Below are 72,089 nucleotides of genomic sequence, written 5' to 3'. Positions count from 1 at the left end.
CAACATGTTCGGGGACTTCTGGGTCTTCTTTCCGATGAGTACGCGAATGGTTTTTCACAGTAAGGTCTTCCTCGTAGCCATGGTTGATCACGATGTCGAGAGCTGCATATGTGAAAGTGAATAGTAAAACTGAAAGAATAACAATAAAAACGTAAAAAAGAAAAAAATATTGTTTGACCTTATAAAAGAATTTTTTTTAATATAATGAGGTGTTTCATGCAAATATCTCTTAAAACTATTGGCACTACAAGAAAAAGACTCTACAGCGACGACATCTATTGCGATGACCCCAAAGTCGTCGCTATATGTAGTCAAAATCTACGAATTTTTTTTAATTTATTAAAATAAATAAGCTACAGCGACGACTTGTCATCGTTGTACTTGTTGTCGCTGTAGGGTTGTCAATAACACACGAACAGGGCCTTAAAATTCCTGGTACCATGTCATCACTATAGGGTTCCAGGAATTTGGAGGGAACAAGAGATGAGAACTGACTCTACAACAAAAACATGTCATCGTTGTAGGCTCCTCGTTGTAAAGAAGAGGGAAATATGTTTGTCTATAGCGACGACCTGTTGTCGCTGTACCTGTCGTCGTTGTAGGATGGAGAGGGAACTCAACCGCCCCATGTTGGTTGCCTATTTTCACTCCTTAGAGCGACGACATGTCGTCGCCATACAGTTCTGGTAAAAAAAAAGAGGGAAATATGTTTGTCTAGAGCGACGACATGTCATCACTGTAGGATAGGGGAGGGAACTTAACCGCGAAGAGTTGGTTGCCTATTTTCACTCCCTATTGCGACGACATGTCATCGCTATTGAGTCTAATTTAATCCACTGGTCAGTTACTATTTAGTCTATGGCGACGACATGTCGTCGTAATAGGGTAAAAAAATGGTGGGAAAGTGGACCGCCAAAAAATTTCAGTCAAATGTTGTCGCTATAGACTGGATGTGTAGCACATGAAAGGATTCATGTCTATTCACTATCCTATAGCGACGACATGTCGTCGTTGTAGGATCTCACCGTTTGAGTGAAACGGTTTGTTTGATATCAATGACGACATTGTTGTACTCTATAGCAATGACGTTCGATATAACTCCCCAGCCCGAGCCTTATTCATCATTTTCTATAATAAAAAAAATTGAAAAACCAGAGTCCATCCGAGCCTTCTTCATCGATCCGACCCTATTTGCTTCCATTTTTTCCTTGTTTTGGTAATCTAATACCATTTTATTTGTATTTTATTGTTAGTATATGTGTGTATATTTTTGTGGATATTTAGTTTTTTGTAAAATGTGTTTTTTAGTATATGATGTTTGTTTTTTTCTTTTCTTTTTTCAGATAACGAAGTAATCCACTTGGGTATTGCTCAGATTGTAGAGATCCTCCCTTGGGTATTGTTTTTAATATATATATATTTTTTTTGTGATTCATGAATGTATTGATGTAGGTTTAATTTATATTTTATAGTTGTCTGATTAATTATTTTAGATAGTGTTAATTTTTTTCAGATTCGTTTTAAAGACTTAAAGGTTTAATAGAAGTATATTTGTTTGTTAATTTGATTATACTTGTGTTTTTTTAAGATGAAAATTGTATATTTATATATTTATTTATTTATGTTTTAAGAAAATTTGAATGTATGTTATAAAAAAATGTTAGGTTTGATGATATAATTTTTTTTAATTGTATGTTAGGTTCGATAAATTCATGGTAGATGTTTAATGTTATTTAAGATTATAGTTTATAAATAAATGTTGATGAATTTATTGATAAATTATGTTAAGATTTTGTATTATTTATTTATAATATGTTTTGTTGTTGTTGATATGAGAATTTAAATGATTTTATGCAATTTTATGTATGCACTCGGATTCGATTTTTAGTTTATATGCAGATTTTAAATTTTGGGATATGTTAGATTACAGTCATTATGTTGCCGAAATTTTTGTAGATTTAGGAAAACTAGACATTACAAAATAGCTTAAAAGTTAATGTGATTAAATTTATTTATTAATAAAATTTAAATCAACTAATAACAATTAATTAAAAATTATAAAGTGTAAATTAAAATAATAATTTTACAAGTGTAAAACTTTATTAATATTTTTGTTTATAAAATAAGTAGAATTAAAATAATAATCTTTAATGGTAAATTAGTAAATTTGTAATTAAATATTTATTTATTTAATTACTTTTATAATATAATCATAAAATTTGATAATATATGTAGATAAAATAGGTAATGAAGTTAACTTTACTCTTAAAAATTAAGTTAAGATTAAAATAATAAAACTTTATTGTTGTTTTTAAAAAAAATAAAAAGCTAAAATTATATTAAGAATTTGATAATTATTAAACAACATAATAATAATTATAATTAAATATTTGATTATCAATGAAACTTTATAATACGTTCATAACTAACAATAATATATATTCATAAAATTTTATTATATATTCATAAAATTTAATAATTTATTCATAAGATTTCACAATTTACTTGAAAAAATTAGTGTTTTGATGATAAAAAAATTATTAGCAAATAAGGGTAGTTTTTTATGATTATTGCATTGTGATAATTTATTTTCCACTTGAATCAGTTATGACGATTGACAACAATTGGATAACTGATAGAAGACGTAACTTTGATGAGTTTTGGAATGGTCTTTAAGCATTTATACAAATGGCCAAGAATCATGTGAATGCTTCGGGAGAAGTTAGATGCCCGTGTGTTCAGTGTGTTAATATGCTAAATCAGAAACTGGATGTGGTGGAGGCTCACATACACAGATATGGGTTTCTGGAGCGATACCTGAAGTGGACCTACAACGGTGAAGTTGATATGCCTCCAGCAGTACACAACGGGGCTCTAGTGACTGATGAGATGATTGACATCATCAATGATGATATTGGTGAACAAGACACTAACGAAGGAGTCGTAAATGAAGGAAATTCAAATGGTGGTGGCAATAATGTGGAGAATCAATTTGATGACCTGTTTCAAGAGGTTGAAGCTGAGTTATACCCTGGTTGTACTTGGTTGTCTTTGTTGAACTTCTTGGCGAAGATGATGCACATGAAGGTTATGAATAAATGGACAAATAGTTCATTTGATAAACTTTTGAAGTTTATGAAATTTGCATTCCCAAAGGAGAATAAGATTCCGACTTCATTCTACGAGTCTAAGAAAAAAATGAGGAGGTGAGGGTTAGGTTAGCAATCAATTAATGCTTGCAAGTACGACTGTTGTTTGTTCTAGAAGGAGAATTCCCAAAAACAGAGTTTTCCTGCATGTGGTGAGAGCCGATGGGTTGAGAAAGACACAAAGGGGAAAAAAGTCGCCCACAAAGTGTTGTAGTACTTCCCTTTGATTCCAAGGCTGAAGCGTCTTTATAGTTCAAGGCATACAACAAATGATATGACCTTGCATAGTATGGGACAATTTTAAGAAGATGGTGTTATGCACCATCCTGTTGATGGGGGTGCTTGGAAACAATTTGACTCCAGATATCCTCATTTTTCCAAAGAACCCAGAAACGTTTGATTGGGTTTGGCTGCATAGTACAACATGTGGCCAATAATATTTTGCATGTACAATATGCCTCCTTGGTTGTGCATGAAATATTTATCATTCATGCCAACCTTACGGATTCCCGGTCCAAAATCACCTGGGAAGGACATGGATGTCTTTTTGAGGCCTGTGGTAGACTAATTGAAGGAGTTATGGGATGAAGGATTTCAAACCAGAGACGTTGCAACAAACAGTGTATTCAGAATGCGTGTAACACTATTATGGACTATCAATGATTTTTCGGCCCGTAGTAGTTTTTTGGTTGGAGTGGCCAGGGATATATGGCATGAAATCATGCAACGAAGACACTCCTTCATGTCAGGTAATTGGGAAGACGACTTATGTTGGTCATAGAAGATTCTTATCTTCTACGCATAAGTGAAGGAAGAGTCGTTTGTTTGATGGGAATTATGGAAAAGGACGTCCTCCAAGAAAATTCAGTAGTCAAGACATACTCGAACAATTAACACATGTTCCAGATCGTTTTTTAGGTAAATATGTCAGTTTCAGGGGTGTGAAAAGAAGGAGAGATCCAAAAAAGCATAATTGGAGTAAAAAGAGTATTTTCTTTGAACTTGATTACTGGTCCGAACTTGAACTGAAGCACAATTAGATGTAATGCATGTAGAGTAAAATATTTACGACAGTTTACTCGGTACTTTTCTTATGAATAAGAAATCAAAAGACACCACCAACTCACGAGTAGATTTGAAGAATTGGGGTATCCTAGAAGAGTTGCACCTCAAGGAAGATGGTATGAAGTTGATCAAACCACTTCCTATGCACTCTTTCACACCAGATGATAGATGATTTTTTTGTCAGTTCATAAAAGGAGTTAGACTTCCTAATGGATTCGGTTCAAATTTCTCTAAGAAAGTAACTAACAATGCTGGCAACATTGTTGGGTTGAAATCCCACGATTGTCATCTTCTTATGCAACGTCTGTTGCTGGTAGGAGTTTAAGGCTAATTGGATAAGTCTATTTCAAAGACAATCATTGAGCTTTGCAATTTCTTTAAGCAAACTTGTGCTCGTACATTGGTTGTTAAGAACATCGAGAATGCAGAAGATCAAGTGATACAAATTTTGTGCAAGTTGGAGTTAATTTTTCCTCTAGCCTTTTTTGACATAATGATTCATTTAAATCTTCATTTACCGTAATAAGCTATCCTCGAAGGACCAGTTTACATGAGGTGGATGTATCTGTTTGAGCGATATATGAAGAAGCTGAAAAATTATGTCAGGAAGAAGATGCGCCTGGAAGGTTCTATAGTAGAGGGCTATGTTGCCGATGAAGCTTTGACTATTTTTTCGCAATATCTTTAGGGCGTAGAGACTAAATTTAATCATCCGGAAAGAAATGCTGATATTGTTATTCCTATAAGACAGTTGTCAGTTTTTGAATCAAAATATCGTCCAAGTAGAAAAAAGAAAATCATATCTCTTGACTATCTTCATCGAAAAGAAGTGGAGTGGTTTGTACTCAACAATTTCCCTGAAATCCAATCATATATAGAGTAAGTATATCAACACACATATGAATTCATTAAATTTAATTCATAGAAAATTGTTTTCTTACCTTAATCCTTATGATATACAGTGAATGCCATCGAGAAAATTCAAACATAAATCTTCAAAAAGATTTCCCTAGTTGGTTTAAATTGAAGGTAAATTATTGTAACTGTTGAATTCTTACGAAATTCGTATCGATTAATACTCATCTCATTGTGTTTTTTTTTGTGTCATACTCTATAGATGGGTTGTCTGCGACAAGTACAGTCAACTGAGTGTCATACTCTATAGATGGTTTAAATTGAAGGTAAATTATCAAAATTGTAGACTTCTTACGAAATTCGTATCGATTAATACTCATCTCATTGTGTTTTTTTTTGTGTCATACTCTATAGACGGGTCTTCTGCAACAAGTACAGTCAAATGAGTGTACTGATGAATTATTTGCTTTAGCAAACGGGTCCAATCAGAATGCATACTCCTACACTGATTGCATTGTTAATAGTGTTAAGTTTTTGGTACAAAGTCATGACGAAAGATGTATCACTCAAAATAGTGGATTTTTGGTGCCAGGAACCGATGATTTCACTTTCTATGGCCAACTTGAGGAGATTGTAGAGTTGTGCTATTTCCATGGTTACTCGGTAGTATTGTTTCAATGCAAATGGTTCAACACTGATGCAAGCAAGTATCGAAATGTTTAAGAATAACATAACTAGTATAATGATTAATTCTAGATGGTACAAGAACAAGCAGTTTATTCTCGCCACTCAAGCAAAACAAGTTTTCTACTTGAAAGATCCTTCAAGAAACAAAAATTGGAAGGTAGTAGAAGAAGTTAATCATCGAAAGATCTGGGATCATCCAAGTATCGATGATGATAACGAGGTTGATGTCATGCATGATAACATTTCATCAAAATTTGTACTCACTGTGGAATTAGGAGAGTTGGAGATTATGCATTTTGATAGACCCAATCACACTAGCATTATTGGGGAAACGTCTCGATCTGTTCCAAATGTGGATGGTGATGACAAACTAAGTGAAGATGATTTAGAAGGTATAGATGATGATGATGTAGGAATCGACATTGACGAGGAATAATATTTTCTTATGCATATTCTTATTGTATGTTTTAATTTCAAGACTTTTCAATCATTATATGACTTTTCTCTCAATAGTTTCAAATGCATTACCGAAATTATTTAAGTTATGTAATTAATCTCCAACTATAACTGATTGTAAGTTAATAATTATTGAAACTACAAAGATATGTTTGCTAGTGTTGCTCGTTCTCATGACAGTGATGGAGTGGGTGATCCTCCTCTAGATCCCACGCGAATTCCTACTTCTTGTGAGACATGTAATATACTATAATTAGTCTATCTTTTATCAATAAATGGAAAATTGTTATTATTTTGTTCAATTTAATTTTATTGTTTAATTAACATATGTAGCGGCTGCCACAAAAAGACGATGTCAGTCTCGATCCAAAAATTTGCAGCAGCTCATCAACGACAATAAAGGGCTGTTTGCTCTACAATTTGATCTAAAGGAGGGAACATACAAAGCAGTTGGTGATTTTGGGACATTGTTCACGAGACTTATTGGTAACCTTATTGGTCACCATGTCCCGTTATATTATGACTCATGGTAGAGTATTCGAGATGAGCACAAGATATGATTGATTTAAAAGCTTGAGGTAAATTCATCAACTTATTCACATGTAATGTTTTTTTTTTATATAATTTCAAAATTCTAACCATTTTTTGAAGGAATTTTTCATTCTTCCTCGATCTCTCCCTGAGTGGCAACTGATAGAGACTAGGATTGAGCGAGAGTTTCAGGATTGCTACATGAATATAAAAAGTCGCAAGAAAAACACTTCGATGAACATTGAGGGTATAATGATATGGAGACAGCCAGAAAGAATCCACCGGAGGACATGGACAACGAGAGTTGGCAGAAGTTGATTGACATTTTCACCACTCAACAGTTCATCATACGATCAAAGGCAAATACTGCCAACAGAGTAATACAAAAGTATCCAAGTTTCCATGTGTTGACCCACGATTTGGCCAACGACACGAAGTCAAATGTACGACAGAAGATAAAACAACAATTAAGAGTATAATCCAATGGAAAAGAAGAAAACACCAAGGATATATAGTGGTTCGGCCCCAAAGAATGGTAATGACCTATGTCCACTTAGTGCTATTATTGATATTGAATCTCAAAGCTGTGATCAAAGAACTAGGGTTCTTGAGTTCCACAAACCTTAGAAGAAATACAATGAAACGATGGATAATTGCACTATAGCTCTCTTTCTCTCTCAATCTTAGCAAAGAAATTCGGGGATCAAAAGTCCTTTCCTTGAGCTATTTCATGTATATTTATAGGCTCAAGGAGGGTTACATGGGCCAACGGGCCATATCTTTCCTTAATAACCGCGTATCAAGGTCATAATGAGGAAATATTCAATGTAATTATTATAAGATTACAATTTTAGAAGTAAATAAAACAAACTATACGACCAGACTGGTCGTATCTTATAATTAAGTCTGACGAAGTGATGTGCTTCTGGTCGATAGCCGAACAACACTTCTACACGTGTGATAAATCCTTGCCACGTCATCAACAACCATTTTTACGGTAAACATTTGCCCCCCAAGTTTATTTATTGCGACCAGCAATAAGTAAACTTAGGAAACTGACCCTTCGAATACCCCACGAAATGTGTCAGAGTCGCCCATGCTTTCTCGAAAAAAGGTGATCAATCATGTCCAATAAAGTGTTTTCAGTTTCCCAATAATTTTTCTGATGGCCATTACACTTCCCCATACTTTGAAAAAGGTAATTCATGATTACTACTTCTACTGGGTTGCAGCTGCTATAAGTAATACCCCAAATCCACATTTTTACTTTTTACTTTTCACTTGCCATCTCCTCTCCAAGAACTTCGAAGAAATTTGTCTTCAGAGCCTAGAAATTCCCAGGAACTCAGATCCGGATGCTTGGAAGCTTTCGTGTTCAGACTCCGTTCTTCATCTAAGTAAGTTTCACAAACTTCTTAGACGCTTGAGTTGCCATGCAAAACTGTTTCATACTTATTTTTGTCTCTGAACTTTTGCATGTTCTTGGCTGAAACTGTTATGGGGATTTAGTGTATACTAATAGATGTTCGATAGGGTAGTGAAGTAACATTTCGTAGGAGTTAGGAGCCAGTTTGGTAGTCGAGATTCTAGATTTAGGGCGTAAAATCTAAGTAAAAATTTGATTTTTAGGCTAGTTGAAAAACTGGGTTTTTCTCGCCCCTTCGGAGTCGAAAAAACTTTTTTCCCGAAATTTTTTTTACTTCTGCTTTTCAATCTGTTTTTCAAACTGCTCGTATAGAACTTAGTGTTTTTGCTAGAATGTTGCTGGTCATATAAAAGCTTAACTTTTATACATGAGCAACATTATTCTAACTCTCAACACAAATTTTTAAGGTTTACGTTCTCACCTCCCCCTTTCTTTGTTCGCAGCTTTTCATGCAAGATCCGTGGGGAGGTCAAAGGCCTATCGACGACGACTGCTTGCCCAATTACTTGAAGATGAGGAGCATCCGTCGCTACTGATACTAGAAATTCCTTTCTCTTGAATGCCACCCAATAGACCTCAGTCAAACCTTCCAGCCATGGGTAGTGTAAAATCCATTGGCCAGAATAAGAAACCTTCAAACCCTTCAAATCAGCCTGCTCCTCAGGCTGGAGTTCCCTCGACTAGTGGTCAGGAGAGAAATATTCCTGACCCTAACATTCAAACTCGCGCTCATCTTCCAAAACGTCGTTCAACCAGATGTTGAATGGTACGTCGTCTCTGTCAGCCGGGTAACGATAAGGATGATCGCTAATTATATTAAAAAATATTGACTTCCTGGGGTGATACTAGTCCAACCCAATTAGGACCAATGGGCGAACTTGTCTGGAAGAGCTTTCAGCACCTAGTCGAGGTACCACATCGAGGTAGGAGCGACCCTGCCTCTTCATACTTTCTTCCAGGGGGTGGCCAATTACTTCAGGGTCGCCCCTTTTCAAATAACTCCCAATGGATATAGAATGCTTGCTGCACTCTATAACCTCTATAGCCATAAGAAATGACCTGTCCCCACACCACATCAGGTCAACTATCTGTTCGACCTAAAATCTAACCCCAACCAAGAAAACATGGGGTTTTTCCACTTCTGTCACCAGGAAACAGGTCGCACTTTCCTGACTGACACCACTTATATCTCGAATGTGGGGAAGTACCATCTGGAGTATTTCTTGACGACTGACATGGTTGTGAACAACTTGGCCTTCACACAAGGAGGTAAAGTCTTTGTACCACTGGTAGTTTATCTTTCTTCAATTTTTTGCTGAATTTCCCTTGGAAATTTAGTACGTTTCAGGCCCATGGTTGCGACCAGACCCTACTCCAAACATGGAGATGCGATCAACCCTCCTGGCCAGAATGACCGACATAGAGAAAAGTGTCAAACAGCTGGTCACAGAGGCCAATCTGAGACAAGTCGGCCTCTTTGCCCCTCATCAGGATGTGAGGGAGTCAATAGCGGGGAGTGCCACTGGTGGAGAGGTTCCCGAGCAGCACCCAGACGTGTCACAACCCCCTCCGATGAGGGCAACTGGAGTGACAATCAGGGAACCCTCCAGCGCCCCGCGGGCTGCTGCTCCCCCCGCCCCAACGGGAAAGGGAAAAAAGAAAGCCACCGAACCTTTCGAGCGCCTCGATGAATCCTCGGATGAGAACGGTACTGATCTCTTGCTCTTAGATAGTTTGCTAATTCCCTATCACTTATTTGACGAGGACATAAATTTTAAGTATGCTCCCAATTTAGATTCAGACTTCTTCATGCTAGAGAGTGAGTGTAACACTAGTAGTGTATATAATGTAGCGACCAGTAATGATAGCTCGGGTATTTCACTTACAATTTTCTTTGTTTCTTTTCCTCACATAACATACACAATCGTTTATACTATCTCACTGTTTGTGTATTTGCTTTTCTTACAGACATGGACTCCAAGAATGTGTTCGGCATATACAGTGCCCCCGAGGCTCCTGAAGCTCCCTCGGGCAAGAAGAAAGCGAGCAAAAGGCATCCTGGGGAAAGCAGTAAAGCACCTCAGGCCAAGAAAACCCGTACTGTAGGCCCTCTAGAAGATGGACCCTCAGCAAATGTAACACCACCTCCTTCTCCTCTCGAGCAGCAAACTCCCCATGCTCCTATCGGGTCGACATCTTCTCCATCGACCCCAACCGACCAGTCTCAGCAGGCTGCTCCTGCTTCCACGGGGGGCGATATATTGAGTCGCGCCTTGAGATCGGTCAAAGACAGGGTGGCCAAAATTTTGAAGCACGAACGTTGCCGAGAGGCGATGGCTTCAATGGAGATGATGGACATCAACCAGATCTTAACCCGCGCATTGAATGAGTTTGCCAGTGTAAGTTATTATTATTTTTTTGTGGGGAAAACCCTTTGTACTTTACAGTCAGTCTAACTTTTGCTCTGATCGCAGGAAATGCTGACCCTTATTGCCGGCCGGCTTCGCTCGGGTGCTATCACCGAGCAGTCCAGGACTTTAGAGCAATGACATGCTGAAGAACTCAAAGCTGCCAAAGCGAAGTACGCTGAATAGATTGAGGCAGTGCTCGAGGAAAAGAACAAATTGGTTGAGGAGTTAAGGGAAAAGAAACTGCTCTAGACAAGGCCGTCGAGCAAAGAGACAATTTCAAGGAGTCTAACCGCATCAACTATCGTGAGGCTAAAAAGCTCGAGCAGGACTTGATTGTGAGCAGACAAGAGACTACAAGCTTGGAGGGCTGGATCGAGAAGCTCGAAAAAATCAACACCAGCAATTTGGAAAGGTACAAGAACGCCACAGTTAAGTGTTTCTATGACTTCTGGAAACACAACCAAGAGGCTGATTTTAGCTACCTTCCCGAGCGCGCAAGGCATGCTGAGATAGCTCGTTGCGCTGCTCGATTGGCAGAAGAAGAGAGGGCAAAGGTACCTGCCTCGCTCGAAATCTCCTTGGACACTGGCATGGATGGGGCGGACAATGATGCTACAACTGTCGTCGACTAGGGCACCCCTTAAGATTCTCCAGCCTCGTAGTTTGCTATTTTTCTTTCTCTTTAATTTTTCAAGTACACAGCCTATGGGTCGTGATGTGAAGACACTTATTTTCCAATTGAATATTTATTGCTGCACGGGCAACTTTTACTTTTAATTGAACAATTACATTTGAGCAGCGACTGCTCGCGGTGTAAAAGGATACATTTTGATATTATAATATATTTGCATCTTATTATAACATCTGTTTGCATGATCGAACTTAGCATAATAATTTTGTTTGATTTAACAAAATACAAAATTTTGAAAAATACGCTCTAAGTACCCTAGCATGCTTTCACTTATTTTGCTCATGTGTTTACATACCTTTCGATATGCTTTGCTTACTAGATACCTTATGTGCCCCCCAAGTGAACGAGGAGCTTTAGGTCCTTGGTCACTTGCCTTGACCAAAACCTGTTCGAACAATATTGCTCGGAGCAAAATAATTAAAATTGTAATACAGGAAAACAACACAGGTAATGAGCAAATACTTGTATAAAATACAATAATTGGCAAGAATGACTGGCTGTGCACAGTCCCTTATATTTCTCGTAATAAATTGACAAAACGTGTCTGTACGAGTGATCAAAATGATCTTACACTTATAAGCGATTAGTCACGTAAAATGACCAACCCTTTTTCATAACTTATAAAAAGTAAAATTAATACAAGCCAATCCTTTAAGAAGGATTGTTCATTGATAGTACTTGTGTAGGTGTTCTCCATTACAATAGCGAGGAATGAGATCTCCATTTAGGTGAGCAAGTTTGTAGGTTCCTGGATGGAGGACTTCTTCAATCTGGTAAGGCCCTTCCCAATTAGGTCCAAATACTCCAACAGCTTGGTCGTGGGTGTTTTGGAAAACTCTTCGAAGTACTAGATCTCCGACATTGAATTTCCTTTCTCGCACTTTAGATTTGAAATAGGGGCGACTTTTTGCTGGTACGCAACTACTCGGAGTTGGGCTTGGTCACGCTTCTCATGGACCAAGTCTAGGGATTCCATCAGTAGTTGGCTGTTCGAGCCTTTATCGTACATTATTCTGTGATGCGAAGGCGGATCTTACTCAACAGGCAACATAGCCTCATACCCATAAGCTAAAGAAAATGGAGTACGACCTGTTGCTGTTCGATGGGAAGTTCTGTATGACCAAAGGACTTCAGGAAATTGTTCTGGCCATGCCCCCTTAGCTTCTTCAAGTCTTTTCTTCAGTGTATCATTTAGCGTTTTGTTGACTGCTTCGACTTGTCCATTTTCTTGGGGATGAGCGACTGAAGAAAAGCTCTTGATAATGCCATGTCATTCGCAAAAATCCGTGAATAAATCACTATCAAACTGGGTGCCGTTATCCGAGACGATTTTCCTTGGCAATCCACAACGACAAACGATGTTTTAGATCATGAAATCCAGCACCTTCTTTGTTGTTATGGTTGCGAGTGGCTCGGCTTCGGCCCATTTAGTGAAGTAGTCGATGGCAACCACAACATACTTGACGCCGCCCTTTCCTGTGGGCAAAGATCCGATTAGATCTATGCCCTAAACTGCAAACGGCCACAGACTTTGCATCTGTTTAAGAACATTAGGGGTTGCTCGTGGGATTTTGGAGAACCTCTGGCACTTGTCGCACCTCCATAAAAACTTCATCAAGTCTTCATTCATCATGGGCCAGAAGTTTCCTTGCCTCAGGATCTTTTTTGACATGTTTTCCCCCCAGCGTGGTCTCCACAAAAGCCTTCCTATACCTCTTTCATTAATTCTTTGTCCTTTTCTTTTGAAATACATCTTAGGAGTGGCATTGAGTATCCCCTTCGGTGCAAGATTCCATTGACCAGGATATACCTAGCAGCTTGCCACTGAAGGGTCCTAGCTTTGTTTCTGTCCGTTGGTAACATGCCTTGCGTCAGATGCTCTATATATGGTGCCATCCATGTATCCGCCATCTGGATTACCATAGTGGTCTCCTCTGCTTGGATGCTTGGCATAGACAGCCACTCAACTGGTACTATATTCAGAGTATTAGCATCCTTTGCACTTGCTAACTTGGCCAAAGCATCAGCATTGGAATTCTGGTCGCGAGGTACTTGCTGGAGGGTGTATTTGTCGAACTGAGCCAATAGATCTCTTGTTTTGTTTAAGTAGGCGACCGTTTTTAAACCTCGCCCCTGGTATTCTCCCATGACTTGATTCACCACCAGCTGAGAATCACCGTAGATGCCGAGCACCTTTATATTCATGTCCTTAGCTAAACGCAACCCAGTGAGTAATGCTTCATACTCGGCCTTGTTGTTAGAAGTAGTGAAGTTAAACCTGATTGCGCAGTGATATCGATGCACTTCCAGTGTTATCAATATCACTCCTGCTATGGCGTGGCACTCATTAGAAGAACCATCTGTAAATAATTTCCACGAGGGAGTTTGGTTTTGAGACTCAGGCTCATTAGGCTTTTCAGTCTGCTCGTTATCTGTAAGTTCATTGAAATTTGCAATGAAGTCAGCCAAGGCTTGTCCTTTTATCGGTGCTCGTGGAAAGTAAGATATATCGAACTGCCCAAGTTCAACTGCCCATTTTAACAATCTACCTGCATCCTCTGGTTTGTGCAGGACTTGCCGTAGAGGCTGGTCGGTCAAAATCGCGATTGGGTGAGCCTGAAAGTAAGGCCGCAGCTTCCTGGAGGCCAAAATTAAGAAATATGCTAATTTTTCAATAGGTGGGTATCGCAACTCCGCTCCAATTAGCCTCTTGCTTACATAATAAACTGCCTTCTGCACGCCTTCTTCCTCCTTTACCAAAACGACACTAGCAGCATATTCCATGATTGCCAGGTAGATGAACAAAGTTTCCTTATCAGCCGGTTTCGATAAGACCGGTGGTTGCGCCATATGAGTTTTCAATGCTTGAAAAGCCTGCTCGCACTCCTCCTTTCATTCAAACTTTTTGTTGCCTCTAAGTAGATTAAAAAATGGAACGCACTTTTCTGTTGACTTCGAAATGAATCTACTGAGAGCGGAATTTCTTCCTGTTAAACTTTGAACATCCTTAATCTTTGCTGGTGATTTCATATCGATCAGGGCTTTAATTTTCTCGGGATTGGCTTCAATTCATCTCGAGTTAACTATAAATCCCAAGAACTTCCCTAATCCTACTTCGAAGGACCATTTAAGGGGATTCAACTTCATCTGATATTTGTTCAAGACGTTGAAGCACTCATGCAAATCCTTTATATGCCCTTCTGCCTTCTTTGAGTTGACCAGCATGTCATCTACGTAGACCTCCATGTTTGTGCCGATCAGTTCTTTAAACAAGTGGTTGACTAACCACTGGTAAGTCACACCAGCGTTTTTCAAACTGAAAGGCATTACTTTGTAACAGTAAAGCCATGTATCAGTTTGAAAGCTAGTGTGATCCTTATCAGGGGGATGCATACTAATTTGATTATACCCAGAGTATGCATCCATGAATGAGAGTATCTCATGAACTGCAGTGGCATCGACCAACTGGTCGATTCTTGGGAGTGGGTAACAATCTTTGGGGCAAGCTTTATTAAGGTCTGTGAAATCCACGCACGTGTGCCACTTGCCATTTGGCTTGGGAACTAGCACGAGATTAGAGACCCGCGATGGATAAAACGCCACCCTGATGAATCCATTATCCTTTAGCTTTCCGACTTCTTCTTTTAAGGCCTTTGATCTATCTTTGTCGAGCAGCCTTCTTTTTTGTTGAACCAGTGGAAAACTCTTGTCGATGTTCAGGACATGGCCGATGACGACAGGGTCTATTCCGACCATGTCTCTGTGCGACCAGGAAATGACTTCCTGGTTCCTCATTAAAACCTCCACCAGTTCTTGTTTTGTTGTTGTCTCTAAGTTTTTACTGACTTTCACAACCCTGGTCAGATTTTCTTCATCGAGTTGGACCTTCTCAAGATCCTCGATGGGTCAAATTTCCTCTTCAAAATCCCCAAAGCGAGGATCTAGGTCTCTATCCTCACTTTTGGCAACACCCTATTTGGTGACATTATCACCTGAGTGGGCTTGAGCATCAATTAACACTTGCAACTCTTTTTCGGGAACATCTCTCGATACACCCTTCTTTGCCTTGGTGATCGAGGCGTTGTAGCACTCCCTTACTTCCCGCTAATTCCCCAAGACGCATTCTACCCCTGCGTCTGTCAGGAATTTCATGGCAAGGTGCCATATTGAAGTAATGGCTCGTAGGTCAACTAGAATTGGTCTCCTAATTATAGCATTGTATGCTGAAGGACAGTCAGCTACTATGAAAGTAGTGTGTAATGTCCTATTAGTAGGTGCAGTACCTGCTGTAACTGGAAGCCTAATTGACCATATTGGGGCGAGCCCTTCATCGGAAAAACCATAAATGGTTTGGTTGCATGGCTCCAGGTCTTTGACGAACAGCTTCATTCTTTCCAGCGAAGACTTATACAGGATGTTGACCGAACTTCTTGTGTCAACCAACACCCTCTTTACCACCATGTTGTCAATTTGTACGTCTACGACCAGCGGAACGGAGTGTGGGAATCGCATGTGTTGGGCATCGTCTTTAGAGAAGGTTATCAATTCCTCATCTGTTCGAGACTTTTTCGATGCTCAATCCTCCACACTCATCATCTCGATGTCCTGGTCATGGCGTAGGGTTTGAGCGTATTGTTCCCTTGCCTTCCCACTGTCTCCTACAAGATGTGGGCCTCTGCAGATGGTGAGTAAAGTGCCTGCCACAAGAGCTGGCTATAGAGGTGGCGAGCGTTGGCGTGTAGGCACCTGCTTGTTGCCACCTTGAGCCTCTCACTGAGACCCTCCTGCGGCTCGCACATATCTTCTTAAATGTCCCTGCCTAATCAGGAACTCAATCTCGTCTTTCAACTGGTTAAATTCATTGGTCTCGTGCCCGTAGTCATTGTGAAAACGACAGAACTTTGTTGTATCTCTCTTGGAGATATCTTTCCTTATAGCTGCAGGTCTTTTGTAAGGCACGCTTGAGTTGGTCGCCTGGTAGACTTCTGCTCGGCTTTCGACAAGGGCCGTGTAGTTAGTGAATCTCAGCTCGTATCGATTGCCTTTGGGGCGTTTACTTTTAGAAGCCGAGGGTTCATTGTTCGCCTGTTTTCCACCATTCCTACCATTGCCATTCTTGTTGCCCTTGTTGTTTCCATTGGGCTTCTCCGACCCGTTGGCGGGTTCGTCCTTGGTCCCCTTGTCTTTTGTTGGTGATTTCCCTTCGTTGGCAATCACATCTTCGAGCTTGATATATCGATCAGCCCGATCTAAAAACTCTTGGGTACTTCTTACCCCATTCTTTCTGAGACTACTCCAGAGGGGTGAATGGCGCCAACACCAACAGTTGGAGCCATCATCTTACCCTCATCGCCCACTGTGTTGGCTCCAGTTGCTGCTCGCATGAAGCATTGGACATATTCTTTCGAGGGCTCTCCCTCTTCATGGCATATCTCGACCATTTAGTTGGCCTCTGTGGGGTGTACGCGACCCGTGTATAACTGTTCGTAAAATTCCTTTACGAACATCTCCCAAGATACTATACTAGCAGGAGGGAACTTAAAGAACCACTCCTGGGCAGTGTCAGACAGTGTCGCAGGGGATCCGACAGCGGGCATCTTCCGACACTTTCTGTATATCCATTTGTATCTCAAACTTCTTAACGTGAGATACTGGGTCTCCGTACCCGTCAAAGTTTGGCAATGTAGGCATCTTCAACTTACTGGGGGTTTCGGCCGTAGCAATCCTCTATACAAAGGGGGTGCCCCTCCTCCTATTGTACTAAATATGGGACGTTCGTCCCCCGACCAGTTGTTGTACCGCCTGATTCAGGGCCTCAATCTGAGCCTGAACACCTTCTGGGACTGTTGGGGCCACCGGTGCCGAGGGAGCGTACTCGTTGTGTCTCTCACAGCGGTTGTTAAGTACAACCCTTAGATCATCGTCCCTACGTCTCTGCTCGCTAGCTCCTAGCCGGCTAAAGACGTTCTGCTGCCTGGGTTGCCCCCCACTATTGTGGCTAGCTGGCCTATTTTCTCTAGGTGGGGGGCATCTGCCTCCACCTCTTTCTTTATTTCTCCGGCCAACATTTTTTCTGCCAGATTCAGCTTCATTATAGTCATGGCCATCTATGAATTGTGGCTGACTATGGCGTGACCGGTTGTTCACGCTATTTCCTCCTCAGGCTGGCATTTCCCAAGCGTCAGGGGGAGGCCTGCGCTGGTCGTTGGGTCCCCGTGCATTGTTATTCCATGGGGGGCCCTTGACCGCAGAGCCTGACTCAATGTTCCTTCTGTTGGCAGAAGGACATTGCCCCCTGCTCGATAGATTTGGCTCTTCATCCCCGAGGCGTCTAGGGCTGCGGGGCGGTTGCCCGGCCCTATTCTGCCTCGCGCACTGGGGATTGCCTCGATAGCCTGAGATGGAGGCTGCTACTCAAGATCCATAGGTGGGACATCATCCTGAGCCATAGGCGGCTGCTCCAGCCTTTGACGGCTTGCTGGCTAAAGTGGAGGGCTTGGATTGGGACCTCTTTGAGGTGGCGCATTTGGTGGCTGATCTGGTTGGGAGGTTGGCACAGCCTGACTCCTTCCCAGTTGAATGGCTACTTCAAGGGCGGCCATGGCATCCCTCTGCCGACGATCCATTTCCATCTGCTGCTCAATCAGCTCCTGGCGCTGGCGTTCTATTTCTCTTTGCTGCAACGCCATTGTCTCCGCAACATTCTCCTGATTGGCCCTCAGATTGGCCAACTCATCTTGCAACACTCCCAGTGTTGCCCTCAGTGTTTCAGAATCTAACTCCTCCTCATCGAACTCCAAATGTGGTTCATTCACAGCCACATTCGAGGGAGGAGGTTGGTATGGTGCAGCGCCAGCAGCTTGTCCAGTCTTCTTGGATGTTTTCGCCATTAGATTTTTTCACAGTTTTTCGTCAAACTCTCAATGAAAGCACCAGAATGTTGACCCACAATTTGGCCAAAGACACGGAGTCAAATTTACGACAAAAGATAAAATGACAATTAAGAATATAATCCAATGGAAAAGAAGAAAACACCAAGGATTTATAGTGGTTCGGCCCCAAAGAATGGTAATGACCTACGACCACTTAGTGCTATTATTGATATTGAATCTCAGAGCTGTGATCAAAGAACTAGGGTTCTTGAGTTTCACAAACCTTAGAAGAAATACAATGAAACGATGGATAATTGCACTATAGCTCTCTTTCTCCCTCTATCTTAGCAAAGAAATTCAGGGATCAAAAGTCCTTTCCTTGAGCTATTTCATGTATATTTATAGGCTCAAGGAGGGTTACATGGGCCAACGGGCCATATCTTTCCTTAATAAACACGTATCAAGGTCATAATGAGGAAATATTCAATGTAATTATTATAAGATTACAATTTTAGAAGTAAATAAAACAAACTATACGGCCAGACTGGTTGTATCTTATAATTAAGTATGACGAAGTGATGTGCTTCTGGTCGATAGCCAAACATTACTTCTGCCACGTGTCAACCATGTGTGAGAAATCTTTGCCGCGTCATCAACAGCCATTTTTAGGGTAAACACCAAGGATCGACTTCTTATGCTTCTGCTCAATTTAAGAAGGTAAATAAAAATATATAGATAATTTGAAATATTTTAAGTTATCTTAATAATAATTTCAATATTTAACTGAGATTTTGTTAAATTTTATTTCGAAAGATGAATCTTCAGACTAAGGAACTGCCCATCATTATCGATACGTTTCATGACATGCACAATCATCCGACACGTGGATGGGTGAACACGAATGCTAATGATGCATATGTAAGTAACTTTCTAAGTTTTGTAATTGTCTTGTTTCTAAACTGCAGGATGCCTTGCAGCAAGAAATCAAGACACAATCCCAATCCTAATCTCAATCTCAATCTGAATCTTCAGCAGGAAGTTCCACTTTCAATGAGACACAAGTCGTCTCAAAGGTACTTGGTCAACATTGTGGCCACAACCGAGGTCTTGGACGCAAGTTGAAGGGCACAGGAACCTTTGCCTCAGGCGCCACCAGATCCTCTTCACAATTAGAGGCATCACCATTTCCGTCCACCAAATTCGGTCTTCCAATGTTACCAACCGAGGCTTTCCAGTCCAGGTTCAACACTTTAGTCAAGCAAATGCAACAATTTTTGCAAGCTACAACTCCGAACATCCAAACTCCACAATTTCTTCCTATCAACTTGGACATGAATATGATACAGTCCATGATAGCGAACTTTCAACCACAACAACCACAGCAGCCACAACCACCACAAGCACCATAACAGCCCGATGATAATGATGACTTTGGAATTGATTTAGATGACATTTAGTTTGATTATATTTTTATTTTGAACTTATTAATATTTTGTGTTGTTTTTTTATTTTTATTTTTATTTTGGAGACAATACTACTTATGTTTTGTTTTTTACATTATGGAGACTGTGAATATTGTTAAATTGGTTTTATTATTTAATTAATAAATTAATTTTATTATTTAATTAAATAAATTGGTTTTATTTATTTAATTAATATTTAATATTTATTAAATACATTTTAATTAATAAATTAATTATTTTTTTTAAATTATATACCTACAGTGAGGACATGTCATTGTCGTAGAGTGCTCGATGAACACAAAAATCTGAGATTTCGTGACCCGACGACAATGACATGTCGTCACTGAAGGCATATAACCCCACACACTCTAAATTTATATTAATGTCATATAAATTTCAAATAAAGATTCTATTTTAATTAAATATTTTATTTATTTTTGTTTGAGTATATGTTTATTCTAGTTTTTGAATTTAGGAGAGAAAACAAGAGATTATATATTATATGTTTAATTTAATATTAAATATTATACGCAGATTTTAAATTTAAGTTTCTTGCTACTTATTTAAAAAAAACAATTTGTTGCTAATTGATAGTAGATTAATTAAATGTTTAATTTGATATTATTCTAATAAGTGAGTTTAAATTTAATTAAATTTTATTTAAGTTATAAAACGTAAAATTTCATTATTTTAAAATAATTATAATTGTAAAATGTCTCAAAAATATCACATTGTAATTTGTTTAATTATTTATTATTTTTAAATAATTATCATTGTAAAATATCTCAAAAATATCATATTTTAATTTTTTTAATTATTTATTTTATTTTATTTAAGTTTAAGTCACTACACCAAATACCCCTTTCCATAACATATGAATATAATAGTATTGAAAAAGTATTGTGATACATCAAATAATAAAATAATAGGTTGGAAAAAAATTGGCGGTAACAAATTTTGGAGCCTGCGTATTAGTAAAGATATCTTATACTTTTTACTTTTTTATTTGCCTCTACTTTTTTATTTCCAAACCTCTAAACAATTTTCTATCGCCTACCATCATCGACTGTGTTTCCAAGGAAAAAATTGTCCGACTCATACAATCTGAGCAACCATGGCGGCGGCTAACGCTCCGATCACCATGAGGGAGGCCCTTACGGTCAGTTCTTTCACTCTTAGCTTATTTATCACCTTTATTTATTTATTTATTATTATTCTCTTTTTTTTTTTGTTCGATAAGCTTAAGCTCATTTTATCTTAGGCGTTATGGTCCCCGTTAACCGAGACACTTCCGACCATCCCTCAAGCGATACCTAGTTAGGGTTTCAGTATCAACCACTGTCTTCCTCTACTTCTTCTAATAACAATGGTGATCCCAATCCTGAAACTTCTGATCTCGGTCATGGGGCGGTCGAGAAGGAGAAGGAAGAGGAGGTAAGCGGAGCTTGCGAGTTTGGAATTGAAGGAGAACGAGGAAGAGCCGATTCTGAAACCGGATTTGGAGGAGAAGAAAGAAGAAAAAGAAGAAGAGAAGGATGAGCAAAAGGTTGTTGACAGGGATTTGAGTGGAGAAGAAATGGGGAGCCGGAATGGAAGTGATGATGGAAATGAGAATGTGAATGAGGATGGGTATGGGTATGGGTATGGGTATGGGAATGGGAGTGAGAACGAGAATGAAAATGAGGATGAGGATGAAGATGAGGATAGGAAGAGAGAAGTAGAAGAGAACGATGATGAAGATGGTGGAGTGGGAAAGAATAAGAGTGGAAATGAGACTGAAAATGGCAGTGAAGTAAATAATGGTAGCGGTGAGATGGATAAGAAGAACGAGTATGGTGGTGGTATTCGAAAGTATCAGTATCCAGTGAGGCCTGAAGCTGAAGATTGCTCATTTTACCTCAAGACTGGAATGTGTAAGTTTGGATCCAATTGCAAGTTTAATCACCCAGTTAGAAGAAGAAGCAATCATGTATTTTTTTTCTTCTTCTTCTTCTTCTTCTTCTAATTCTACAATTCTTACCCATATAATTTTATATCAATACTTCACCACAAAATGAAGCTGTTTGTGTATGCGTTGTCTTTATCTTTGTGGGTCTTTATCTATTTAGTGTCTTTTTTTCTTTTACCTTTTCTGATATTTGTATCTATACATATGATGTACTTCTTTGTTGGGTTGTGTTATGGTTGGTGGGTTTTGTTGGGGGAATTTTGCTTGTTATGGATAACATTAGAGACACTCATTTTGCTGTATTGTTTGCTCTTGGCATGGAGAAAGGAAGCTAGTTATTCCAATTAAAGTATATATGCTAACTTTTGGAGGAATAGTATATTTCCTGCCATCTGGACTTGGTACTTTCGTTGCAGCTGAATTATGTTTAATATTCATAAGAAAATAGTTTCTTTGGGAAAAAAATTATTTTTCTTTTTCAATTGTATTCACTTATCTTGTGTTTTTCATGATTAAATTATCGCTTTGAAGGGTGCTAAGGAGAAAGTAAAAGAAAGGGAAGAGTTCACAGAAAATCCTGGGCAGTCAGAATGCAAGGTTTTTATAATTACAACAATTCTAGATATTATAATTTGATCTTTTTCTCTTGTTTTGTGAATTTTTTCATTTGATTCATTCTGATTATTTGAATGTTAAAAGTTATATATTATAAGATTTCAGGAGATTTTTTTACTCTCTTTTAATACCACATATTTGACTGCAATGTGTCTTTTGGACTAATAATAGATTTATGGTGCTATAAACTCTTGAGCTTCTTGCAGTATTATTTGAGGTCAAGGGGATGTAAATTGGGAAAAGCGTGTAAATATAACCACACTAAAGGAAAGACTTCTGCAGCACCATTAACACCAGTTCTAGAGTTTAACTTTGTTGGTCTTCCAATCCGAGTGGTATAACATCATTGTTCTGTCTATATTTTAACCTTTCAACATCTAAAAGCTGCAATAGTTGCTTGTGGTCATCTTATATGGTTTATATCGCAGGGTGAGAAAGAATGTCCATATTACATGCGAACTGGCTCCTGTAAGTATGGAGGAAACTACATGTTTAATCATCCTGATCAAACGGATGCGGCAGGAAGTGACACTTCTGCAGGATATGGTAATGGTAGACCTGTCTCTTTACAAGGTGCACGACAATCAACTCTACCATCTTGGTCTTCACCAAGATCTTTGAATGAGACTGCTCCCTTTATGCCAATGATGCTTTCCCCAACTCAAGGGGTTCCTTCACAAAATCCAGAGTGGAATGGGTATCAGGTACATTCATACTAAGAAACTTATCTGTTACTTTTTGAAGTACCGAGATTTAATTAACTTTTATGTCTTTGATGCTACTAGTGAGTATTTTAAGGATGAATTTAAAGCATGTACACTCTTATTTTATTTTTCTCTCACTTTCTTATTATTGAATTCTATTGCTTAATCTTCAGCCCTTTCTCATATACAAGTTCTCATTAAGCTCTCAGTACTTCATTTTTATTAATTTTTTAAAATTTTATATTTGTCACCCCTTTTGATTGCTTCTAATAGCAGCAACACATTTTGTTTCTTGCTTGAAGTCCTTATCATCCTGTTTTTTGGTCTTAGTATTTTTTTTAAAAGAAAATAAATATAAAAAACAAAACTTTATTAATTACCAAATTGGAACAAATTAAAAAAAAAAGGAGGATATGTTTTAGTTATATAGATATCTGATTTACTGTGAACAATAGTAACAATAAATAATTCAATATTGAGATTCTTTACACTTAAAAACAAATTATTACCTTTATTTGTATCATGGTTTGTCTTGTTTTAGTGTCTGTCATCAAACTCAATTGACATCTGCATCAGCCGTTCAACTTAATTAAATTTTGGCATTTGGGTCTATGCTTTGGTTGATGCAAAGTAGTGAAATAAATTTATTCAGAAATATATTCAATGCACCTCAGGATTTTGGCAATGTCGATTTCTAAACAAATTATAATCAATGAGAAATTTTTCTTTTCATTTTTTTCATAGGAATGACATGTTCTTCACATAATAGTGAAGGTTTGAACTAAATGTATCATGTAAGCCATTTCAAGTTCAGACTAATCTTTTTGTGTGGGTTATGGCATCTCATTTAAAACTGTTGTTATTATGTCAAAAGAATTAAACTACACATTGTGGAATGTGTCCAGTATATAATATAAAATATTCAAAAGCAGCATGCTAAAGTGGTAGATTAAGTAAATCTTGCTGTCTACATTATGGAATCTCATTAATTATAAATTAAAATTGTTACTATGTCAAAGGAATTAAAATACACATTGTGGAATGTGTGTTCAGTATATAATATAAAATATATGCTCAAGTGGCAGGTTAAGTGTGAGTAGGGGTGTAGTAATTTTGTTTCTTATGTGTATTGTTTAGGCTCCTCTAGTTTATCTACCGGAAAGGAACTTGCCTCCACCTCCTGCATATGTGATGAACAACCCGGTGACTGAAATCAATATCTATCAACACCATCCACCCCAGAAATTAATTGAAGAATATCCAGAACGACCTGGCCAACCCGAATGCACTTTCTTCTTAAAAACAAGGGATTGTAAGTTTAAATCCAATTGCAAATATCACCATCCAAAGAAGACGGCTATGGGGGCACCCCCATGCGCCTAAAGCTGAAGCTTGCTCATTTTACCTCAAGACTGGAATGTGTAAGTTTGGATCTATATGTATTTCAAGAACTTGTTGAGTTAAGCATTTCAATATTTGTTGCAGGAAGTATTATGAGTTGGGGTCCATATGTACTATATTTGCTGGGTGTGTTTTACCCTTGTCACTATGTGGGCAGTTCTGGTAATTGAAGGTTGCAGGAAAGTAAAGCTGCAATACTATGGTTTTAAACTTTCATCGGCTGCTAGGTAATACTCATTCACTACTTAGATTTTTGGTCCTTCATATATTCAGCAAGTTATGCATGTGTCAACTGGGGTTATAATTCTTTTTTCCTAAATATATGCGATATATTAGCAAGATAATTATATGTTGTTGCCTGTTGGTTGGTAATTAACTTATATGGGTTTAGAAGCTATTTGCACTACATATTGGAGCTTACTGACTTTATTTTGCTCAAAGAGATGACACTCTAGTCACTGAAGTGGAGCCTTATATTCCTTTTAATATCAACCCAATAGGAATGCAGTCTGTTCTTACCACTAACTATCTGTTGGCTGTCCCCAGCATTCTTGCAAGGTTCTATTAACTTTTGGCTGGAAGTCATCTATTTCTTTAGATCTTCAAGTATAGATGTCCAAGAATTTCAATTAAAATTTATTTTTACCCCATATTATTTAATTTGCTAAAATATTTGTAATACTTGATTAGAAACAACCAAATATACTAATAAAGGACCCTATATATAAATTACTTATAGAACTAGTTCTCAGAGTAAGTCTGAAACAAAAAGAAAGAGTAGCCCAACAATTGGAAAAACGAATATGAACAAAGTTCATCCATCTAGAAATACTGCAGTTATACCTATTGTTGAAGATAAACCAAAGTCACAATTTTCACAGCTCTGAAGTAGGAAACTTAGTTGTTTTAAGTTTTCTGATGCTATATTTGCTGTTCTGAGTTTACTGTGATGGATTTTATGTTTTGATTTAAGGATTTGCTTTGAACATTTGGTTGTGGACATTTAATTTTGAAGTATTCTTCAAACATTGTAGTGAATTTGCTATTTTGACTTTATTTGAATTCACCACTTGGTTTAGAATTTGATTAACCTATTTTCTTCCTTCAACCCCATTTAAAAAAAAAACCTTATTGAAAGTCAGGCAAAAAAAGAAAGAAAATGAGATAATGATTGAGACAAAATCTGAAAAGAAAATCTAAATCAATAATAATTTATAAAAAAGAATTAATAAAACTTAATCATTACTCAAAGGAATATCTGGTTACATATGTAGCATAAAATTACAATAAGCCAAATCCAAATCTAAAATTACAATATCTGGTTACATATATCTATATCTGTCTCTCACAAAATTTCAATGAATGTAATCTGCAATCTTTTATTTTCTTTAATTAGATTGGGTCTAATTTTATTATTGCATATCTAGTTAGAAATCTAAATTATTTTTAACAATTATGGCCTGCAATGACACTAATCATTTATTTTATCATGGTTTTTATTCCAATCAGTATATTGTGCTCTGCATTTTGTATAGTAGATTGAAAAAGATTGCCCTCTTATGGTGTTGTTCTTGATTTTTTTATATATTGTAACATCATTTAGTAGATTGATACTCATATGCAGATATGCTTTATGTATAGATTTTTCATAGGGAAATCATCATCAAGCCAATATATTTGATGATCTTGGTATATATATGTTACATTTGTAATGATGTAATCCATGTAGTTGGAATAGAAGGGAATGATTCTCCTGTAACTAGTTAGTGCCAAAGAGCCTTGTCCAAATGGTCCTTTTGAATTTTCCTGTAACATGCTTTAATACCTTATTGATTGCATGGCAGACTCTGAGCTTTAATTGTCCTATTTCTTGTACTTGATTTATTTCTCTACTCAGTTTGCAGAGGAAAAATCTGGTCAAAGGGAATATGCAACTATTTTCAGTGGAACAACAGAGAAGTCAAGCTCTGGAAGCTCATGCTGCTGCTTTTGCACAATTTAAAGTGCGTAAATTAACTTCTCCCTCTCTTTATCTCTCTTGTTTTTTATCGCACTTGGTATGCATATCATATATGCATATTTGTTGATTGATTGTCGAATTTATACAGGTTCCAGGGAATGAGAATCCTTCTACTCTCATTTCCTTTGCAACAAAGACTTTTAATGCTGGCCAAATTACATCAAAGCTGCATGTTATAGATCATGGTGCCCAACCAGGTTAGCTTAGTATTATTTAATTCAGCCCCTTTATTAAAAAAGACAAAAATGTTTGATAGGTCTAGAATCTTAATCAGAAATTTATTCCTTTCTTTCTGTCTTGATGAATAATTTTTACATCATTTTGTTGGTTCATCACAAATTAATACTCCATGAATGATTTCAGGTTGTCCAGCGATTCCAAGAACTGTTTGCGTAAACGAAGTATAAAGAAGCTGTTGAACTTGCTGCTGAGTCTCCACAAGGAATTCTTCGTACTCCTGATACAGTTGCCAAATTTCAGGTTTTTCCACTTTTATTTTGTTGTCATATTGGTGTCAAGTTATTCTGTAACTTTTTAAAAAGGAAAATATAAATTAATTCTCAAATTTAGGTTGTGTAGACTGTAGAATAGACAAACTCTCTGTCAATGATACAGAACGTGGCATTCCATATTGTTGCAGTTTGTTACTATGGGATGCCTGTCAAAATGGCTATTTCCCCTTGTTTAGAGGGCTGGGGATCGGAGACCAATTTCAAATGGTTGTTTCTATAATTTTTAAACAATTGGAAATTTATGAACCTAATTGAGATAAAAGTACCAGTCAATTACTTGGAAAAAGACAGTATCAGGCAGCTCCAATAGAAGTGGAATCGGATATTATTGGCTTTAACAACAAATACAAGTTCACACATCCTTTTTTTGGCATACAATACTTTTAAGTTATGCTGAACCTTTATGATTAGTAATTAATTCTTATTCTTATTGTTGCAAAGTGTTCCTGTACAAACTGGGCAAACACCACTCTTTTTGCAGTATTTTGGTAATCTCTTGACCAGAGGAAAGCTTAATGCTTTCGAGTCATTGGAACTATCAAGACTTGTTGTGAACTAGAACAAGAATAATTTGTTGGAAAATTGGCTAGCAGAAGAAAATTTAGAATGCAGCGAGGAGCTAGGAGATCTTGTGAAGGTTAGCATTATGGAATTTGTCAATTACATAGTCCTGTGTTTCTTTTCTCTTGGCAATAATTTAGTTGTTTACTTCAAATAATGCCTGTGTCATGTTGTTTATGGTATATAGTTTCTTTTTAATTATTTAATTATTTAGGTTTCTTCCTCCAGTAATGGATGTGAGATTCTAACTAGTCTAGTATTGGTTATCTGAAAATCTCATCTTCTCAAGCTTCAATTTTTTTAATTCATTTTGGTATCTTAGTAGTGATTTTTTTTTAATTCAAGCTTCAGACTTGTTCTGTTTTGCTTCTAGTTTTATTGATGTTGTTATGTCTACCATTTCTCTTGCTTCTGATGGTACATTTAGGTTTGCTTCTGATGTTGTACTTCCTTTGATAATTCTAGATATGCATGTGCTTTGGTTTCCTCTTTTTATAGCTTCTTTCACTGCTTCAGTTTTCAACTTTTATGTTGGATGACTAATTATAAAAAATGTTTAGTAAACTCAAAATTGTTTTTTTGAAGTATGGGATCAAGGAATAGTTTAGGTTAGTGATAGACTTGATAACTTAAGAAAATTTAGTGATTTTTTATGAGAATATTTGGTATGTTGATATTTAGTGTTGGTATTGGGCCTACTGGCCATGGTTAGCTACTTAGGATTTCTAGCGTTTTGTCTGTTATGGATTTCCACATGATGAGCTTTTGGTTATTGAGGAAAAACAAATGGTTGAGTTTTGAACTAAATGTTGGTTTCTGTGTGTGATACTAGATATGCATTTTAAAAACTACATAATTTAACAATGAAGTGTAGATAATCACTAAAACAAAGTGAAGTAATTGTCACTTAAACAACAAAAAACTATGCACTACTTACTGTGTTTTCTATGATCAATGTAATTATAATAAAAAAAGATCAAATAAATTATATGTATATATGTATTTGGTTATATATATATATGTGTGCTTTTAATTAGATATATGTTTTCTACGTTAGAAAGTAGGAAAAAAAAGTTAAAACTTTGAAGAAAAGCTATTGAAAATCTCTATTAGCTATAGCATATAACTTTAGTGGGGAACGTATCAACACATGCATCAGACCAAATAATCAATACTCACAGGAACACATTGAAATTTATGTATTAATTAAATAATTTTTTTTAATTTGCTTTTGGTTGGTTTTGTAGAATTACCAAATACTAATTATGTATTTTAAGTTTGGGTTATGAAAGTCAAATGTTGAAGTTGCATTTGATGCTAAATGAATTGAGACAGTTGGCAGGGGCTATACTTTAATTACGCTTGTTATCTTGCTTTTAATTTAATTTCTTATCATTTGTGGGTTTAGCTTCTATAAATATATATGTACATCTTTGAGCCTATTGATTGTCTATAGTTTGATTACTTTGAGGAAATAAGAATTTCTATTTAATGACACATTTGGTATATATATTGTTATTAGCTTGTTGTTGTCTCGTCTGTTTGAGAGTATTTCATGGCATAAATTGCATGTATAGACACTGTGAGATTGATAGACTTAACTAGTTGTGAGTTTAGGCACTTAAGGGATGGCTTGTACTAGTTGGCTAAAAGCTAATTTAATCACAGTTATGCCCAGCTAGCTGTTAGTTACCAATTCTCTCTTTTATTTTGTTTATGTTTTTCTATATGTTTGTGTGAATATAGTGGTATGATCTTAAAGATTTTTTTGTCTTATTTTGTGTTTGATTTTTAGTATCTAGCTTCTGTTCTGCTTCTACTTCTGGGGGTCTCTACTATTGGAGTACCAAGCTTGCTGGCCCAAAATGGTCACCATTTGCTTCATGGATAACTGGCTAGTACGTAATAATATTCTTTTTCTAAATGTTAACTTGGGAAAATGTCTTTCTTCTATTTTTTCTAGTTGACTGTTTATACTCTAGCTTGGAGCTTTTAGAGTTTCATTTGGGGTCGGAGACTATAATGCCTGTACAGTACAAAGTCACCATTAGTAAGTATAGCACATACTTTAATCTTAGCACTAGACCTTATATATATATATAATTTAGTTAAATCAGTTAGTTTAGCTAAGTTATTGAGAGTAATTTTGAGCTTAGTACTGGACCTTATATGCCTAAATTAGTTGAAACAGATAGTTTATTTAAGTATAGAACTGTATCTTACTTTTCTTTATTCTTCTTTGTGGCATGTATATATTGGTACCACTTGTATTCTGTATTCATTCAATTCAATACAATTTCATTTTCTTTCATAATATGGTATCAGAGAATTAAACTATTCTAGCTTCATTTATCTCCTATACTTTAAAAAGACAAGGTTCAAACTTGTATCTTAGGCATGTCTTTGACTAAATGAGATGTTCTTCATTGGAGATCATCACTTATAGATTTGTAAACTTGATTAGAACAAATTTTAAGGAGCAGGGGTCTGGTCTATCCTATATAGGGTCAAAAAGACTGATTTTTAACACAAAATAACTGTGCCAAATCCATCTTTTTGAAATAACATCCTCTGCGAACATGTATCACTATTTTTTAATTACTTGTTAGTGCCCAAATAACTTAAGGTCTAGAGTTTAGTACCTGTTTGAGCTCCATATTCTATTACACCTCTCCTTTAAATGAAATATGAGATTCGATGGATCTACCCTAGAAATAATAGTATCATTCTAAATGCTTTTGTAACTCAAATCTCCCAAACTTTTAACATGCTGTCTCAGTAATTAAGCACCTGAACCAGAGATGTCTTTAGGGTGAAATTGAGGCCCCTTTAACATGAAAATGTTAATGTTTGTTTACTGTAATATGTATCTATTCACTGTGTGATAGCAGTATTTTGAATTTTGAAGTATGTTCACCTGGTATTGCTTGCTTAGGTCTTATATTGTATACATTTTTATTATTTGATTCATATTATTCAATTTTTTTAAGCATATACCTCACCTTTTACCTGCTATTACAGGAGAAAAATGTCTCTTTCTCCATCAATTGGAGGAGAAAAGGATACTTAATTTTGAAGGCTTTGTGTTGGGCAGCTGTAGAATATTTTGTGCTGAAAGTAGTAACTTTTCAATATGTTGAATATTTAAGACTACTTGAATACTTAAAGAACATTTTGTTGTTGATGCAGTGTGATATGTTTTAAACTATTTTGTGGATTGTTAATACAATGTTTAAACTTATCTAAATATTAAAATAATACGAAAATTGTGTTATAATATCTATTACAATAACACTTTTTATGTAAAAAAATTTGTTATGCAAACTTCATTATATAACACAAAAAATGTGTTATACTAAAGTGTAGTATAACACAAATTTATAAGTATTGAAATGTGTTATATAATCGACTATAAATAATATAATTAAACAGTTATCTGTTTATTAAAATAACACAGAAAGTGTGTTATCGTTGACAGTATAATAACATATCTGTATAACAATGATAAAGTGTTATGTAAAGTACCTTGACCTACGATAACATAGTCGGTCTTAACATATCAAAAAGTGTTATGGTATGTTTTGATAACACATTTTTGGTGTTATTAAAAGCATTTTTTCTTGTAGAGAGTGTTTACAACCTACAATTAAATATAAGAATATTCTGTTAAATATAAGAATATTCCATTAAAGTTAACATTAAAAAATAAAAATCGTTCAAAACAAAAAATTTCCTTACACACTTATCATATAGAAGATATATATATATTAGGAAATTTGTCATGGGATTGAATCTATATGCAACGCAACAACACCATCTTTTGTCACTTTTCAGACGTGTGTATAGCCATCACCATCTTTGTAGAGAAGATCCATTACCCTCAAAAAATTAAGAACAAGATTTAAGATTAGATAGGGCACAACAATAGGCTTGAGAAACTCTTTGTTTATTTCATTCCATGCATTAACCGCTTGCTTTTTGAGTTCATCACATGCCTCTTGTTCTGATACCCCATATGTCTTCATGTAGCTTTCCACCATAGACGGTAATTGATCTCTGTGTTGCTCAAACTGTCCAAACCAAAACTTCATATACTTGAGTACAACATTAAATATATATTTATATATGTATGAGGTACTATTATTGAATTGTGGATTTTAGCTGATTTTACCTTATGAGAAACTTAGTCATCAATGAACCTACAAATGATTTTGCAATCCATAATTATCTTTGGGTATTTCGAGAGCCACTCAAAATCTTCTTTTGTTGCAATATCTTTCATTCCGATTAAAGAGGTCACTATCAACATGCCGTAACCACAAGAAATCAAAGAAACCTCCAAATGCTCATTGAAGCTAGGGGAGTATCCTTCATACAACCATCGAGCTTCATCGAAATATGATTTAAGTATTTTTTTTCATCTGCTAAGATTTTTGTTTGAAGATAGATTTGCTACTTTAATGACAAATTAAAAGTACTTGTGGGAATGAAAGAAACTTAATCACTATGAATGTAAGTATTAAATCAAAATAATATCAATTTCTAGACTCAAGAAATATTATCATAGATATGAAAGTATACAAGAAATTGTTAACAAAACTTTGTACAATCTAAAGTAAAGTATCTATCAAGATTGTACAACAAAATCAAGAAATATAAAAGAATCAGTGAAAGAACAATTCTAAAAAGTAAAACTTCGACAGAACACACTCTTTGAACTCCCTTCAAAGACCTGACTGAAATTCTTTAAGTTATTGTCTGATCCAAGCTTTTGCTTCCTCTCTGATCTTCAAAAACCCAGGCAGAAATCCTCATCTTCTTCTTCAACCTTTTCTCTTGCACCTGCAACAAAAAGCTAAGACCAAGAACTAAAATCCAGGGTAGAGTTGAATATGATCTGCTCAATATTTTATTTATAGAAAGAATGACAGGACTAGGTGACATCACATAGTCACGTGTGAACTGCAAGCTGGAGAAAATACTATCAGTTAAACTAAACAACTAACCCATTAATTCAATCAGAATAACTCATAATATTGACATAAAATAGACCGCAGCATAGACAGAACAAATGCATAATTTTTACCAAACAAAAGCAGGTTCTAAAACTGACATTAACAGTCTCCCCATTTGGAAAAAATTATGATCAGTGCAAAACATATTAAGATAAACATAGAACCCCAAAGAAACAAAACAACAAGAGTCACACAAATCAAACTTCTAGAAAACAGAGCCAGCAAATCGAAAAACAAGATAAGTAGCCAAAACAGAAGATTACACATCCAAAAAGTGCGAACACAACCAACCTTCAAAAAGCTTAAAACAGAAACCAGAAGAACCTAAAACTGAACAAACCAAAGGCAACTACCACCTATCCTAAAATAGAAAAATAGTAATATATCTCCCCATCAGTGATCATAATTGTAGCACCAGTTACTGAGACAAAGGTGGATCCTGAGACACGACTGGAGGAGCAGAAGACGGAACTAAAGGAACAGACTCCCCCTGCATAGATGAGCGAGGGGCAAGATACTCTACCAGAGATGATGCACGAAGTTGAGCCAACTGTGCCAAAACCCTCTGCTCAAATTGCAACGTTCTTTGCCTATTCTTTTTGTAAGAATCCAAAAAATCATTAAAAGCACTGCAAAACTGATGCAAATAATCAAACAACATGAACCTCCAACCAGAAGATTGAAAGCCATGCAACACATTCTCAGAGCCTGGGTCAATAGTAGGTAAACCTGAGGCACTTTAAGACTACGAAGAGTATTGTCAATGTCTGGAACAGATAAAAACACTTCTTGAGCAATAAACTCAGGTGAAATAGACACAGCCAGACGATGAAGTAGACGCATAATTTTTACCAAACAAAAGCGGTTCTAAAACTGACATTAACATTGTTAAAGCACCTCGTGGTCAAGTAAAAGTTTTAATACAATTATTTGTAAAGAAATTATGAAAACAAAGAGTTGTGTGTATGTACCGCTTCTTTTGCATAGTGAACTTTGTAACTTTCTTCCTTTCCAAGTTGTTTCTCAAATTCATCATAACAATTTAGTAGTACTTTATAATATGTCCCACCTAAAACAATTATATGCATCAATTGTCAAGAATTGAATTAATATATTAATATGAGTAGACCAAGTAATTTAATAATAATAATTGAAATATATAAGAGACAATAATATATGTCCGAAACAGACCTATCGATTGATTCAGTAAGGAGCACGAGCTCTTCAAAGGTACCATATGCATCATAAATATCATCTGCAACTGAGGCCATGGCAATGACTTTGGTTGTAATATTTCTTGCAAAATAATATTCAGGTTCATGAAAAACTCCTAATATCCAAAGGTATAGTTCCACAATCCTATCTCTTACAAAAGGTACTTTATGTACAAAGTCTATTTCTTTCCACCACCTAATTATACAAGAAAAGATGATATGCTTGATCAACAACTGTGTAAATCAATCATGCATGCATGATTTATATATATATATATAAATTACACTCAATATATATACACATACTTGTTAATTTCACTAAGCTCCTTTTTGTGCAAACATTGCAAAAGATTGAAATCCAACATTGCAAGTTCTAACAATGCTTTGTTATGAGAAACCTCTTTTTTCATAATTTAAAATGTAATGTGTAAGGACCAATATTTTTAGTATGACAAATTAGGTCCAATCGTGTCTGGAATTGTCTTATGTTGTGTCTGGAGTTTGTTCGTTTTTTTAGTAAGTATCCACGTCAGCTGGTGTGTACAGCAAGGTTCTTAGTGATTAACAGTTGTTGGTTGTTTCTGATTTATACCTAATTGTAGCTAAGTATATATACTAGCTTGGTTAATTAGTTACAACTAACTCTCTCAGATCAGACTATTGGAGATTGTGCTTTGTATTACTCTTCTCTTTGTTCTGTTGATTTTTGCAGGTTCTTGCTAGAAACTCCATTGATGGTTATTCAAAGTTTCTGGGCAAGCTCTGAAATAAAGCTGTGATTGCTGAAGGGATTTCAGCTGAGTCTTGACGCCATAGATCTAAAGGTGTTCGGATCTGAAATATTGTTGAAGGGAGTTCAACATTGAAGTATGGGGATCTTGCATCTATAACCAAGGGAATTGGTTATTTAGGGTAAAAAGCTTCATTGTATTTTAAGAAAGATTGTTTAGTTTAAAGGTTTATTCTTGAACTGGTTATTGTAAATTTACATCTTGATATAGTGAGAGTTATTACCCTGGTTCAGGGAACCCAAGCACTAGTTGGCTGAAATAAGTTTTCAGTGCAGACGAAGCTTGTAATTTCGTGTGTTGACTCTTATGATTTTTTGTTAATGTTCAAGCATAAATCAAGATAAAATCTAGATGAATATTGTAAAATTGGAAAGATAGGTAAAAGCTTAGGTTTTTCAATTGGTATCAAAGCCAGGTTGTTTGTTGAGAATTTTTTTTCTTTCGATCCTCCTATCTTTTCTATACTGGAATTGATAATTGATTTGTCTTCGTGTAATTCACGGTTCTTGATTTTTGGGTTCTCTAGTTGACACTAACCCTCTCTGAGTTCTAACTCTGGAAGTATATTCTTTTTGTGTGTCTGTTGTTCGTATAGAATGGAGATGTTCAGAGAAGGAGGTTCCACATCCTGACCCCCAATGCTTGAAGGGAAAAATGATCCTTACTGGAAAACAAAAATGTGTGCATTCTTGATAGATGTTGACGAACAGATGTGGATGGTAGTCGAAGATGGATGGAAGTGTCCAACCTTTGTTGAAGATGAGGTTGCTAAGCCTAAACAAATGGGTCTATGGACTCCAGAGGAGATGGAAAGGGCCAACTTTAACTCAAAGGCTATGCACACTCTCTTTAATGTAGTTTCTAAAAATCAGCTGAAAGTTATAGCCAACTGTAAAATTGCCAAAGAAGCTTGGGAGAAACTAAGAATAAAAAACGAAGGAACTAATCATGTAAAGAAGTCCAGATTGAGAGCTTTGGCAAAAGCCTTTGAAAATCTGTCTATGGAGGAGGAAGAAACTGTAGCGGAGTTCCATGCCAAATTGTGCGATATCTCAAATAAATCTTATGCACTGGGAAAGACTTACTCAAACGCAAAACTGGTTCACAAGGTGCTAGGAGTTCTGCCTCGAAAGTTCATGTCAAAAGTTACCTCTATAGAAGAAATGAGAAATGTAGAGGAACTTGATCTTGATGAGTTAATTGGGTCATTGCAGAACTATGAAATGACTCTCACACGGTGGAAGAAAGGCAAGAAGCAGAAAGATTCTGAAATAGAAGAAGCTGATAACAGTCTTGCATTTGTGCATAAGGAGGAAAAGAAGTCGATCTCAGATGCATCTGATGGATTCACTGATGAGACTCTTGCTTTGCTGACCAAGAATTATGCAAAATTCTTGAAAAGGAATTACAAGAAAAACTTTACAGGAGGAAAAGAGAATGTTCCCAGAAGAAACTTTGGTGGAAACAATAAGCAAACCCAGCAGTCTGGTGACAAGAAAAATAGGGGAATACAGTGCCGAGAATGTGACGGTTTCAGACATATTCAAGCTGAGTATGCCAACACTTTTAAGAAGAAGAAAGCCTTAGTTGCTACCTGGAGTGATAGTGATGAAGAAAAGAGCTCTAGCTCAAGTGATAGGTCTAGTGAAGAGAAACAGGTTGTGGCATTTATGGCAAAGAGTAATCAATCAATGTGTTAAGAGGAAGATGGAAACTCAAGCTCGACTAATGTGGACAGTGAAGGGAGACAACATGCATATGAGGAGATGTTCGCTCAATAGGAGTATATGGCTAAACAGATCAAAGGTCTCACTTGTGCCAAACAACAACTTGAATCTGAGAAGGATGGGTTGGAGGACACTGTTAAAAAGCTCACAAAATAGCTTGATGAGAAGGACAGTGAGACTTACAAACTGACTGCAGATTTAATAAGGGCTAAACAGGCTCTTGAGTTTATCCCTCCAGGAACTACAGCAATAAACCACACCTTGCAACTTCAAAAACCATACGGAGATAGAACATCCATTGGCTACAAAATGCTTTACAAGAGAGGGGGAAATTTGGGAATTAATGATTCCTCTTCGTCCAAGAACAATGAAGACAAGACTCTTGATGACTCATTGCACAATACTCTCAGCCCTGGTTTCCCAGATCCCTCTAAACAGGTTAGTGTCTCATTTAGACCTACCAAATTGAGATTTGAAGAAAGGAAGACTGTCCTGGTGTAACGCCCTGGCTACCCCAGAACAGTTACGGTGATCGGTGAACCGGAAATTTGACCCGCTACCCGAGTCCTTTGGTTAAAAACGTGATCTAGGTGTCATTAACAGGTTAAGGTGTAAAACCAATAAAAAGGAAAGGGCGCTTTTCATTAAGTAAATAAACTGCTCATGAGCCTTTTCAAAATGTTTACAAGTAGTTCATGTTACAAAAGAGTTACTACAGTTCCACATATACAATCTCCGCCGGCCTAAGCGGCAAAAATAGGGAAAACCCCTAGTCCCTCTGAGAACTCCTTGACCGTGGCGGTCAAGCGGCCCTGTATGTACATCACATCGCCCAAGCTCTCCACTCAAGGCTGGCCAAGCTTTTCCTTCCCTTTACCTGCACCACATAGCACCCATGAGCCGAGGCCCAGCAAGAAAACATAACAAAACATGATATAATATCAACAACAATCATAATAACCACTCAGGACTATCAGTTCAACAAATAGGTGACAATAGCTAAAAGTCACAGTAATGAGCATCGCTCCTTCTAGCCGTGTGACGTTAGGGCCACCAGGGCTTAACTGAATAGTGATTCATTTATAAGTTCGTTTAGGACAGGTGCATGGTAATTAGTCACCAACATAACCTTCCTCACGACTCTGGAGTCGAAACTATGGACAACGTCCCTTAGCCGTGTGACAAACAGTCACCGGGGTCTCATACCTTGGCTATATTCATCTGGTTGTAAGCCAGGCAAGCGCTTATAAGTTCCTCGACCCTAGGGTCGGTCTGGCATTAATGCTATAGAGTCATTCAATGCATGAATCTCGACTTTAGAGTCGGTCCCTGACTAGTCAGTGTCTCAACAGGTAAACAACGTTCAACAGCATTTAATATGCAATCCATGTCCACATATATCAACCAGCATGCCTCAAATATCAGACCATACATGCCATATACCTATACAGGGTGCAACTGTATTCAAACACCGTTTTCTTACCTCTCGTTCGAGTGAGAATAATTATATGAACGACCCCTGAGAACGATCAACCTTTAAATTCCTCGACGGTCACCTGGTCATAACCAAAATATAGGATTCATCAATAAAAATGATAACCTGGGTTTCCCAAACCAAATCCCAGCCCCCGAGACCTCAAATACTACCCAACCGGGTACTAGGTCCAACCCCGAGGCCTATGGTTTGAATCCCTAAGCTAAAAACCACCTTTTAGCAATTTTGGCCAGACGCTCATGGGCCGCGGCACGCTAAAACCGTGCCGCGGCACCCAGCCCAGGAAGCAAGAACACCCAAACTCGAGCCAATTTTCTCCCTGAGCTCCTTCCTCTCAAACCAGCCCCTCAAACCAACATAGAACCACCTTCAAACATGTAATTAAACCCCCAATAACACCCTTAACTCACTCACATCAAACCCCAATCAAACTAACATCAAAACCCTCTTTGATTCACACTTTCCACAACCAAAACTCATGATCTAAGAACTAAAACGAAAACAGAGTATATGTAAAAACCAGTGGCTAAAAGCTTACCTTAAGCTCAGGTTATGGTGCTCTTCAACAATGAAACACTCTCCCAAGGTACCAAGGCTTGGCTTCCAAGCTCAAATCCTCAACAAGCCCACAAAATCTCACAAGGAAGATGAAGGAAAAGAAGGTACGGGAAGGGAAAGAAATCACCTCTGTTTTACTCTGTTTTATTCTACAGCCTTCAAGTCACTTAGTCATATATATCCTCCCCTAAAAAGACCAAAATACCCCTTATGTCATCTTAAGCCTCCAAAGCCTCCCTAAGGGCAAAATTGGTACATTCCGCTAAACTTGTTAATTATAACTAACACTCCCCATTTCCCGCTAATCTCAAAATCCTCAAACACCAATATTTCATAACCCGTTACCCTAAAATCCCCGGTAACGCTATAACCATTCAATTCACCCCGAGACTCACCCCGAGCCCCGAGCTCAAACCTGTTATGACCAAACCAATAAATCATGTTTAAAGATCGTCTCATGTCGGAATTCTCGAACCAATCCACATTATAATGTGGTCTCACAATATATCATTAACATACAACAAATATTCAATTATACCCTCAACGGGCCAAATTACCATAATACCCCTGTAAACAAATGTGGACTCACAAACATGCATTTAACATCATATGATAATATAATTCTCATAAACATGCATAAACACATTTAATGGCATAATTAAACAGTTATGGCCCTCCCGGCCCACTAATCCGGCCATTAACCATAATAGGGAATCCGGGGCATTACACCTGGATGGTCAGGTTCAGAAGGAAAGGTTTGTTCCCATTTGTCACTTCTACAACAGAAGAGGACATATTAGACCCAGATTCTACAAGTTGCAGACGTATTTGAAAGCTATGATCGATCGTCCAAATAACTTTCAACAACTAAATCGATTTAATGGGAAGTTGTCGTATAGTGAGTGGAAACCAAAAACTAATCTTAGCACGAATGTTGGATTAGCTGCTCACACCTCTCTTTCAGCTTTTCACAAAGATCAATGTTACTTTGACAGTGGATGTTCACGACATATGACCGGCAACAGAAATGTGTTGGTGAACTATAAAAAAGGAAAGGAGGGAGATGTGACCTTTTGTGATGGGAACAAGGGTCAGATCTTTGGAAAAGGTGATCAGGAGCTAAATAGAGTAGCTCCATTGACTGAGGAGTTGTATGTTAAAGGTCTCAAGGAAAACCTTATTAGCATCAGCCAACTCTGCGATAATGACAACACTGTAAGTTTCACTAAAACTCATTGTCTTGTTGCAACTAATGGGTGCTTAGTCTTGACAGGTAGTAGAACTAGTGACAACTACTATGCTTGTAATGACCCAACTTATTTTAGACTTTGGACCATTAATAACTACTATTCATAGATACTAATCTTAAGAAAACTTACATACAAAATAGTCGTAACTTTATTAAAACTGTAAAACCAAGGTTAAATACATGAAAATTCATTTAGGATATTGGATCCCATTGTTTGAAAATAAAATAGAACATAACTTAAATAAATTAGTTACAAAATTAAGCGCGGAAAATACATATAAAATATGATTGAAAGACTTTAAACAACTTCATCCTCGAATCATTCGCGCAGTCCACCGATTCCATTCTCCCTCAATACACATTCCCAAGCTGCAAAGAACATTTCCGCTGCTATGACTATTTTCTTGCACATATAAAACATATAGGAATGAGCCTAATGCCCAGCAAGGAAAATCGACTACAGGCATGAAACATAATCATACACATAAACTATGAACATATATGAAATACTATAACACATATCATAATTCTAACCCATGTACACGGTGACTATTGGGGTTTGCTAACTAAGCAACTATAAGCCTTAGACTACAATAAGGTTTGCTAGTTAAGCAACTATAAGCCCCAAAAATATAAAAGTGTTGGGGTTTGCTATATAGCAACTATAAGCCCCAAAACATAAAAGTGATAGGGTTTGTTATATAACAACTATAAGCCCCACACATACATATATCATAACACATAAAGTCATACTATAGCACTTTTTTATAATCATAGCACTTATCACATAAGAACTATCCTATTTTCCTTACCAAAAATACCGGGACGATGAGAACAAGGTCAGGATTTTGGAACACTCCTAAAAACCATTAATAAAGAGGTGAGTATTCTAAAAGAAAAGAGATGAAAAGAATGAACTAAACCATCAAGAGGATACTTACCAATAAGAACCTCAAGTTCAAAGAACTTAGATGCCTAACCAAGAATAAATAATACTGAGTTAGGAATTGAGTAGAGAAAAACTATAAGAACTAATGAAACAATACTGAAAGGAACTAAGAATAGGAATACCTTTGAATGCTATACCCAAACTACACCTCGAAACCTAAATACACTATAAACTTTACTTCCCAAGTGTTTGATAAGCTTAAGATGATAAAGCTTATGACCCCAACCCAAGTGTTTAACATTCTAAAGTAATCCTAGCAGCTTGTAGGCTCTGAACTCAGCTTGAAGAATGAAGAAATGGCTGGGTACTAGGTCCTATTTATAGAGTTCAAGAATGAAAAGATCTTCATTTAACTTGAAAAAAATAATGGCTTTTTAATTGAAAGACATTTGAATAATCGTTCAGCAGAGGCTGAAGACTCGGTCAATAAGATTCTGGACTTATCAAGAGGTTAAGGATTAAAATGAGCTCGGTTTCAAAGTCATTTGAAAATACAGCCCTAGAGCCGATATATCGCCTACCACAGGCGATATATCTTTTGGGCTCATATACCCGAGGCTCGTCGAAATGGTCGTACGAAGTTACGTGTTTTTCGTATCCCTGTGTGGCAATATATCGCCCCCTAGAGCTGCGATATATCGGCATACGCTGAAATATTATACACGTAATTACACTTTTTCAGCCTAATTTGAATTGAGTAAAAAGCCTTGACTAAGTCCTTTAACGATTTCAAAGCTGCTGGCAGACTCTGGGATTTTCAAATATTACTCTTATAAACTATTCCTCAAAATACTTAATTTCTCATTAAACATACACATGACAAGTGTTATTATCTTATTGGGTCTATCTAAACCTTATAGTATAATAAATAGCATTTCCATAATCAGTCATATTAATAAAACCTTAGGTTATAATTAATATTCTTAAACTATAGGTTAAACTTATAAAATCTACAAGTGTTGCTATGAGTGTCCAACTAAGTCCCGGCTTGAACCAAAATCCACAGTCAGAAACATACTACAACTAGCTATTACTATCACTACTACTATCTAACTCGCTAAGTAAAGTTCTTGGACTCTATAATGCTCTAAGCAATCAAGTTCTGTGCAACAAATCCTTTCTTGATAAGCCAGACCTGTGGCACTATAGACTGGGGCACTTGAACTTTAGAGACCTAAAGAGAATTGTGAAACTTTAAGCTGTTCAAGGGATACCTGAGATGAAAGTCACTAGAGATAGGTTGTGTGGGCCTTTCCAACTGGGAAAACAGACAAAAGCCTCACATCCTCCTGTAAACATGCTACTCACCTCCCGTGTGCTAGAGTTGATTCATGTGGATTTAATGAGACCCATGCAGAATGAAAGTCTAAGTGGTAAACGATTTGTCATGGTTCTTGTTGATGATTACTCTAGGTACACTTGGGTAGATTTCCTCAAAGAAAAGTCAGACACCTTTGGACTCTTCTTAGCCTTGGTTCTCAGACTCCAAAATGAAAAGGAATCTAAGATTGGGAAAGTCTATCAGCTTCAAAGTGACCATGGAAAGGAGTTTGAGAACACTGTGTTCTCAGATTTTTGCGATCAGTTGGGGATAAAACATGAGTTTTCAACTCCAAAATCAACTCAATAGAATGGGGTTGTTGAAAGGAAGAACGGGACCTTACAGGAAATGGCTCGAGTAATGATGCATGCTAAGGACAAATCTAAACGTTTTTGGGCTGAAGCAATTAATACAGCCTGTTATATCTGCAATCGGGTTCATCTTAGAACTGGCACGACATAGACTGCCTATGAACTTTGGAAAGGAAGGCCTCCTAATGTCAGTCATGTACACATTTTTGGATGTGTTTGCTATGTCCTAAATGATCGAGAACACTTAGGAAAATTTGATCCAAGGAGTGATGAAGGAGTGTTTCTTGGATATTCACTTAACAATCGTGTCAATTGTGTATTCAACAAAAGAACTCATTCAATGGTTGATTCCATCAATGTTCGATTTGATGACTTGGAAAACTCTGAAGAACCAGTGGCAGATGATGAAGCTCCAGTATTAACTACACCTGGTCCAGTTACAGCTAGACAAAACCAAGTGTTTCCTGACACTCCGTCTGGATCACTCCATCCTAGCGGCTCCAATGGTGATGAAGAAGTCACCAGTGCTCCTCCAAAGGAGACTCAACATGCAAAGCTTTATAAGAATGGACCACCTTCCTGGATTCAGAAGGCTCATCCACCTGATATTGTTATTGGAAATCCAAATGCCACCATGGTCACCAGAAGAAAAATACAAAATCTGATTGCTTTCGCCTGTTACTTATCTCAAATTGAGCCAAAAAGTGCCAAGGATGCTCTTTTAGATGAGTTCTAGCTTACTGCTATGCAAGATGAGATGTTCCAATTCAAAAGAAATGATGTGTGGATCTTAGTACCCTTACCTGAAGGAGCTAATGTTGTTGGAACTAAATGGATTTTCAAGAATAAATCGGATGAGTTTGGCACTGTAATAAGGAATAAGGCAAGGTTAGTAGCACAAGGCTACAATCAGGTGGAAGGAGTTGACTTGGAAGAAACCTTTGCCCCAGTTGCAAGGTTGGAATCTATTCGGTTACTTCTTGCAATAACATGCCATCTGAGAATAAAATTGCATCAAATGGATGTGAAAAGTGCGTTTTTGAATGGGATTCTCCAAGAGGAAGTTTATGTGAAAAAACCTCAAGGTTTTGAGGACCCTCAGTTCCCTGACCATGTCTTCCAACTGGAAAAGGCTCTATATGGGTTAAAGCAAGCCCCCCGTGCATGGTATGACAAACTTACTGCCTATCTTTTGTCAAATGGATTCACCTGTGGTAGTGCAGATAATACTCTCTTTATCAGGTATCTAAATGATGGAATATTTGTTGCACATTTATATGTGGATGACATAATTTTTGGGTCAACTTGTGAGAGTGAGGTTACTAGATTTGTGGAACTTATGCAAAGTGAGTTTGAGATGAGTCTAATAGGAGATCTATCTTATTTTCTAGGACTTCAGATTAAGCAATCAGATCAGGGCATGTTTATTTCTCAGTGTAAGTATACCAAGTCCATGTTACAAAAATTTGGTTTCACTCAAGTCAAGCATGCACACACTCATATAGGCACCATCTCTAAACTGAATAAAGATAAATCTGGTGACCCTGTAGATCCAACCCTATACCGTAGCATGATAGGAAGCCTGTTGTATCTCACAGCTAGTCGTCCTGACATTTCCTTTAGTGTTGGTCTATGTGCTTGTTATCAAGCCAATCCTAAATAGCCTCATCTTACTGCTATCAAATGTATTTTTAAATATCTTTCAGGGACTATTGAATTTGGTTTATGGTATTCATGTGATACAAATATGTCCTTGGTGGGGTATAGTGATTCTGCTTGGGCAGGATCTCTAGATGATAGGAAAAGTACTTCTTGGGGTTGTTTCTATATAGGGAACAATTTGGTCTCTTGGTTTAGTAAGAAACAACATTCTATTTCACTCTCCACTGCTGAGGCAGAGTACATTGCGACTGGCAACTGCTATACTTAGCTCATCTGGCTCAATAAGATGCTCACTGATTATGGCTATCCACAAAAGTCATTGACCCTCTTTTGTGATAGCACAAGTGCCATTAACATTTCAAAAAAACACAGTTCAACATTCAAGGACCAAACACATTAACATACGTTATCATTTCATTAGAAACATGGTTGAGTCTAAACTGCTAACAAGTTCTCATGTTTCCACTAATTCCCAGTTAGCAGATTTGTTTACAAAGGCTCTTGATGCTCAAACATATGCACATTTATGAACCAGCATTGTTCTCTGCACCATCTGAGAGATTTGGTGTCTCGTCTGGTCACATTTTTTGTCTCATGCTTTGCTATTTTTTTTGTTTGTTTGTGTAAATTACTGCTTTAGTGGTCAGTGCTTACTTAATCACATCAATTTTTTTTCAAAGATTTAGAATTGAGCCTTTATTTTCTCCAGCTCAAAAGGCTACCATTATTGGATGCAATGGGAAGAGCTTCCTTTGTACCATCATATGCCCTAAGGAGTTTTCTCCTCCTCTTGGTATTTGATAAGAAAAATAGAAAAAGGAGACGGCTACATCTCTGATGATGAGTGAAAGCAAGTGCTGGGTATTTGGGAAACTCAGAGTGTCTGTTGTCAAAAGAGAATAACAAACAAATAAAATTAAATAAAAAAATCCTTTTTTTTGAGTGAGTGGACCAGTTAATGATTCTTGATGCTTCTTGGTGTTAGGAACGAGTTTCCTAATACGCAGCGGAATGGTGGTGGGGTTGGCCCAGTGTACAACAAATTTTTTGTAACATATTTAAACTACCTTTAAATATGCGGATCTATTAATATACATACATTAATCATAAGCAAGATAATAATAGAAATCATACCTCTTAAAGCCTATCAAGTGTCCTTGCTATCTTTTCGTATTTAGAACGATCTTCCTATCCAAGCCGCTCCCATGTACTCACACCAAGATCTTCCAAAGCGCTCTCTACACCTCAAGAAGTGTGTGGGCACTTAGAGAATGAAGGATAGTTTATTTGTGATTCTACTTGATGTACTCAACACATGAGATCAAGAGAATAGGCCTGAGAATTGGTTCTTTATTTTTCAAGGAGAGAAAACTATCGTTCTATTTTTCACAGAGCGAATAGACTGAATTGTCTTACTTACTCAGTGAGATCATCCACATGGTTATTGTTATGTTTAGATTTTACCAACATATTCTCCACATAAACTTCCATGTTATTCCCTATCTGCTCAGCAAACATCCTATTTATTAGCCTTTGGTATGTGGCTCCAGCATTTTTGAGCCCGAAAGGCATGACGTTGTAGCAATACACTCACTTATCAGTTACAAAGCTCGTATGTTCTTGGTCAGTTGCATGCATGGCAATCTAGTTATATCTCGAATAAGCATCCATGATTGACATGATGTCGTGGCCTGCAGTGGCATCTACAAGCTGGTCCATTCGAGGCAAGGGAAAACAGTCTTTGGGGCATGCCTTGTTGAGGTCCGAATAGTCAATGCAGGTTCGCCATTTGCCATTGGGTTTTGGGACCAACACCGGATTTGAGATCAAATCGGGATAAAAAGCATCTCGAATAAACTGATTTTCTTTTAACCTTTCGACTTCCTCTTTTTGGGCTTTCTTTCTGTCATTGTCTAGGAGCCTCTGTTTTTGCTGCTTCAAGGGGAAGCTCTTATCAATGTTGAGTGCATGGCTTATGACATTTGGCCTAATCCCTGCCATATCTGAGTGCGACCATGCAAATACGTCCTGGTTTTCTTTCAAAAAGCAAGTTAATTGCCATCTTGCATTTTCAGATAGATTTTTTTTTCCTATTTTTACCACTCTTGTGGTATCTTTCTTATCAAGCTCCACCTCTTCGAACTCCTCCAGAGGTTTGAGATCGGTCCTTTCCTCGACTCTAGGGTCGATCTCTTCTTCCATCTCAAAGAAGGATCCTTCCATCTCCTGAATGACCACAAGTATCTGAGCACTTGTTTGGTTTTTCCCTCTCACGGAAATGTTGTAGCATTCCCTTCCTGGGAGTTAGTCTCCCTTCAGTGTCCCGATATCACTAGACATTGGGAACTTCATGGCCAAGTGCCTAACAGATGATACCGCCCCCAACCCAATTAGGGTTGGTCTCCCGAGCAGTACGTTGTAGGCCGATGGTGCATCCACCACCACGAACTCCATCATCTTGGTTACCGAGACTGAGTAGTCTCCAAAGGTCACAGGGAGTTCAATGGATCCCGTACAAAAAATCCCTTCTGCTAAAAATTTGTACAACGTGGTTGCACAAGCTTTCAAATCTCGAAGCGTGAGTCCCATATTTTCTAGAGTGGCCTTGTAAATGATATTGACAGAGCTCCCGTTGTCAATCAGGACCCTGCATACCCTCCTATTTCTGAGCTGAAGTGTGATGACCAATGGGTCATTGTGAGGAAACTAGACGTGTGATGAATCCTCTTCTACAAACGTGATGGGTTGAGTTTTAACCCTCTGTTTCTTCAGAGCTCGTGGTTTGGGTTCGTAGGGAGATGTTATCCCCAAAAATTGGAGATCGATGACGTGGCGATAGAGGTGACAAGTGGCAGTGCATGGTCTGTAAACGACACATTAATAGTCAATGAATATATTGGCTCCTCAGAGTTGTGATAAAGTGATCTGGCTTAGGAGTGACCCGGTAGATCAATGAAGAATTTTGACTGGTCAGTCAAGTGTCATGACCAACCAGGCATGACCTTGTCCGACCAGCCATATGATTTTCTGCCCAGGCATGACCTTGTCTACCCAGGCATGACCTTACCTGCCCAAGAATGATCTTGTCTGCCCAAGCATGACCTTGCCTGCCCAGGCATGACTTTATTTGACCAGGCATGAACTTGGCTGATTGGTCCTGACCATGTTCGACCAGCTAAGTGCATGTTTGCCCAGCTAAGTGCATGTCTGCCCAGCTAAGTGCATGACTGCCCAGTCAAGTGCATGATTGCCCAGTTAAGGTGTGACCGACCAGACTGAAGGTGATATGGATCAACTAGATAGAGCAGGACTACGTCAAGATTCCCAGAAATGACTTCAACAAGAATCGGTCTTGGCATACGCGGGAATCTCTCATTTATCCCACAAATTTAGTGTACTGTTACATTTTGAATATTGTTGTAATTTAAATATAATGAGAATAATAAAATATCCCGATTACAGGGGGTATGATTCTAAGCCAATAAATACATGGCTTATGGCATCATAAAGGGGACTGGAAGGGGAACTTTTGATTCGAATTCTAATTTTCTAGAGAGAGAGAGTACTTGTATTTGAGAGAATTCTTGTATTCTTGTAATCTGCACTGAAGAAACTCAGTTGGCTCAGATTCATCTGATCTTGAGTCCAGATCTATAATCACAATTCTAAGTGGATTAGGCTATTACCATCACGTTGGGGCTGAACCACTATAAAAATCGTCTGTATCGTTTATTTTCTCTTGAAGGTTTTATCGTTTTTGACGTCTACACGACGTTGGCCAAAAATGCGATCAACATTTTGGTGCTTTCATTGAGAGCCTGAAGAGAAAGACAGACGGTCCCTGAAGTATTATGGTGCCTAAGAACACCAATGCGGCCTCCAAGAAGACAGGCTCCTCTAAAGAGCCTGCTAGATCAGAAGGTCCTGACCTTCAAGATCGTGAAACTGAGCCTAGAGTCGTGCTCGAGGACGTAACCGCAGAGGTTGAAGAGCTCCAGGAAGCCATGAGCGCCTTCTAGGAGGAGATGGCACAATTCAATGCAAGACAGGAGGCATTCGCTGAAGAGATGGCTAGGCAGAAGGCGGCGTTTGAGCAGTAGAGATAGGAGATGGAGGCCAGGAGCAAGGAGATCAAGTGACAGTAGGAGGAGGCCGATAGGCGACATCGCGAGGCTGCACTCGCTCTAAAGATAGCTACACAGTTGGCCCAAGCCAATGCCCAAGCTGCAGCACGAGGGGCAGCCACCCCAGGAGCAAGGACCACAGATGCTGGTCGGAGGACCACTGACAGAGCCAATTCTCGTGGACCGGGCAAAAGCACGAGTAACCCCCTTGGTCAGGAAGATGATGGGGATCAATCTAAAACTGCCTCGACGCAAAGGGAGCACTCTAGAACCCCCTCCAGGAGCCACCGTTCAGAAACTTCAAGATCAGGAAGTCACCGATCGGGTAGTAAGAAGACTCCACCTAGGCAGGAGCAAAATAGAGCTCCTCGAGATAAGAGGACTTCATAGTTCAAAGAAGGGCATGATTGGGATGAGGTTGATAGTCATCACACCGACTGCCCGGGGCGTACCGAAAGGCCTCCACTGCACCCCGGCCAGCAGCGTAGTGGGAGAGCTCAAGTCCCACGTAGTAAGCCCTCTGAAAAATCGAAAAGTACGGTGTTTGATCGGGCAGGAGAGCATGCTTCCCGGAAGGACCTGAGCGACGTTATCACCAACAAGAGAAGGACCGTCCCGGTCGAAGGGAAAAATCTGGACCGCCTTGTCGGTCAAATAGAAATACTTGACGATGGCGCGCCAGATGGTAATGCCCAACCAGGCGGTCAAGACCTTGGAACCTTATCAGTTGCACCAGCCATCCAAGCCCAACTTGACATGCTAACAGCTGTAGTGCAAGGTGGGTCAAAACGACCTTCCGAGATAGACGCGATAGATCACCGGAATGGCAGCCCATTTTGTGCCTGGATTAGAGCAGCCCAGCCTCCGACAAAATATAAAGCACCGGTTCTGCTAGTATATACAGAAAAGGCAGATCTCATCAGACATATTGGGAAGTTCGAGGACCAAATGGAATTGCTCGGAGTAAGTGACGATTATCGGTGTAGATTTTTCCCGACTACATTGTCGGATACTGCCCAGGAATGGTGTTGGAAGTTTAAGCCAAACTCCATTACCTCTTGGGAAGCATTCAGGAAGGAGTTTTGTAGATAATTCAACACTGCCCGGACTCCACCAGTTTATGCCAACCACTTGGCAGATATCAAACAAGGAAAAGATGAGTCTCTAAAGAATTATATACAGATATTCATGAGAGTATACATAGAAATCCAATTTCAACACTTATCGGAGACGAGGGGAAGATGGTAGGAGACGAGGGGAAGATGGTAGCCATATCCGCTGGGATAACTTATCTGAGTCCTCTGTGGGACAGTATACATAGAAATCCAATTTCAACACTTCAACAGTTTCTTGACCGAGCAGACAAGTATATGAAATTTGATGATGCAATCGAGAAAGAGGAGAATAGCATAAATAATCCGGGCGGATCAACTAACTCTCCTAAGGATGGTGGAAAGAAACGTGGAAATAACGGGTCTGACCACCATGAGGAAAAGAAAGTAAAGTTGAGTTCAAATGAAAAGCCAACCAAGTATGAGCCTCAATTCACTAACTACACCACCCTCTCGACCAGCCGAGCAAAGATATATCTTGCTAGTCATGAAGAGGTTCCCTACAAGAAGCCTCAACCCATCAGGAAAGAGATGAGGAAGAGAGATATGAAAAAGTTTTGTCGTTTCCATGGAGATTATGGTCATGACATAAATGAATGCAATCACCTCAAGGACGAGATAGAATTTCTTCTTCGGTCGGGCAAGTTGAGGAAGTACCGGGCAGAGACACCCCAAGGAGAAGGAGGTAGCAACAACTCTGGTTTCAAGCGACAAAGATCTCCACCCTTGCAGCCCAGACCTGTGGACTTTACCTTAGACACTATATGTGGAGGTCCACACTTGGATGAGGAAAGCAACGAAGCAAAGGAGAAGTATGCTGAGCGGAAGTGTCGTTTACAGACCATGCACTGCCACTTGTCACCTCTATCGCCACGTCATCGATCTCTAATTTTTGGGGATAACATTTTCCATCCAAGTTTATTATACGATTTTCTCGTATGATAAACTTTTCTTCTAGCAAAATGCTCTTGAGGTCATTCAAAAGCTCCTATCCGGTCAGTAACCTTCACATTCGTGGTAAACCCACGACTTAACTTTTCTGTCCGTAAAAACAGTAGTTATCAGTTTCTTATTTCCATTGCTTTTTCGGGCTTACGGGTATAGGATAATCATTGATGCTATCTTGAAGTTTGTTGAACCCTTGAAATTCAACTTTTTGATCTTGTTTGCATAGTTCAAAATCAAGAACATAGGTTCCCTTGCTCCTTGGATGCCTAGCTATTGGGACACTTAGCCTTTCTGGTGTATACATGCTGGCTGCTCGGACACGGCTCACATCCGATTGGACACAAGCCTTCGAACGCTCGGACGCACCCTCAGATGCAGCTTCTCGGATCAGCACCCCAGCTGTTGGGTCGCATGCAGCTGCTCGGACACCTGCAGCCTCAATGCTCGGACCCGCCGCACAGCCGCTCGGGAACGTGGCTGTCCGCTCGGGTGCAGCCCAGCTGCTCGGATGCGCATGCGCACCTGCATTTGCTCCTTGGTGTGCCTGCCTCCTCGGATACACTCCTGCAGCCAGCCAATCGGACATGCCCAATCCGCTCGGCCATCACCTCCAAACACCATCAAAATACCTTGTTCGAATCTCTCAAAAGTATTTTGAGAGATTGATTTCTCTCAATCAATCATGGGGAAAAATTGACTTCTCTTCTCCAAGATATATTTTCACTATGTGGTAAGTATATTTACTTTGCATTAATTTAGTCAGTACTCTCTCTCTCTTTCTATATATATAAAAAGAAAAATTTATTAGGTACAATCCCTATCTTTAGGTAATTTTAATATTTTTTGCACATAGATAAGTTGCATCTTTATTTTTTTTATGTGACTATAGTGTAGTTACTAGAGACCTCCCACAAATTTTGAGGAAATTTTGAAATAATTTAGGATGTCGAAATCAGGATTCAAAAAACATCTTGCACGCGTTCTTGTTTTGATATTTATAACGCACGTGCAACATGCTGTTTAAATGCTCATTTTGGCATCTTAAATTATTTGGAATTTCTTAAAATTTTGTGAGTGATCCCCTATAGCTACATTATAGATCGTCATGTAAAAAAATGGAGTTGAACATTATTCATGGACCAAAAATACTAAAAATACCAAATAACAATGATTAAAAGCAGTCAATGTTAGAACTTGAAATGTTTGGATTATTATCGGCATTTGTTTTTTATTTTCTATAACTAGCTAGCTTGATATGTTGTTTGATGATTATGTAACTAGTTTAATTAATTATGTGACTGATTTTTATTTGTTTTTGTTTAAGCTTTTTAGTAGGGTTGTTGATTTAGTTGCCAATTTGATATTGATTTTGGGTAACTTCAAGAGTAATATTGGAGGAGAGTAATCTTTAAATTTTCTTTATTACTATTGCAATATTTATTTGTAAAATTAGAGTTAAATCATGCATGTTTACTTTAGTGAAGTAGGTTCTGGGAAATTTGTTGTTGGCGGTGATATAAGGATGGAGTTATGTGCGTTGATTTTGTGTTTGTTTGTATTGAATTTATAGATAATTATAAAATTGGGATATGCTACAAAAACAAAGGAAACTCTGCCAATTTTTTTATAGATTTTATTAATTGTTTTCCTTTTCCCATTTGCATAGAATGTCAAGATATTCTATGTGTTATTTACATATTTTAAAATTTTGGGAGATGTTAAAATACAGTTGTTATAATGGCGAAATTTTGTTAGATTTAGGAAAATTTAATAATTAAACTTCAATTGTGTTGGATGTCCTATAAAAAAGAACTAGGAGTGGAGGATGTAGAGGGATATGAAATTTAGGGGGTGTTTGGTATGGGGGTTTCGTTTGGTGGGAATGAGAATGCCAAATCTAACCCAGGTTTGGTAAATTTATTTTTAATGACTTGGGGGCTTGTGTTTCTAAGTGAGTCCTATTTTTTAGCTTGATTTGAGGGTAATCTTAACCCTTTTAAACACTTGAGTTTCACATTCCCTTAATCTAAACCTCCTCTAACTCTACTCCCCCAAATCCAAACCTCATACCAAACACCCCCTTAGATAAGAGCGCAAGAAACGAAGAAGACTCTTGTGGAAGATAATTTGGACAAAAAAATTGAAGAAAGAGTTGTAAGTTTTTCAAAGTAAAGTAGGAAATTTTTTTAAGTGTTGTCATAAGTTACTAATTTAATCTATCATTGGTTTGTTTCGCAGAATGAACTAAATGACAAAGTTACTAGTAGTCAAATTGTCGCCAAGGGTCGGGAGGACATCTTGTCAATCCAACAAGAATAGTTAAACCGATTGATGACTTAAATTTATTAGTAAGACTATTTTGTTTATACATACTTTTAGTTTTATGTGAATGTATATATGAATGTTTAGGCTATTTTACTCAATTACAATTATGTGAATGTATATATGAATGATTATGTTATTCTACTTAACAAATATGTGAATATATAAAATATTTAATTTTATAAGAAATTTAATTCTGAGTGTATAAATTCTGTAATTTTTATTTCTGTTATAAATTAAATGAAAATAAATAAATAAAATTGAAAGCAATTAAAAATAGAAATTTGTAAAAAAAAAAAAAGAAATTATATATATAATTCAAATATAATTTCAATTTTATTAAAATTTGGTGGATTTTTTTTTTAAAAAAAATAGATATTCTACTTCGGTTTTCATGTAAAAACCGAAATGAAAATACCTCAATATGGAGGCGTCACCTCAATATGAAGACTTTCAACTTCGGTTTATACGTATAAAGTTTATTAGAAAGCCTACTTTCTACTTCGGTTTATACATAAAAACCGAAGTAAAAAGTTTATTTTCCACTTTGATTTTTCACCACTTAACTATTTCGGTTGCGAATTTATGCGAAAACCGAAGTAGTTCCACCTTAAAAAGCGAAGTAGTAGTCCTTTTTTCTTGTAGTTTATGAATATGTTGTTTTAAACATACCAGACGAAACCGTAAGTCCATGTTGTCGCAATAGTCTAAAGCGAATAGAAGTATCATGTAAATCTTCATCTTTGTGGTTTTGATAAATAGTTTTGTCATTAATGTTTTGTAGTGCTTTTTCTATTTAACTTCCAAAATGGTACGACAATCCCAAACGTTCAACCGCATCGACTATCTTCAGCAAATATGAAACATTATATCCAGATTTTAAAAATATGTCTTTCCTTACCATTTCTTTTAATTCCTGAACTCGCTGCGTTTTATAGTTCTACATTCGCAAAATATCATTAATCAGTATTGATCTAATCATCAGGGTTATGATCAGAAGAAAATAATTCCACAATATTTTGATATATTTAGTATGTATAAATAAATATTAATTTTATTAATGAAGGAACTATATGTATATATGATGCTTCAACATATTCTAAAAATACTGACAAAACATTAGTTGTTTAGGATTATATATAAAATAACATATATATATATTAATTGTTTACTGGTAGAATATAATTGATAATGGTAATTTTAATACTACATCTTATATAACTAATTGAAATTTCGTGGTTAGAAAAACGTACAAATAATGGTTGTGTTTGGTAAAATTTTTGTTTTTGAATTTTTTAAACGCAAAAATAGAAATATAATTTTATTTTTGTTTCTTTATTTTTAAAAAATAAAAATATGTTTGGTAACTATTTTTGTTTTTTGTTTTTAAAAACAAAAAATAATAAACGCATTTGATAACTACTATTTTTATTTCTTGTTTAACAATATAAAATAATGTGCTAATTTGAAGAAGAGAAGAAAGAAAAAACTAAAAGTCAAAAACTGTTTAAAACAAATTTGAAAGTGAAAACTTTTTATTTTCAAAATTTAATAAATTTTGTTTAAAATTTAAAAAAATAATAAATAAAAATAGAGTTGCCAAACACTATTTCATATTTAATTTTCAAAATTTTAATTAATTAAATAAAAAACTATTTTCTCAATTATTACCAAACACCACCAATATGTTACTAAATTAAATTTGGTATATGCAAATTAGTCCAGGAAAAAAATATTACTGAAATATATAAATATAATTGATCACTGAAATGATTTTAGGAAGTGTTGCTCTGAAATACTACAATGGATAAATCGCTCCCCCCAAATAGAAGGTGGATAATTTATTGTTGGACGAACTATTTTGGATAATTTGTCATTTTGAGATGAAGCTAAAACTTGATACGACATGGCAAGATGGCTTGTTTAGAGTGATGGAGGAGTATATGGCATTTATATATAATTGTAGACGACCCAATAAAATTGTATGTAGTCTCTATATTAATTGGCCTATGCAAGTTGACTTTGTGACCGGAATCATTTTGTTTGCTTATTTGACTAGATGGGATGGAGATTGGGAGATTAATTATTGGTTAGTTGTGTGTTGTGCCATAATTGTTGACATTGATTTTTGGTCAACGAAACCTACATTGAAAATTGTGTTTCCCAACTATTATGAATACAAAATAAAGAATACACATAATTTTTATCTGGTTCAGTGATTAAAATTCACGTACTCCACAAATTACCACAAATTACCTGTCATATGATTTCTAGCATTACAAGAAAAAACACTTTTGCCTATACATTTAACTTAGGTCACTGGCAAAAGTCCCTATTTTCACCGACACAAAATTGTGCCGGCATGTGTAGTTGTTGCGACGCATTTCATTAACGTGCCGACAAACGATACTTTTGTCGCCGCAACTACGACATGCACCAGCAAAACTTTCTGTACTTTTAACGATTCAATTTTTGCTAGCGCATTAGAAGTAATTACGTTGACAAAAGTATTTTTTTTCCCAAACTGAATTTTGACGGCGCTACTTTTGTCGACGTATTACGAAATTACACTGGCAAAACTCATTCAAGCGCATCCGCAAAAGGCATTAACGTGTCGGAAAATGTTACATTGTGGTGAAAAAAGTATAAAAATAATAGAAAAACAATTTTTTTAGACTTTCGGAAGTAATTTAAGTTTTATAAATTATTATTGTTAAATTAACAAGTAGTTAACATCCAATCAATGGTACAATGTCGTTAGATTGTTCTAAGATTAACAACAATACTAACCAACTTTGTAATTATCAACTATTAGGGTTGTGATCATTGTTGATTAGGTTTAAATGCCCCATTTGATTATTTTTAAAAAAAAATTATTTGTTATCACATGCCTAATAGACGGTTTGATTACGCACAAAGTTTATGAATATCTACAATCTTGCTCTCAGTGAGCATTATAAATTAATGTTACTCATCTGTATTGTAACTATGATATATATATATATATATATATGTTTCAATGTTGATATATAAAATTGTATTAACAGTTTGTTGGAACGTTAATAATTATTAATTTTTTGACAAATAAATGCTTAGTCGATCACAACACTGTTGTTTTATAAAAATTAATGAGAATTAATAATGATCATTTTGATTGCGTGAGTAGATAAACTCTTGTGATTTATAATTATTGTTGTATGTCATCCAAATTCACAATATTTTGGAAATATTTAGTATTTATAAGTAATTATGGATATTATAAATAATTTGATTAATAGTAAATGTTAAAATAATATTTGAAATGTCAAGGAGTATTGAAAGTTAACCTAGTCCGTTATTTAATTCCCAAATTGTGACAACCACTAAGCGGTAGTTGTAGTAAAATCGGGCGGTCGATCCACAAGTAGGTAACCTAAAACCAAAAGATCTGTAGAAAAATAACAAAAAATTGGTTAGTAATATGAAATAAATAAAAATGGAAATTAAAATAGATTTGAGATTTTGATGTTGTTGTTTTTGATGAAATAATAAAATGAGACAAGTGAAATAAAAATAAGGTGTAATCAAGAGTTGAGAAGTAGAAATGTTTCAAGAATCATCCATATGCTTGTTTGGTTACTTAGTTACTTGATTTACAAAAATACACAAGTAAATAGTTCACATCCCAACATTTACTTGGAAAATCTAACATTAAAGTCCATATTCTTTTCTAACAAAAGTCCATTTGAGTTATAAAGCCCTTTACTTTAGGAGCACAATGTTAATCTTTTGAAAAATCTAAAAATAACAAAATACCCAAGGGCAATAATGCAATAGAAGATTAGACATAAAATTATGTATCAATATCATTTTTACTAATTAGAAGCACATAGAGAGAGTATGACTAATCCTATATACTATTAGCACAAGTAAATAAAGATAACAAATATAGATGAGGGTGAATGAACATAAACAACTCAAATGCATTATATTAAGAACATAGTAAATCAAGGTATCAAAATAGCATTACTAGCATATGGAATCATCCCTAACATTCCTAGGAAGATTAGGCCATTATGCTCATGATTCTCACAAAATTATAAGAATAAAGTATGAGAAGAAAGTGAGTAGAAATTTTGCTATAGTTTTTTTACTCAAAAAATTACATTCCAAATGTGAAAGAAGAGCTCATATTTATAGAAGAAGAAAAAGACAAAAAAGAAATTAAACTACAAATAAGGTTTACAAAATAAATCTAAAACATTAATAACAAAATATGATTTTGAAAAAAAATCAAAACTTGTTATTAATATTAACGTAGCTATTTTAGTGAAAGGTCAAAATGCCCATTTTTCTAAAACAACACAAAATGTGAGCTTTAAAGTGGAAGGTTCAAGGCCCAAAGTGCACAAAAGAATGGGGTGCTGGCAGGCTGAAGTTTTGACCTAGCCGTAGCTAGTGGGAATGTTCCACGTGGTGCAGCTGGGCAAGAGAAAAGGGAGGCGGGTCACACGCGGGTCGATTGCACGGGTCAGGTGGGCTGGGTCTGCGAGTCATATGCAAGCGGGAGTCTGGGTCGGCGGGTTAAGCTGGGCTTCTAGCAGACGCGTGGCGCTTCAGGGGCGTGCCAGGTGGCGAGGATCAAGTGGGCTCCATGCACTGGGCTTGGGGAGGACGCGTGTAGCGTCCCAAATTTGCTAATAAGGCTTATGGCCTTGATTAGCATGCCAGGAGGGAAATAATTGATTTAATTACGTTAATATGTGAATTTGACGATTGCGTGATTAGAAATGCATGTTTAGGTGAATTAAATATGCATGTGGGCCCCATTTGGTTATTAGGGGCATATTTGTAAATTTAGCCCATTGAGGGCATAAATGTAATATTTGTGTATATTGTGATTGATATCATGAGTGAGTGGTGATATATTTGTGATGCACGATCCGAGATGGTCCTAGGGAGCATTTTAGCTAGAAAGTCACAACAAGGTCGAATACTCGGCTTGGGAGGAGCCTAGGGGTATTTTGGGAATGTATTATGTGTTCAGGATTTATCAAGTAACGGATAGTAATTTAGAAATGATTTGGAGATTTAAGGATTAAACGGTGATTTATGGGAACACTCGAGGAATTAGCGTAATTTGGCAATTGACGAAATTTCCCTTGGTAGCACTTGAGGATTTAGATGGACTTACGGGTAATTTGGACTTTTGCCTTGGGGATAAGCTTAAACTCATGAGCTGCTGAGATGTTAGAAGGAAAACAGAAGGGGACATAACATTAACACCCTCTCTCTCTCTCTCTCTCAAAGTCGGTTCTCACTCTCTCTCTTTGGTATTTGAGAATTTGGAAGGAATTTGAGAGTTTTAGGCTGAAGAATTGAGGGATCTTGCTTGCTATGCTTAAGGAAGACAATACACGGGAGGAGATACCACAGAGGTAAGGGTTAATCTAACATATTTTATTGGTTTTGCTGTTGAATTCTGCTGGAAGTACAGGCTTGCATGACAGTGAGTTTTGATTTGAATTTTTAGTGTTAGTAAGGATAAGGGAGTGTTTCTTAGGTGGATATGATGTCTAGGTTGTGTGGACAAGGAATCCAGGTTCAATTATGAGTTTAGGTGATGTATGAAGTATGAAAATGGGGTTTAGACTCGAGGAAGATGCAGAAAACATGGAAAAATTTCTAGGTTTCGTGCTTTAGTCGTGGCCCTGCTCTTCAGGCGCCGCAGCCCGTGAGTGTCGAAGAGGCTGGGAGCCTTTGTTTGAGTAAGTGCACTGTGACGCAAGGTATAGGTGTTGTAGCCCATGTTCCCCAGCAGAGATGCTTATTCGCCTCTGACTTGAGTGCACCGCGACCCTTAAGGAAGGGCTGGGTCGCGGCTCAAATGCAGAATTTTGGCTGTTTGAAGGTTTTTAGCTCGGGAACTCAAATGTTAAGGTTCGGGAAGGTTTCCACTACCTAATTTGGTTGAATCCAAGGTCCCTGAGGCTAGATTTATATTCCAAAGTTATTTAATGGATTAGAACTTGATGGGTGGTTATTATGAATGCGTTGTGACTAGGTTTTCAGCGAGGCTCGGGTTAGAGGACTGTGCTCGGGATTGCAGTGCTCAGATAGCTTTGGACACAGGTAAGAAAACTGTTATACCCATAGAGTAGGGCATGGTCCTAATGTTTGTACTGCAGGGCATGACCCTAATGACTGAATTGTAGGGTGTAGCCCTAGTGTTTATGTTTAGTATTAGTTTAAATTTCTATTTATATTGTGATATGTGATGCATATTTTTGAGTGAACGACGAAAGCGGGGAACAGCGAAGGCTGAGAATGGCAAGAAGTCGAGTACGGCAAGGGGTTAGGATCGATGTTGAGCACGCGGAGTGATGTCCGTCAAGGTGAGACCCTCCTAGGATGCAGGAGACATCCTCTCGGTGAAGACTGCGAACCTAAGGTCTGGTAAAGCACCTGGGACGGGATGTCTGCTATGTGTTTAGCCTGTTGGCTTCTTTGTTATATGTTGTTGATATATATGCATATATTATTTGTTTTATGTTGATTTTTCTTGCCGGGATTCGGCTCACGGGTGCTCTATGGTGCAGGTAAGGGCAAGGGAAATGTCGACCAACCATGAGTACGGAGAGCGTGGAGTGACGGGTACATGTTTGGCCTACCTGCCTGCCACAACCAGAGTTATTTTTGGAAGATGTAATGTATTGGTATAGATTTTTCGCCTAAGTCGACCTTAAATGTATTTTGTGATGTAAAGTATTTTCTAAACATTATTTTGGGATCCTAAATGTTTAATTATTTATGTTTTCAATGAATGACTACATTTTTATATTAAATGCCTTTACACGAATTTCATCACAGTTTAGCTACACTTTTAACCTAAAACCTCAATTAGCGATCTAATGAAACATTTTAAAGTCACTTAGTAATGACTTTATGGATGTAGGGCGTTACAACTTGGTATCAGAGCGAGCCAAGGTTTATGGTTCCTAGAGATTGACCGAACATGTACGCTCGCTTCCAGTGACAAGCTCGACTCAGGGTTGGATGGTAATTATTGTATTATATGTTTAATTGCTTGTTAAAGTGCCCTATTTTCCTGAGTATTTATATTGAGCATGATGAATGAGTTGACATATGCATGATGCTAGGGCATGGCCCCCTTGATTGTTGTATGTTATATGTGTTATGTGAATTTGCTGGTTTTGATTAGTTGATGAATTTAGGAGGTGGTTTTGGATGTTGTTATCATGCCTAATAAGTGGTGTCATTGATTGCCGGCATATTGTGGTAATGCCTTGATGATCAATCAGACTCCGCAGCAATATGGTCGAGGATGACAACTAGGGTCAGGACCCTCCACCTGCCCCATCGAATTGGCAATAGTTATTTGACGAGATGGAAGCTAGACTTCACCGAATAGAAGAAGAGCTTCAACAGTTGAGGCAGCAGGCCCCTCCTCAGGCCATTGGGTTGCAGGTTCCACAGGTTGTGGCACCAGTGTCAGCCCAGCCTGTTGTGGAGAATAGATGGTAACCATGATATGAGAGGTTCAGGAAGAAACATCCTCCCACCTTCGAGGGTGGACCAGACCCACTGCGGGCAGAGTAGTGGATGAACATGATTTCTTCCATCCCAGATTTCATGAGGGTGGAAGGGAATGAGAGAGTAGCTTGCACTAGCTACATGTTGAGAGAAGATACCCGCATCTGGTGGGATGTGGTGTCTCAAAAAAGGAATATTGCAGTTATGACTTGGGAAGAGTTCAGGAACATTTTCAATGAGAAGTATTACAGTGCCGCAGTTCAAGTTGTGAAGGTTGATGAGTTTACCAACATAACTCAAAATCGAATGACCCTTACTGAGTATGCTCTGAAGTTTGACTAGTTAGCAAAGTTTGCGCCGGAACTGGTGCCGAGTGACATGGAACGAAGAAATTGGTTTGTGTGGGAATTGAATTTCATGATCGCTCAAGACGTCAAGATAACCTTCGATCCGGGGACTACCACTTACACACAGGTAGTGGACAAGGCCCTCATAGCTGTGGGGGCCGAGGATCAGATATGGAGAGAGGGTGATGCTAGGTGCGATGCAGAAGAGAAAGGCCCCAAAATCTTTTGTTCCTCCTAGCTCAGATAGGAGGGCACAGAGTGCTTTCAATGGCCGTCAGGGCAGGGGAGACAACTAGAAGAGTTTCCCCAGTATGTCCTCGACATAGACGACGACATCAGGGATAGTGTAGGATCAGGGCCTGCTTTACTTGTGGGAGTATCAGTCATTTGGGGAAGGATTGCCCACAAGCCAGGAAGGAAGAGCCAAAAAAGAGCGACAGTCTCACTCTTGCCAGAGTATTTACTTTGACCCAGACTGAGGCTGAGGCTAGCCCCTCGGTTGTGATAGGTGAGATTTCTATTGTTGGTTCTTCTTTTACTGCATTAATTTATTCAGGGGATACTCATTCATTTGTTTCTGCTAGAGTGATAGGTCAGCTATGTAGACCTAGTGACTTGTATGCTAGGGGATTTCAGACTTTGTTGCCAATGGGGGAACTGGCAGTCTCTAGGAGATGGGTTAGAGCATTACCAGTAGAGATAGAAAGCAGGGTGTTGTCTATTGATCTGATTGAGCTAGCAATGGATGACTTTGATATGATCCTAGAGATAGATTGGTTATCGAAATATGGGGCGATGATTGACTGCAAGCGCAGGATGGTGACCTTTGAACCAGAAGGGGAGGTACACTTTGTATTCGTGGGGCAGTGAGTGGGGCACGAGTACCTATGATTTCGACACTGAAGTCTAGAGACCTAATGCAAGAGGGTTGCATAAGATTCCTAGTAAACATTGTAGATACCTCCAGAGTAGTGTCGGTTGGACTGGATGAGACTAGATTGGTATGTGAGATTCCAGATTTATTCCCTGCAGACTTGTCAGGGTTGGTGCTAAGGGCGGAGCCATTATCTAGGACTCCTTATAGAATGGCTTCGACAGAGTTGAAGGAATTGAAGATTCCGTTGCAAGAGTTACTGGATTTGGGATTCATCAGACCGAGTTTTTTGCCATGGGGTGCTCTAGTATTGTTTGTCAAGAAGAAGGATGGATCCTGAAGAATCTGTATTGATTACAGAGAATTGAACAAGATGACCATTAAGAACAAGTACCCATTACCTAGGATCGATGACTTGTTTGACCAGCTACAGGGGAAGACAGTGTTTACTAAGATTAATCTTCGGTCAATCTACCACTAGTTAAGGATTAAAGAGGAGGACATACTAAAGACCGCTTTTCGTACGTGGTATGGACACTATGAATTCCTGGTTTTGTCCTTTGGATTAACCAACGCCCAACAACCTTTATGGACTTGATGAATAGGGTCTTCAAGGACTATTTGGACAAGTTTGTGATTGTATTCATTGACGACATACTGGTGTACTCTCAATCAGAGACAGAGCATGAGCATCATTTACGTTTGGTATTACAATGGTTAAGGGAGCATAGGTTATATGCTAAGTTCAGCAAGTTTGAATTTTGGCTACCGCAAATAACATTTCTGGGTCATATTGTCAGTAAGGAGGGGATTCTGGTTGACCCAAGTAAGATTGAGGCAGTGAGAGATTGGCATAGGCCGAGTATTGTACCAGAGGATAGGAGCTTTTTGGGGTTGGCAGGGTACTATCAGCGGTTCATAGAGGGATTCTCCAGAATAGCCACACCATTAACTGAATTGACTCGTAAGAAGACTATGTATGTGTGGATAGACAGGTGTGAGAACAGTTTCAAGGAATTGAAGCGGTGACTGATCACTGCTCCAGTATTGAGTTTGTCGTCAGACAATGAGAAGTTTGTAGTTTATTGTGATACTTCCAGACAGGGTTTAGGGTGTTTCTGATGCAGGCCAGAAAGGTAATAGCCTACGCATCAAGACAGCTAAAGGAGTATGAGCAGAGTTATCCCACACATGATTTGGAATTGGCGGTGGTGGTATTTTCACTTAAGGTTTGGAGACATTATCTATATGGCAAGAAGTGAGAAATATATACCGATCGTAAGAGTTTGAAGTATTTCTTTACTCAAAGGATCTGAATATGCGCCAGAGACGCTAGCTAGAATTGGTAAAGGATTATGATTGTGACATTCTGTATCATCCTAGGAAGGCCAATGTGGTGGCCAATGCTATGAGTTGGAAGTGCCCAAGACAATTGTTCAATTCGAGGCAGAAATTTGATCAGTTGGCTTAAGAGATGACTATTGAAGGTATAAAGTTGGTGGTTGGTTGGTTAGCCAACATCTCTCTTCAGTCTATGCTCCTTGAGAGGATCAAGGAGGCACAGGGGGAGGATCCCTAGTTGAGAGAGCACAAAGAGAGCGTCTTAGCCGGAGCGGCTAAAGACTTTTCTATTTTGGAGACAGGATTACTGAAGTACAAAGGCCAAATTTGTGTTTTGATGGATTCTGGTATCAGGCGTGAGATCTTAGATGAGTATCATACCACTCCCTATTCTTTACATCCGAGAATGACGAAGATGTATCAAGATTTGAGAACTCTGTATTGGTGGCTGGGAATGAAGAAGGATGTGGTGGATTATGTGGCCAAGTGTTTGACTTGTTAACAGGAAAAGGATGAACATCAGAGGCCAGCAGGGTTGTTGCAGCCTCTAGGGATTCCAGATTGGATGGGAGGATATCACCATGGACTTCGTGGTTTGATTGTAACATGATTCAGTGTGGGTGATTGTGGATAGGTACACCAAGTCCGCCCACTTTCTGCCTGTTAGGACATCCTATAGTGTGGAATAGTATGCTGAATTATATGTGAAAGAAATCATGCAACTACATGGGGCTCCGAGATCGATAGTATCCGACAGGGACCCCACCTTCACCTCCAAGTTTTTGGAGAGCCTGTAGAAGGCACATAGTTGCGGTTTAGTACCGCTTATCATCCTTAGATGGATGGAAAGTCTAAGAGGATGAGTCAGATACTGCAGGATATGTTACGAGCCTGTGTGCTGGATTATAGGGGATCTTGGAGTAAGTATCTCCCTTTGATTGAGTTTTCGTACAATAACAACAATTAGGCGACTATCAGAGTGGCTCCGTATGAGATGTTATATGGGAGGAAGTGCAGATCACCCATTCATTTGGATGAGATGGGTGAGAGGAGATATCTAGGTCCTGAGGTTGTTCAGAGGACCAATGATGTGATTGAGAATATTAGAGCTCGAATACTCCCCTCCCAGAGTCGACAGAAGAGTTACTCAGACTTGAGATGCAGGAGCGTACAGTTTCAAGTTGGGGACCATGTGTTTCTCAGAGTTTCTCCCTTCAGAGGAGTGAAACAGTTTGGTGTACGGGGAAAGCTGAGCCCTAGGTATGTTGGCCCTTATGAGATTCTGGAACGGGTTGGAGAGGTAGCTTACAGATTGGCGATGCCTCCAGCTCTATCAGTGGTTCACGATATGTGTTCACATATCCATGCTCTGGAAGTATGTATCAGATTCTACGCACGTGCTGAGTTATGAGAACTTGGAGCTGGGTCGGGATTTATCATATGAAGAGAAGCTGGTTCAAATTCTCTAACGAAAGGATAAAGTCTTGCGGAGCAAGACCATCGCCTTAGTGAAAGTGTTGTTGTGGAGAAACAACAAAGTTGAAGAGGAACTTAAGACATATATGCAGGATCAGTATCCTGAGTTATTCAGGTAATTTCAAGGATGAAATTTCTGTAAGGAGGGATAGTTGTAGCATCATAAATTTGCTACTAAGGCTTAGGGCCTTGATTAGCGTGCCGGGAGGGCAATAATTGATTTAATTACGTTAATATGTGAATGTGATTAGAAATGCATGTTTAGGAGAATTAAATATGCATGAGGGCCCCATTTGGTTATTAGGGGCATATTTGTAAATTTATCCCGTTGAGGGCATAAATGTAATATATTTGTATATTGTGATTGATACCACGAGTGAGTGGTGATATATTTGTGATGCACGATCCGAGATAGTCCAAGGGATTAGTTTAGCTAGAAAGTCACTACAGGGTCAAATACCCGGCTCGGGAGGAGCCTAGGGGTATTTTGCGAACATATTATGTTTCTGGGATTTATCAAGTAACATATAGTATTTTAGTAATGCTTTGGACATGTCGGGATTAAACAAAGATTTATGGGAACACTCGAGGAACTAGCGAGATTTGGCAATTGACAAAATTGCCCTTGGTAGCACTTGAGGATTCAGAGGAACTTAAGGATAATTTGGACATTTTCCTAGGGGATAAGCTTAAGCTCATGAGTTGCTGAGATGTTAGAAGGAAAACAGAAGGGGAGATAACATTAACTCTCACTCTCTCTCTCTATCAAAGTCGGTTCTCACTCTCTCTCTTTGGTGTTTGAGAATTTTGAAGGAATTTGAGAGTCTTAGGCTGAAGAATTGAGGGATCTTCCTTGATGTGCTTATGGGAAACAATTCAAGGGAGGAGATACCATAGAGGTAAGGGTTAATCTAACTTATTTTATTAGTTTTGCTGTTTAATTCTGCTGGAAGTAGAGACTAGCTTGAGAGTGAGTTTTGATTTCAATTTTTAGTGTTAGTAAGGACTAGGGAGCTATTCTTAGGTGTATATGATGTCTAGGTTGTGTGGACACGCAATCCAGGTTCAATTATGAGTTTAAGTGATGTTTGAAGTATGAAAATGGGGTTTAGGCTTGGGGAAAATGCAGGAAACAGGGGAAAATTTCTTGGTTTCGTACTCGAGCCATGACCCTGTTCTTTAGGCGTCGCGGCCTGTGTCGAAGAGGCTAGGAACCTCTATCTATCTAGGCGCGCCGCGACCCGTATTCCACAACAGAGAGGCGTATTCACCTATGACTTGAGTGCGTCGCGACCCTTAAGGGGGGCTGGGTCACGACTCATACGCACAATTTTGGATGTTTGAAGGTGTTTAGCTCGGGAACTCAATTGTTAAGGTTCAGGAAGGTTTCTACAACCCAGTTTAGTAGAATCCAAGGTCTCAGAGGCTACATTTATATTCCGAAGTTATTTAATGGATTAGAACTTGATGGATGGTTATTATGAATGCGTTGTGACTTGGTTTTCAGCGAGGCTTGGGTTAGAGGACTGTGCATGGGATTGCGGTGCTGAGATAGCTTGGGACACAGGTAAGAAAATTATTGTACCTGTAGAGCAGGGCATGGCCCTAATGTTTGTATTGCAGGGCATGGCCCTAATGATAGAATTGTAGGGCGTGGCCCTACTGTTTATGTTTCGTATATGTTTAAATATATGTTGATATATTAATATGTGATGCGTATTTTTGAGTGAACGGCGAAGGCTGAGAACGGGAAGAAGCCAAGTACGGCAAGGGGTTGGTGTAACGATCCAAAAATCACTAATAAGGCTTAAGGGCCTTGATTACTATGCTGGGAGGGCGCAATTGGTTTATTTGTGATTTATATGGTTTAATGCATGCTTATGTGATAAGCATGCTTATATGATTATATGGATATGTGAAATGCATGACTACGAGTATTAGTATGCATATAGGCCCTGTTTAGCTTATAGGGGCATATTTCTAATTTTAGCCCGTTAAGGGCATAAATGTGATTATTTGTGATAAATTTTTAAGGCCACATTATTATGTGGATGTCTTTGCAACATAAGGCTCGAGGCGATCCTAGTGAGCGGTTTAGCGATGTAGTCACGGCGGGGGGAGCCTGGGGATATTTCTGGGAATTTGGGAAATATATTGGAGACTATTAGACATTGGAGAAAATAATTGGTGATTAATTAGATGACGGGGTTTATGTTGTAAACGATAGGGACACTCGAGGAATTAGCGTGAATTAGGAGCAAATGACCAAAATGCCCTTAGAGAGATTAAAAGGCTTGGATTTAAATGGGAGGGTAAAAGATTCTTTTGCCCATTAGGAGATATGCTTGTTATATCTGATGTTTTTAGAGTATAAGTGGTAGAATCTGAAGGAAAGAAAAGGAAAGGAAGAAAACTGAGCACCTAACCTATCCCCCTCTCTCTCTCTCTCAGGAATTGTTATCTCTCTCTCCCTCTCTTGAGGATTTCAGAGGCTAAGAACTTAGAGGAAGTCTAGACTTGGTTGGGGTGTTGATCCTTGGAGAAGCTAAGGGATTCAGTTGGAGTTAACTACCAATTAAGGTATGGTTTAAAGGTTTTGTTTGAATTTTCTAGGTTTGTGAGGTTGAATTATGAATTTGGATGGAAATTAAGGACATGAGCTTGGGGATTTTAGGAACTAAAGGCTGGAAGGGCATAGAAGGCAACCTAGGGTCGAATTTTCTTAGCTGAGGTAACAATTTCTAGTCTTGACCATTTGAGTTTCTGGGTTTTCTGGTTTTTCTGATGAAGTTCTTGAGCTTCAAGCTTAATTCTGTTTTTTGTGTTTGATGATGTTTGTGGCCAAGTTTTGATGTTGTTAGGTCATGTTGGTTGAGATATAGTGGATGGTAGGCTCAATTAGGAGTTTAGTTGAGATTTGGAGTGGGTTTATGGAGCTTTGGCTCGGGAAGTTCGAAGGAAAAGCCCAGAAGTTTTGCATGTGTTGGTTGTAGCGCTGTAGTGCTAGGTAGGGGGCGCTATAGTGCTAGGCCACGTTTTCTGGGGGCTTGAGTCTCTGACTCTACTGCGGTAGCGCCCACCATGTAGCGCTGCCCTGCCTCCAGAAATGGGATTTCGGTATTTTTCTTAGGATTTTTGCTTGAGGGCTCGGGGATTGATTCCACCACCCTATTTGGTGGAATTAGGCTTCCCGAGGGCTTGGGATTGGTTTGGAAGATGGGTTTTGGAATTGAATGTTAATGAGGGTTCTATTTTACAGTTGTGACTAAGTGTATGCTAGGGTTCGGATGGGATCGTGCTCGAGGGTAATCTAATTTAGCCAAAGCGCTCAGAATCAAAGGTAAGGAAACTGGACCCGGTTATGTGAATATGTTGGGACTAAGAGTTCCCTATACTTGTATGTGATGTCATATGATTGTATTATACCATGGGGACATGAGACAAACAGCATAAGAGTGCTGGAATTAATCTTTGTGCACAGGACGCGGCTCGACCACTGGTAGCTCAGGTTAAGTATATAATCATTTAGCTAGGCCTAAGCGAGCCGAAGTCAGTGGGACAATCAGAGGGTGTCGCCTAAGGCCGTCGACCCTGGATATTGTGTGATATGTTTATTGTTATTAATTTGATGATTATGGCATGTTTATTATCTGGATGATTGATTATTGGTTGCAGATTAATCTCATTGATTATGTGAACAGTGTGACCTGCTGAGTATATGATTGATGATTTGTGAATTATCTGCTATTGATTATCGTTTATGCTCTGTATTATGGTTTTCTTGTTGGGTCTTGGATCACGGGTGCTACGTGGTGCAGGTAAAGGCAAGGGCAAAGTGGACCGGTCCTGAGTTGGAGAGCTCCGGGCCAGAATGTACATAGTCTGTTGATCGGTCGCCACAGCCGAGGAATGGTACATGGATAGGATAACCTAAAGTGCCTATTTTTCCATTAGAGTGGCTTGTGGTTGTACATAAGCTTTGAAATTTTGTAAACTATCCTTTAAAACCTATTTTGGGATCTCATGTATTAAATGTTTATTTTAATGAGAAATTTCCTATTTATGACCAAAACCTTTTAACCCTAACCTAATTACGACTTTAGGCTCATGCTTTCAACTATATAACTTGATTAGCAAGTTTTGCACTTTTATAATCACATAGTGTAATGGCCTTGGTTACCAGGGTGTTACAACTTGGTATCAGAGCATCCTAGGTTTAAGGGTTCTTGAAGACTGGCTGGACATGTACATTCGCTGCTAAAGATAAGCTCGACTCAAGGTTTGGTAATTGTGTATACATGTTTATATGCTTAAATGATTGGAAAGAAATATGAATGATGATATCTGTTTGATTAAAAGGGAGCATGAGATACAGATAGGGCCTGGTCCTTGACTGCTGTGTGATGATATTGAGGCATGCTTATTACCATTGCTGTGCATGTGGATGAATATTTGGATAAACTATTATACCTTGACTGCTTGTGAATGGTTGTGTTTCCAATGGTGATGCATGGAAAGATTGTTACCCTATCATCATAGTCTGATCGCTGAGTCGTTGATTACATATTAACTTGGATAGCTATGCGTCCAAGATGATCTACATGACTAGTCGGAACCAGGTCAGAGACTAGAGATGATGACCAGGGCCAGAACCCTCCGCCAGTCCCTGATAATTGGCAATAGATTATGGAAGATATGCAAGCTTGGCTTCAAAGCCAAGATGAGTAGATCCGACTTCTGAGATAGCAGGCTCCGTCAGGGAGTGCTGCATCCATTGTGCCACCTGCAGTGGCATCGTTTATACAGCTAGTGGAGGTTGGGAATAGATGGGAGTCGTTGTATGAGCGGTTAGGAGATAGCATCCTCCAACTTTTGAGGGAGGACCAGATCCACTAAAGGCCAAGCAATGGATGAGTATGATTACTGCTATCCTGGACTTCATGAGGGTAGAAGGTCATGACAGAGTGGCATGTGCCACATATATGCTAAGAGAGGATGCCCGCATTTGGTGGGAAGTGGCATCGCAGACCATGGATGTTGCTACCCTGGGTTGGGATGGATTCAAGGAAGGATTATAATGTTGCCATCAGGGCATCAAAGGAGAATGAATTTGTGGGGTTGGTTCAGGGCAACATGACAGTTACAGAATATGCTCTGAAATTTGATAGACTCGCGAAGTTTGCACCAGATCTTTTACCTACAGATGCAGCTAGGATGGACAGATTTATCAAAGGGCGTAATGCTATGATAGCCCGAGATGTGAGGATTACAACAGTACCTGGGGGGACAACATATGCCCAGGCTGTTGAGAAGGCTCTTACCACTAAGGAAGTGGAGAACACAATCTGGAGGGAGAGTGCTGTAGGTGAGAGGGTCGCAGAGCGGTGCCTCCATATTTTGGGTCTAGTAGGGGCGGAGGCCCCAGTGATCTGAAGAAGAAGACCCCTGATACTTCGACCACACCTGGTCCTGATAGGAGAGATCGGGGTACTCAAGGTGGACGTCAGGGAGGCGGTGATACATGGAGGAGCTACCTCGAGTGCACCAGGTGCAGAAGATGCAATCCGGGCGAATGTCAGGCTAAGGCCTCTTATGTGTGTGGGGTGGTGGGACACCTCAAGAAGGACTGCCCAATAGTGAAGAAAGGGGACGCAGGGAAGGTGGACAGCTTGACTCTAGCTCGAGTGTTCACCTTGACTCAGGAAGAGATCGAGGCTAGTCCCTCAATAGTGACTGGTCAGCTTTCTAGCGTTGGCTCTCTTTTTACTATATTGATTCACTCTGGTGATACACATTCATATGTTTTCAGTAAGGTGATTGATAGACTGTGTACACCTAGTGAGTACTATACTGCGGGGTTTGGGACTATATTGCCTACATGGGAACTGGTAGTTTCTAGGAGGTGGATTAGTGCACTGCCAGTGATGGTTGATGGTAGGGAGTTATCAGTAGACTTGATTGAGTTGGGTATGGAGGACTTTGAAATGATTTTGGGCATGGATTGGTTGGTTAGATACAGAGCTACTATTGATTGTAGGAAAAAGATGGTGACCTTTGAGCCAAAGGTCGATGATCCCTTTATTTTCGTGGGTGCGGTATGTGGACCCCGCGTACCCATGATATCAACATTTAGGGCTAGGGACCTATTATAGGGGGGGATGTATAGGTTTCATGACTAGTGTTGTGGATACTACCAGGGTGTTGCCAGTAGGGCCGGAGGAGACCAGATTTGTTTGTGAGTTATTGGATGTATTCCCTAAGGATTTTCCAGGGTTGCCGCCGCATAGGGAGATTTAATTTGTTATTGATTTAGCACCAGGGATAGAGCCAGTGTCGAGGGAACCATATAGAAGGGCACCAGCAGAACTGAAGGAATTGAAGATACAGTTACAGGAGCCTCTAGATTTGGGGTTCATCAGGCCTAGTTTTTTGCCATGGGGTGCTTCGATTCCGTTTGTGAAGATGAAGGATGGTACTTTTAGGATGTGTATAGACTATAGAGAGTTCAAAAAGTTGACTATCAAGAATAAGTATCCTCTACCAAGGATTGACGACTTGTTCGATCAGCTGCAGGGAAAGATGGTATTCTTGAAGATTGATCTTCAGTCTAGTTATCACCAGCTGAGGATAAGGACGGGATATACTGAAGGCGACCTTCCGAACGAGGTATGGGCACTATGAGTTTCTGGTCATGTTGTTTGGTTTGACTGATGCCCCAGCAGCCTTCATGGACTTAATGAACAGGGTTTTCAAGGACTTCTTGGATCAGTTCATCATTGTCTTCATCAATGACATTTTAGTGTTCTCCAGTTCAGAGGTAGAGCACGAGCTACATCTTTGACATGTCTTGCAGAGGTTAAGAGAGCACCAGTTGTATGCCAAATTTAAGAAGTGTGAGTTCTGGCTACCAAAAGTGACATTCCTTGGACATATAGTTGGCGAAGATGGGATTAAGGTGGATCCATCTAAGGTGGAGGCAGTGAGAGATTGGTTGAGGCTAAGGAATACCTCGGAGGTTCAGAGCTTCCTTGGGTTAGTAGGTTACTACAAATGGTTTGTGGAAGGGTTCTCGAAGATTGGTACACCAATGACAGAATTGACACGGAAGAATTTGAAGTTCATTTGGTCAGACAAGTGTGAGAATAATTTTCAAGAATTGAAGCGGTGACTTATTACTGCACCTGTGCTGAGTCTTCCTTCAGAGGAAGGGAAATTTATGGTTTATTTTGACGCATCAAGGTTGGGTTTAGGCTATGTGTTGATGCAGAACAAGAAGGTTATAGCTTACGCGTCACGGCAGCTGAAGGAGTATGAGCAACGATATTCTACCCATGAATTGGAGTTAGCAGCGGTGGTATTCTCACTGAAGGTTTAGCACCATTATCTGTAGAGGGAGGAGTGCGAAATATACATTGATCATAAGAGTTTGAAGTACTTCTTCACGCAGAAGGACCTGAACATGAGGCTGAGGTGTTGGCTGGATTTGGTAAAGGACTATGATTTTGATAGTCTTTACCACCCAGGGAAAGCCAGCGTGGTGGTGGATGCATTGAGCCGGAGGCGCTCGGGATAGTTATTTAGTTCCACTCAGATTTCGAGGGAATTGGCTGATGAGATGTCTAGAGTAAGGATAGAGTGGGTGGTGGGCTGGTTGGCCAACATTACTCTACAGTCTACCCTATTAGAGTGGATTAAGGAAGGTCAGCTAGTGGATGCTCAATTACAAGAGGTTAGAGAGAATCTCTTAGTGAGGGCAGCTAAGGACTATTCTATTTCTGAATTTTGTTTATGACAGTATCAGGGTCAGATTTGTGTTCTGCTTGATGTGGGAATTAGACATGAGATATTGGATGAATCACATACTACATCGTACTCACTTAATCTGGGTACCATGAAGATGTATCAGGATCTACGGGCGTTGTATTGGTGGCCCGGGATGAAGAAGGATGTGGTGGAGTACGTGGCCAGATGTTTAACCTATCAGCAGGTGAAAGCTGAGCATCAGCGACCAGCAGGATTGCTTCAGCCTTTGGGTATTTCCAAGTGGAAATGGGAGGATATTACGATGGGCTTTTTGGTAGGTTTACCCAGGACAGTGGGGTATCATGACTCATTGTGCGTGATAGTAGACAGATACACCAAGTCAACTCATTTTCTTCCGGTGAAGATGACATATATGGTGGATCAATATGATGAGTTGTATGTGAGGGAGATTGTACGTCTTCACGGGGTTCCTAATTCTATTGTGTCAAACCGGGATCCAATCTTTACCTCCAAGTTTTGGGGTAGTTTGCAGAAGGCTATGGGGACTCAGTTGAAGTTCAGCACGACCTTTCATCCTCAGACTGATGGA

General features: G+C 38.3%; 3 protein-coding genes across 3 annotated transcripts; 2 read left to right on the top strand and 1 right to left on the bottom strand.

Annotated features, from left to right (window-relative positions):
- The first annotated feature begins 21,280 nt into the window (after nucleotides 1-21,280).
- LOC133785343 (zinc finger CCCH domain-containing protein 67-like) lies at nucleotides 21,281-24,256 on the top strand. Its single transcript, XM_062224592.1, has 5 exons — nucleotides 21,281-21,599; nucleotides 22,086-22,151; nucleotides 22,376-22,504; nucleotides 22,598-22,873; nucleotides 24,011-24,256. The coding sequence occupies exons 1-5, from the start codon at nucleotides 21,420-21,422 to the stop codon at nucleotides 24,254-24,256; spliced, it is 897 nt and encodes a 298-aa protein (XP_062080576.1). The 5' UTR covers nucleotides 21,281-21,419.
- A 6,941-nt stretch (nucleotides 24,257-31,197) lies between these two features.
- Nucleotides 31,198-34,006, bottom strand: LOC133785342 (germacrene-A synthase-like). The gene is made up of 8 exons (XM_062224591.1): nucleotides 33,903-34,006; nucleotides 33,551-33,792; nucleotides 33,354-33,451; nucleotides 33,112-33,249; nucleotides 32,805-33,019; nucleotides 32,674-32,683; nucleotides 32,165-32,209; nucleotides 31,198-31,437 (listed from the first exon to the last, which is right to left on the bottom strand). Exons 1-8 carry the CDS (start codon nucleotides 34,004-34,006, stop codon nucleotides 31,198-31,200), a joined length of 1,092 nt encoding a protein of 363 aa, XP_062080575.1.
- Nucleotides 34,007-35,064: 1,058 nt separating this feature from the next.
- LOC133785341 (uncharacterized) lies at nucleotides 35,065-41,995 on the top strand. The gene is made up of 4 exons (XM_062224590.1): nucleotides 35,065-36,067; nucleotides 36,311-36,552; nucleotides 38,909-39,382; nucleotides 41,723-41,995. Exons 1-4 carry the CDS (start codon nucleotides 35,065-35,067, stop codon nucleotides 41,993-41,995), a joined length of 1,992 nt encoding a protein of 663 aa, XP_062080574.1.
- Nucleotides 41,996-72,089: the final 30,094 nt, after the last annotated feature.

Source organism: Humulus lupulus, chromosome 6 (assembly GCF_963169125.1).
Source record: "Humulus lupulus chromosome 6, drHumLupu1.1, whole genome shotgun sequence".
NCBI classification, from domain to species: domain Eukaryota; kingdom Viridiplantae; phylum Streptophyta; class Magnoliopsida; order Rosales; family Cannabaceae; genus Humulus; species Humulus lupulus.
Note: the sequence above shows the minus strand (reverse complement) of the source record. Positions and strands in the feature narration are given on the sequence as shown.

What these genes read in the sequence shown, in the direction of transcription:
- LOC133785341 (XM_062224590.1), top strand. Translation starts at nt 35,065, where the DNA reads ATGTGTGCATTCTTGATAGATGTTGACGAACAGATGTGGATGGTAGTC. An exon ending in TCCCAGATCCCTCTAAACAG is followed by an intron (nt 36,553 to 38,908) that starts GTTAGTGTCTCA and finishes CTGGATGGTCAG; the next exon opens with GTTCAGAAGGAAAGGTTTGT. An exon ending in TCTGCGATAATGACAACACT is followed by an intron (nt 39,383 to 41,722) that starts GTAAGTTTCACT and finishes AGACCCATGCAG; the next exon opens with AATGAAAGTCTAAGTGGTAA.
- LOC133785343 (XM_062224592.1), top strand. Translation starts at nt 21,420, where the DNA reads ATGGATAAGAAGAACGAGTATGGTGGTGGTATTCGAAAGTATCAGTAT. An exon ending in CTGGGCAGTCAGAATGCAAG is followed by an intron (nt 22,152 to 22,375) that starts GTTTTTATAATT and finishes AGCTTCTTGCAG; the next exon opens with TATTATTTGAGGTCAAGGGG. An exon ending in CAGAGTGGAATGGGTATCAG is followed by an intron (nt 22,874 to 24,010) that starts GTACATTCATAC and finishes TGTATTGTTTAG; the next exon opens with GCTCCTCTAGTTTATCTACC.
- LOC133785342 (XM_062224591.1), bottom strand. Translation starts at nt 34,006, where the DNA reads ATGAAAAAAGAGGTTTCTCATAACAAAGCATTGTTAGAACTTGCAATG. An exon ending in GAGCTTAGTGAAATTAACAA is followed by an intron (nt 33,793 to 33,902) that starts GTATGTGTATAT and finishes TTGTATAATTAG; the next exon opens with GTGGTGGAAAGAAATAGACT. An exon ending in GTAGTCTTAAAGTGCCTCAG is followed by an intron (nt 33,020 to 33,111) that starts GTTTACCTACTA and finishes TATTTGCATCAG; the next exon opens with TTTTGCAGTGCTTTTAATGA.